At 37.6% G+C, this 56396-nt stretch overlaps 4 protein-coding genes, 1 non-coding gene and 1 pseudogene across 6 annotated transcripts in view; 3 read left to right on the top strand and 3 right to left on the bottom strand.

Annotated features, from left to right (window-relative positions):
* Positions 1-8154: 8154 nt before the first annotated feature.
* On the bottom strand, positions 8155-8550 carry LOC149838461 (cysteine proteinase inhibitor 5-like). The gene has a single exon (XM_090008255.1). It carries the CDS (start codon positions 8548-8550, stop codon positions 8155-8157), a length of 396 nt encoding a protein of 131 aa, XP_089864381.1.
* A 7347-nt stretch (positions 8551-15897) lies between these two features.
* LOC149838460 (kinesin-like protein KIN-12C) lies at positions 15898-24660 on the top strand. Its single transcript, XM_090008253.1, has 16 exons — positions 15898-16197; positions 16291-16428; positions 16538-16621; positions 16727-16855; positions 16954-17013; positions 17098-17151; positions 17282-17374; positions 18874-18969; positions 19232-19380; positions 20507-20656; positions 20764-20893; positions 20983-22134; positions 22250-22345; positions 22430-22585; positions 22663-23457; positions 23923-24660. The coding sequence occupies exons 1-16, from the start codon at positions 15898-15900 to the stop codon at positions 24259-24261; spliced, it is 3921 nt and encodes a 1306-aa protein (XP_089864379.1). The 3' UTR covers positions 24262-24660.
* Positions 24661-27082: 2422 nt separating this feature from the next.
* Positions 27083-34519, top strand: LOC149838459 (GCN5-related N-acetyltransferase 9-like). Of its 2 annotated transcripts, XM_090007701.1 has the most exons (6): positions 27083-27292; positions 27463-27534; positions 28746-28833; positions 33448-33580; positions 34140-34178; positions 34271-34519. In XM_090007701.1, the coding sequence occupies exons 1-6, from the start codon at positions 27118-27120 to the stop codon at positions 34364-34366; spliced, it is 603 nt and encodes a 200-aa protein (XP_089863827.1). In that variant the 5' UTR covers positions 27083-27117; the 3' UTR covers positions 34367-34519. The 2 variants fall into 2 exon arrangements, with proteins under 2 accessions (XP_089863827.1, XP_089863828.1); XM_090007702.1 differs by lacking the exon at positions 33448-33580.
* Positions 34520-36346: 1827 nt separating this feature from the next.
* On the top strand, positions 36347-37585 carry LOC149838458 (cytochrome b561 and DOMON domain-containing protein At2g04850 pseudogene; annotated as a pseudogene).
* Positions 37586-41426: 3841 nt separating this feature from the next.
* On the bottom strand, positions 41427-41730 carry LOC149838457 (signal recognition particle RNA). Its single transcript, XR_016432261.1, has one exon.
* Positions 41731-55026: 13296 nt separating this feature from the next.
* The window catches only part of LOC149838456 (uncharacterized), a 2526-nt gene continuing 1156 nt past the window's right edge, over positions 55027-56396 (bottom strand). The window contains exons 1-2 of the mRNA XM_090007700.1: positions 56160-56396; positions 55027-55484 (exon numbers count right to left, since the gene is read on the bottom strand). The exon at positions 56160-56396 is cut by the window's right edge and continues 1156 nt beyond it. Of these exons, the coding sequence (XP_089863826.1) occupies positions 55398-55484; positions 56160-56396 (324 nt within the window). The 3' untranslated portion in view covers positions 55027-55397. The remainder of the gene's footprint in view (positions 55485-56159) is intronic.

Below are 56396 nucleotides of genomic sequence, written 5' to 3'. Positions count from 1 at the left end.
GGGAGATTTGCTGTGAAACAGTATGACCAATAGAGTCATGAATACCTCAAGTCTCAAAAAGTGATGGAGGGGCAGCAGCTGCTGCTGGGTTGGGGTGGACGTGCCAACTACAATTTGCTGATCAAGTTTATGGATGGCAAACTCTCAAGGTTTTACGAAGGTCAGGTCTATCAGGAGGCCACAAGATACAACAAAGCCGAAAAATCACCGTACTATACGCACAAAATGAAGCGTTTCTTGGAATGCCATATAATTTTTTAAATATGCTCCATGTTCATGTCCATGTCCATGTCTATGTTCAAATTCATAAATTTTTTTGTTATAAAAGAACTTTTTTACCCCTTGCACAAGTGAATTTTCTTCAGATATACGAACTTCCTCCTAAATATCCAAATATAAAAATTTTCTTCTACATATGCATTTTTTCTCCTAAATATATGAATTTTCTCTCAAATATGTGAATTTCCTCTCAAATATAAAAATATGTGAATTTTTTCTTAAAATATGCTATTTTTCTCCCAAATATGCGAATGTTATACTGTATTTGTGAATGTCCTCCAACCTGTGCCATTTTTTTAGGGAGGTTCAGACATGCATGAGGACATTCACATATTTGGGAGAAAATCACACAAGTGCATAGAAAATAAGGCATAGTCAGGAATATCCATCAGAAGTAAGACAATAGGAAAAGAAGAAATCAGGAAAAAAGTAGTTTCATACCTCAAGAATGAAGGTGCAGCCCATAGAGCATCAGTCGTCATCCCCAAAACAAATTAAACTTGTTGAAGTAGTAGTAAGAGTAGGCTAGTGTACCACAACACCAATTGTATCGGCTTGGCTCTACTACAAATTTCACATAACAAAGAGGCACATGAGTCCTGTCACCTGAAGGAAAGAGGGTTGCACCCATCAAATATAAAAGGTATGCAACCTGACAAACGCCAACCTTTTGGGCTGCGTATTCACTTCCCAGCCAGTGCATCTGAATCTTGATGTCTGAAGGTGGTGTCCACCCTAAAGTTCAATGAAATAGCTTAGCTGGATCTTGACCCAAAGCCACTGTTGGTTGAGGACCCATCGAAAGACCCAAAAGTTAGTGAAACCCAGTAGGGGTAAAGGTGATCTCACCCCAAGTAAAGTGAAAGATGTTAGTCTCTCGCCTCCACCTCTCAACCAAAGCCAGGATTAACTTTCGATGAAGCTTGGTTATCCCACAACGATCAAAGCAACCAAAGTCAATCTCATCCAAGGCAACCCTGAGCTCATCATTCTCGCACAACCACTAAGTCCACAACAGCTCAAGGTGTGCTTGCACCCTCTCCTCCAGGATCTTCTATAATTGAAATAAATAAATAAATAATCAGCAAGATGTCATGAATGATGAAGGAAGAAAACATGTCAGGAACTCACTACTCCCACAAGCCCTAAGTCAAAGATATGATGACTCTAGACTGGAAGGAAGTCTAGTACTATCGAAGGAAGGAAAGAAATATTTGAGCTGAATTGATGTCACTATCAACGTCCTCCTAACACTAATGTTGTTACCTCCATCACTAGGAACACATCTACTCCCTGAGAGGCTGCTATGGCTCTAACATTCTTAAAAAATCGAACCTTTTTAAAAAAAAATTCAAAACCCAAAATTTCAAGAAAATTTTAAAATTGTCAATTGCTACAAAGTTTTACATGACTCCCGAGGGTAATGCATCAACGAGTTCATCTATAGCCACATCCCAACCGTTCCAAATATTGGATGACCCACCTAAGCACAAACATGAGCGTATATTAGCTTTTAGTATCAAATATAGTACGAAATCAACCTTAGATACAACTCGATTGAGGTTATTACTCTAGGGACCATCACATATGAAAATTTGCATCAGACAAAATTTATTTAAGGGTTAAAACAATTATAAAGTTATTATCTAAAAGAAAAGACAACATTTATAAGGATTCTCATTCCAAAATATTTATAAGTCCTCAAAAAGTAAAAATCTAGAATCACGAAGTTTAATTGTTTACAAGTTTATTAAAATCAAAATGTCTGAATGCCCTAGGGATCGTAGTAGGTAAGAGTGATGCCTTCAAGTGAACAACAACTCATCCTCCGCTCAGTCATTCAGGATAATTTCTGGAATATTGTAGGGCATCAATCACATGCTCGTAGGAAACACAAAAAAAAACTTCAAGAATATAAATCAAGTTTGTAATAGTACAACCAAAAAGTGACTTCCATCATTTATAAAACGAGGTTCAAGAGAATCCATAATAATAATCATCCACATATCATTCATTCACTCATTCACATCCATGACATTCATTCATTCATATCCATAATATTTGTTCATTCATGACTAAACGGTCAATGCCCATATGCATGACTCAAATATAACATGCTCTATATATTGCTCATAATATGACATGCTTTATACATGATTCATTAACACATACCATCAAACATGATTCAATTTCAACCTGTTCTATACATGATTCATTCACACATCTATATATGCATGAATTTAGTCACACATGACACATATCACATATAACTCAAAATATCATGCCTGATACTATCCTGGAGGACTGAGTGGAGGACGGGTTGCTACACACTTGAAGGCACCACTCTTACCTACTACGATCCTTGAGGGGTCCAAACTTTTTGATTTTGATAAACTTGTAAACAATTAAACTTTGTGATTCTGGATTTTTACTTTTTGTGGACTTATAAATATTTTGGAATGAGAATCCTTATGAATGTCATTTTTTTTAGGTAATAATTGTGCTCAAGATTTCAAATCTCATACTTGTACATAACTCCTCAATTGTCTTAACCCTTAAATAAATTTTGTCTTATGTAACGTTTTATATGCGATGGTCCCTAGAGTAATAGTTTCAATCAAGATGTGTCTAAGGTTGATGTCATACTCTATCTGATACTAAGAGGCTAATATACGCTCATGCTTGTGCTTAGGTGGACCATCCAGTGTTTAGAACAGTTGGAATGTAGTCATAGATGAACTTGTTGACATATTACTCTCAGGAGTCATGTAAAACTTTGTAACAATTAAAAAAATTTAAATTTTCTAAAAAATTTGGGGTTTGGAATTTTTTTTAAAAGGTTAGATTTTTTAAAAATATTATAATGACCTTTTTCACGTATTGTCATTGCCCACTATCAGCATGGTCAGACGTGGAAGGACCTCATGCTCTCTGGACTATCCACTCACTTCTAGAGTCTCCCTCAGAGGAGACACAATAAAGTGGCGAAGATCATGGCATGTAGATCCTCTTGCTTACCTCTATAAGGCCTAAAAATAGCCCATGTAAGTATCTCTCACCTAGTTCAGGATCTTCCTGACAACATAAGCATGTGTCGTCAATAAAATGCTAATGAAAAATCAATTGTCGTTAGCAAATTGCTGACAAGTGTATGTGTCATCAGCATTCAAGTGGGACATATTGATGACACATCATGCTATTAAAATTATCATTAGCATCCCTTGGATCGTTGTTAGTAAGCCCGACATCAATGATGAATTATCGGTAGTGATCAATGGTTTTTGACGACAGTCAGCCCTCTTTCCGTCAAATTTTAAAATTGAACCCTATTTTGTGGGTGTCTAAACATGATTTTAAACTAGTTTTTTAGTGATTTGCTTAAAAATTCAAGACTTAAAAAACCGATTTAGGATTTTTTCATGAACCAAAGGGTCACCCTTCAATTCCCACTGATTTTTGGATGTTTTAAATCAATAAAATCATCCCTGAATGATCATTTTCAAACTAGAAACAGTTTGCACCGATTTCATCGACCATTTATGACTAAAAAACAAAAATCAAAATTTAGGAAAAGGGGTTTTTCCCCATCTCATTCCCAAGAGATTTTCAATTGAAGATGTGGCTTGCACCATCGAATTGAACATTCGTCCACTCATGGACACCATTGATTGTGAAAATCCTCCAAAATTTTTAAAAAAACTCAAGAGAATTTGAAAAATATAGTGTTGACAAAAATTCTTGCCACTCGAGTGTCATCAACAAGCCTTTAGTTAGTTTTTAGAGGTTCGAGTCGGATGTCCCGGATCCAGTCCTGTTCTCTGATGACAATTAATTTGCCGTCAACACTTGAAGAATTGTTGTCAATAGTTCTTCAATTGTCGTTAGCACTTTTTCATTCCTAAGGCCTCTGGACCCTTTCCAAGGTCCCTAATAAGTGAACTTTCATGCATCTGTGTCCATTTTGCTTGATTTTCACATGCATTCATTCATAAAATTGCCAAAAAAAAAAATGCATTGCATCTTTATTCATTGAGAAAAAAAAGAGAACACCAATCATCATGTTCATATGGGACCAATTGAGAACTCCCATGGGAGTAAGAAAAATAAAAACAGGGCAGACATTTTTCCACCAACTGCAAAAATTAGGAGTGATGCCCAGACCATGAAAACATGTCGTGTGCTCCCTTGAAGAAGTACTTGCCTTAAAAAAGGAGCTCCACTCAACCAAATCAATGTCCATTTCCAGCAACTTATCTTTAGAGACCTTGTTATATTCATGGTCCCTTGAATAAGTGAAAATGACACAAACATTAGTCTAGATAGTACAAAATAATGTAAAAGGGTCCTGTGAGCCAAAAAACTTTTTGAAGAGTGGCTTTGTGAACTTGGGCTTTCGAGACCTCAGACAACTACAATACCTCTCCTACAATCTGCTTACAACAAGTGTTCAAGATTTGATGCTTTCGAGACCTCAGACAACTACAATACCTCTCCTACAAGCGCACCGCTGGTAGAACTTATAGAGGCCAGAGATCCCGAAGATGCTCATAGAACTAAATATTCTTGAGCAAGTCCTTACTGCCAACAAAACAGTTATTCCTACAATAAGCTAGTTCTTGGTAGAGACAAGCTAGTGCCGCCATGACCGAATAAAGGCACCTCCTATGACAAAACCAACACTTAAAGAATATGAGTGTGACGAAAATACACAATCTCATGAGTCTTGCCAAACATGATGAAAGCTACCATGCAGAGAGTGAAGTTGCCCCTGAGTCATGCTAGGGACTCTTCGGACAAGTTATGGCAGCTAGTGATGCCATGATAGTCATCCCACAAAGATCGCAGGACAAGGCAAGAAACCCTATGATGATCCATCTGCGACCGATGCGCTCTTCCAGTTGTATTCCGTAGAGCCTTTTGTTCGTCATAGGGTTGGTAATTTAGAAAGAAATGATTTTGAATGGTCACTCCCCAAGAACGAAAACCAACCCTCAAACATCCAAAGTAATCATCTCTTATTTCCCCCATCGTGAGCCCAAAGGTGTTCCACCTTTCCACGAGGGCAGAAATTAGCTGACCACTGACCTTGAAGTCGCACAAGTGAGCAGCTCGTATAGATAAAACTCAGTCAGATATTTCTCATGGTATGCCTCGAATTTGGTCAACCATTGGATGAACCAGTTCAGAGGAGTCTCACAAAGTATGATGCTCCTCATATTCTTCATAAAAGAGATAAAAAGGGTCAGTGGCAATGAAAAAGGGAAGAGAGATAGAAAGTTTATCTCACTAGATCGCTCTCTCCCATCCGATGGTACTTGTGCACCAACCCTAGAATGTCAAAACATGGGAAGATATTGCCATTCTCAATCTTTACCTTGGTTAGAAGAAGAAAAAAAGCACACGAAAACAAAGGAAATCAAACCAAAAGAGGTTTGTTGATGATCTGGAACAACATAGGGCCTCAAACTTAAAAAAATCACTGAAAACTGTGAACAACACTGATTGTCATTAGCAGACCATGATGTGTCGCCAAGAAGAGCAACAAGTCCATGAAGAGTCGTCAGCATAGAAAGCAATTTTCCTAAAAAGATCTCAAAAATCATGCTGTGTCATCAGATGAAAGGAAAGTCTCTTAATAACACATGAGATTGTTGTTAACAAAAGAGGAAGCTTGGCTAATGGCACAGGAGATTGTTATTAACAAAAGAGGAAGCTTAGCTAACAACACATTTCATTGAGATGACTCCCTTCCCCAACAAGAGTCTCTTCAGTAATCATTTCATGCATTTTTACGCCTTTTATGCATTTTGTATTTTCTAGCATGTTTTCTTGCAAGAACACATCCAACCATTAGAAAAGTCAACTCATGTCCCAATTTAAGATCATATGGTAGATAGATGGACATTAGGTCCTTATGATATCTTGAAGGTTGATGAAGCAATCTGATACCCATTTGATGAGTCTGAAAACCATCATTAACCCAATCTTTTTCCAAAGGCGATCATTTCTAAATCTGGCACCATCCATTCACTTTTCAAATAAAATGTCTGTCTTTTTTATGTTTTTTGCCCAAAAAATTTTGTATCTGTCTTTATCTTTTTTAAACAAAGTTTTTTTCTTTGTCAAATCATCAGTCATCTTTTGTGCGATTTCAAGCAACAAGACATTTATTTTGTCTTTGTCAGATCCCACCCAGCAAGACTTCCTAGTCGCAGTTAGGGATGCAAAACGAGCAAAGCTAGCTCAGGCTTGGCTCGAGCTCTACTCATTTATGCTCGGCTCAAACTCATTCGGGTAGATAAAGGAGCCAAGCTTAATTAGGAAATCATGCTCGGTTGATCTAGATTAGCCCGATTAAGCTTGGTTGTCATAGTTATATAATGCACAAAATAGAGTATAGGTATATTTTATGTTTGCAAATTTGACATATCAAGTAGCCTTTGCTGAGACGGGTAAGGTGTTAGCCTTCCACGAAGGAGGTGGGTATTTTGAAACCCACAGTTTTCATTGTAGTTCAATTTTTGTTTTAAATAAAAAATGCTTGGCTTGAGCCAAGCTCGAATTTGACTCGAGCCGAGTTTGAACAAAAGTTGTTCAAGCTCAGCTAGTTTTTTTATTTGAGCCGAGCCAAGCCAACCTAAGCTGTACTCGTGTGCATCCCTACTCACAATTCGGTTTCTTTTATTGCTCATTTTGTTTATCTATTGTGCTTTTATAAGTGTTGAAAACAATAGAGTTCACATATTTCTTTGTTTTTGTATTTTTTTAAGCCTTGGTGGCTTTCGCCATCGAGCTCACTTTTTCTTACAGGATCCATGTATGAGGTACGAACACTCACGAGCTGCCGCCCCCAAAACGAAGATCTGGAGCTCCTGGTTTGGTAGATCCCTGCTCAACGGCGGAGGAAAGCTGCTTGACCTTGAAGAACAAACCCCACAATTTCTAAAATTCGGATCCATATTTTGGACCCATTTTCTAAATCATTTTTCGTGAAAACCCTTCTTTTTGCTTTAAAAAATTTGGGGATCCACACTAGTTAAGGAAGACCATTCACAGTTTCTACTAAAACCAATGGCTGCATGCTAATCTCAAAGAATATTACTATTTTTCATTCTCAAAGTAAGGCCAGCACTTCCTTTCTTTTTTCATTTTTAAAATATCTCTATCTCTACTGAATGTTGATCGCTACTTAATCACTCCCCACATTTCCTTTTAATGTAAGAATGGCAAATATCTGCAAACATCTCTGGCAGGTGTGCTTGGTCAAAGAAGGATGAACTAGTATCCTGCAAGGGCACGATACTAACGCTGAGAAGGATTCTGCTTTTTAGTTTCCAATAAGATAGATCTTTTTTGGTCAAATTTCCATTTCTTCATACACATTACCTGAAGGTAGCGCACGTTTTTACCATAAAGGAAAAAATGGGGTTTACCTGTTGAGCTCGAGTTGGGGATCCAAACATGAGCAATTATTTCATAAGCAAGTTCATAACACCAATCCCTTGCATCGTTTTGAGTTGGGCCCACATTCAGGTGCTGTGCTTTTCCCATGCAATGCGGCCATGTGATTGGTTGCTACGATATTTCCTATGTCATTTCTGATGATTACCGGATTCAATCACGATCTTCTCTCATCTCAGACTGGTGGTACTTCAAATACGCATGGATATCAAACAATTTAATGATTTGATTTTCACGGACAAGAACGTTATTAGCAAATTCTTCATACGTCTCCATTACTCAAGATAGTGCTCCTTACATTTATTTGGCCACTAGGCATCACATACCTATACACGAGATAGTGCTCAAGTATATGCTTATTTAGATTAACTACTTTCTCTACTGCTTCATAGAAGCACATTACAAAAGATAATACTACGGGAGAACTGGCTCAAAGGAAGTCAGGTTGAGCGACAGATATTTGTTGTATCTTGTGGCCTCCTGAAGGACCTGGCTTTTGTAAAACCTTGGGAGTTGATCATCTATAGCCTTAATCAGCAGCCAGTAATTGGCACGTCCAGCCCAGCCGAGCAGCAGTTGCTGCCCCTCTACCACTTTATCAAACTTGAGGTAGCCATGATTCTGTTGGTCATACTGTTTCACAGCAAATGACCCCAAGGACTGTACATGTTTGTCCTTCTCTACATTTTGGATACGGGTCCAAGTTGGGTTACGGGGAGGAGGGTGTGGGTGATCATCAGTGACTGCTAAAGCCATTGCTGCTAGGAATGCCATTGTGAAGGGAAGCAGAGGAATCAGGAAGCGTGCCATGACGAAGACAATGAAAAGCAGACCACACCAAGCTCTTCTTGCCTATTGTGGATGAGTTGAGGTGCAACAATCGCTACATATTTATAGGCTAGGTTTGGCACACTGAAATGTAATCCACAAAGTATACTGTGGACTGGGATGGGTAATTAGGCGGTTTTACTGCATCAAATTTTTCCAATTATTGTTTGAACAGGACAATGCATATCTGATAAAGTCAGCACTGCAAATTTCAAGGAGCCCTTTGGTCAGTCCTGAACAACTACGTTTTGCTCATAAAATATTCTCATGAAGACTTACGAGTCATTGACTGAAATAATTCAGAATCGTGGGTTGTCATGGCAGTACTGGTAAATGGTGCCTTTTTGCTTTGTATTAATGGAACTACACTGATGAAAAAAACATGGTCGTAGCATGGGGAGGAGGGGTTATGGTTTAGGCGACTTTAACGAATGAGCTGAAATATCCGTAGATGGGTCGTGCATGAAAATTAATTGGACCCAAAACTTTACCAATATGAATCAGGTTTGGCTTTCGGTCCTGACTGAGTCCCTTAATGGGCTGGCGATTGGGTGTGGTTCATGACAGGTTTCATTGCAAATCCCGTTTGGTACTTCTGTTCATATATGGACCTGTTCGGATCTGCAATAGTTTGGGAGGGAATCGGGTCAGCTTGAGCTCAAACTAAGTTTGACAAGGTTGAAGTTGATCAAGAAACTCATGAATTTTTGTGGAAAAAAGATTGAGAAGATTTCCACCAGCAGGGGGGCTACACTTGTTTGGTAGGAGCTGTCAATGCACGTCACCTTTTGTTGGAACGTTTCAAGTTCAAAACCCAATGGTACCTTGTATAACTGGTGGGGGTCTGCCTAACCCCAGCCAGCCTATCTTAAAAAAGGATTGATAAGATTTTCATGATTTCATAAAATGAAAAATAAGCATATATGGATATGTGTGCAAGGTTTAAATCAGTTCTTCATTGATTCGGAGAGAGAGAGAGAGAGAGAGAGAGAGAGAGAGATGACCTATTTTCTGTCCAATTAAGTTCAATCTATCTATTTTAGCAATGGGGCCTCCTCTTGTTTGGTAGAAGCAGCTAGTTCCCGTCACCTTGTGTTGAATGTTCAAAACCCAATGGTATAGTTGTATAACTGGTAGGGGATCTGCCTAACCCCAGCTTGCCATTCAAAAAAAAAAAGTTCAATCTATTTTCTTTCCGATTAAGTTCAATCACTTGAAATAGCCACACACTAGCATGAAATTATGAAGAAATTTAAAGCAACCTTGCAAAAATGTTCATCACGTCGTCATCTATTTTTCTATTATCTGAATTTTAATTTTCTTTTCCAAAGCTTAACCCTTCACTTTCACTGTGCGGAGTGTAAGAACTAACATTAGTGTTGTGAATGTCTTGAATTCTAGACTCACTTCGATCTATGCCCCAATTCGAAAAGTATTTTAAAGACCGCACAATTGAAATTTCATTGTTTGTGGTGGTAGCAGAGGGCAATAGGCCCAAGCCTGAAGCCCACAACAAACCTCTTTCATGGTAAAGGGGTGAAATATCCATGGCATATTGGACCTGCATTATTTTGTAATTTTTTCTAATAAACAAACCAGGGTTTTGTTTCATTTTCTTTTATATAATCAACTCCTTTGGAGTTAGGGTGTGAAAGGTTTGAGCATATTATTTCTCACGCATTTTGGAGAGCAAATCAAGTGATTTGGCATCCTCACCGTCCACAATGTACACAAGGATGAAGCAATGGGCGAGTGAAGATGTAAAATCACTTTTTTAAAGTGATTTGACAGATCACCTGATCTGCTCTTCACATTTTGCTAGTGGATTTTTGATCTTCCTTCACCCACAGATGCTGGTAGAATCACATAAATTTCTTGCCTTCTCTATTTTCTTTCTTTTCTTTTTCTTGCAGTTTACTCCAGCTTGTGTGTAGTTTGGATAATAATAATTACATTTTTTTGAAAGGAAATAGCTAAATTCAATGTCGATCAATCGGCTCACTGCAAAAGCATGACAGCATACAAGGTAGTTTCATTTTCATTCTGTTGATATTTTTTTATATCCATAAGTTCCGGCGGAAAATAGGCTCGGTGGTTAAGGTACACTACTCTTAGCTTCTACAGAAAACCACTTGCCGCATGCCAACTCTCCAATTAAGAGAACTCTCTAAAACTAGGTCTGCGCCGAAACTTTTGTTTTTTTAATCATTAACACTGCTCTCCAGTCGACTTTGATAAGTCTGAGCTCATTTTTTTAAGTTAAGAACCCTAACTGCTCATATCCATACTATAATTTTTTAAACTAGTGTCTTCCCCTTAAAAAAAGGGAGAAAAATTATAAGTGCACTCGGAACCTTGTTTTTGAAGCTTGAACATCAAATTGTAGTGAGAACTCGATGAAAAAACTAAAGAGTAATTTTTCAAATTGCTCCAATGTTTTCAGTATAATTCAAAATTGCACCAATGTTACAAAACTTTTCTTAAATGCAGCTAAACTTTGTTATGGTTAATAGAAAAAGCCTATGGGCATTTTTTACAATAAATTTATGGAAAAATCTCAAATATAGCCTCTAAAAGTTTAGCAATATCACTTTTTATTTCTGTTTTCCTCTAAAGCTTAAACTCTCTTTTTTGATCTAATTTGCCATATGGCATGGGGGTTGATGACGATGTAAAGATTGAATTTTTTGAACCAATTTGAACCAATTTGCCATGGCATGGAGGCATAGACAAAACATTGGCATTTTCTGAAGATTGCAATTTGTTAGGCGCATTTTTGGATTATACCAAAAAGTTTGGTGCTGTCTTAAAAATTTTCTAAAAAGAATTTTATAGAGCATTTAAATTGCTTCATATAAGGCTGGCGATTGTGAAAATAGTTTATCATAAAAAACTGGTTGGCGTTGATTTACCAGACCTTCCATGGAGTTTCCAGTGCTGACTTTAGGTATCCACTGTCATTTAGAAATGCTGGATAAGTTTAAATGACTTTAACTGGTGTGTCAATTTAGTAAAACCACCTAAAAACCGTATCCCCAGTACACAATATACTTAGAGGATTACGTTTCAGTGTGCCGAACCTTGCCCCTATAAATATGTAGTGATTGTTGCACCTTCACTCATCCATATATTCACCCTCTCCCATCAATAGGCAATAGCTTGGTGTACTCTGCTTTTCATTTTTATGATCATGGCAGGATTCCTTCCTCTGCTTCCCATCACAATGGCATTCCTAGCAGCAATGGCTTTAGCAGCCACTGTTGATCACCCACACTCTCCTCCCCTTAACCCAACTTGGACCCGTATCCAAAATGTGGAGAAGGACAAACATGCACTGTCCTTGGGGTCATTTGCTGTGAAACAGTATGACCAACAGAATCATGGTTACCTCAAGTTTGAAAAAGTGGTAGAGGGGCAGCAACTGCTGCTCGGCTGGGGTGGACGTGCCAATTACAGGCTGCTGATCAAGGCTATGGATGGCAAACTCCCAAGGTTTTACAAAAGCCAGGTCTATCAGGAGGCCACAAGATACAACAAATATCTGTCACTCAACCTGACTTCCTTTGAGCCAGTCCTCCCGTAGTATTATCTTTTGTAATGTGCTTCTATGAAGCAGTAGATAAAGTAGTTGATCTAAATAAGCATATACTTGAGCACTATCTCATGTATATGTATGTGATGCCTAGTGGCCAAATAAATGTACTAAAGTACTATGTTGAGTAATTCAGATCTTAAATTTGCTAATAGCCTTGATCTTGTCTGTGCTTTTTTTTTTCTTTTATATATCATAGACAAGAAGGACCATTAATTGAGATGAGAGCAAATGATAATGCAACCGCCAATCGTCAGCAAAGTAATAAGCAATACCATGGAGACCAATATGACTTTATTGCATGAAAAAAAAAATGGATTCAATGTTATATAGATTGAGCCAGCATACTCAACTAGCTTGAAGGAATTTTGATTGAGAACGATTGAAAAGATAAGATTCTTATAAGTCTGTAGTTCTTTTTTATTTCTTTTAAAATTTATTTTCTTTCCACCAGTTGGGTTGCCAGCTCATTTGTTTTATTTTTTTCTATTTTATTTTGCACACGCGCTTCATTCCTATGGGTTTGCTAGGTTCAGGTATTAGGTGATGTCAATCAAATAATAAGTTTTGATCAATGTTGTCAGTATCGGTATCGGCCCTGAATCGTTGTGCCACCCATTCAGCTGTATGGGCCCGATCCCGATACTCAAGGGAATCATTCTGTATCGGCCAGAAAATAACAATAACAATATTACATGTCAATCATAACGTGACACATGTTAAAAATTTAAAAAATATTAAAGTAATAATAAGAAATTAAATTTTAGTATTTTTTGCATTTATTAAAAAATAGCGGATTCAAGAGGCTGATATGCACTTGTACTGATAACATTGGTTTTGATTAATGATTAATTGGTTTTGCATTTAATGGAGCAAGTCTAAACACACACACACATATATATATATATATATATATATATATATGTGATCTCTCAAGCAAGAGAAAGAAACATCAAATTATCCATGGATATTCCTGATATGTTTTCTATGGTGGCCGGGCTCATGAATTATTGTCAACAAAATGCAAGAGACATTGGTCAAAGTTGATTTCCTTGAGCGAATCCACTTTGAATTTGATAAATGCATTGCTTGTGAAGTATCTGTTTATGTATGTCTTATAGATCTACTTGTTCTTGATTGGCGATTCATTGCTTAATTATATTATTGATTTCAGAATATATATATATATATATATATATATATATATATATATATATAGAGAGAGAGAGAGAGAGAGAGAGAGAGAGAGAGAGAGAGAGAGCACGTCACCTTGTGTTGTTGGGAAGTTGAATGTTCAAAACCGAATGGGGGTTTGCCTAACCCCATTTTCCCTAACGTCGGACTTGTTTGCACCACTGAACGTGAGTGCGATCAGCAACACCATTTTTTTTTGCATTAACTAGGTCTTTAGTTGTGGTTGTGACTGCTTCTAAAGACCATTTTTCTACCCTGACATTTAACAAAGACCACGATGTCTTTTTTTTAACACTTGGACGTGCCCCAGTGCATCAGATTCTTGTTCGACAGAAGGGCTTCCCACGTTACGCCCTTCCGTGTGTGTGTGTGTATATATATATTTGTGTGTGTATATATATATATATATATATATATATATATATATATATATATATATATATATATATATATATATATATATATATATATATATATATATATATATATATATATATAGAGAGAGAGAGAGAGAGAGAGAGAGAGAGAGAGGTTTTCCGTTGAGACCTTTAGTGGTCCGAAACTGCCACTAAAAGGTCCTTTTTACAACATGCAGCGCACAATTGCGCATCCGGCACTTCTCCGTCCACTGTTACACTTTCTAGTATATATATATATATAATGTGTCTTATTTGGATCTTGTTTTACTTCTAGATATTTGTGTTCTACTATATAACTTTATGGGTCTTTTGCTAAGTTTTGGCTTTGATTTAAGTAGATAAAGATAAGGATCTTAGTAAAGAGTCGCATTTTGTTTAATATGGTAACGATAGGGTGCTCTGGAGTATGTAGCATTACTCCTTAGAATATGGTAACGATAGGGTGCTCTGGAGTACCTACTCTCACTTAATAGAAGCTGATTTTCAAATTTCTTAAACTTTTTTTAGTTGATCAGACCCTATAGATATGCTTTATAAGCATTATTCAGTAGAGGTTTTGGATAATGTGATTATAGCATATATGTATGTTTTTTAAGACCTTTGAAAATCAATGGCTCATGATGTATCAAAATTTCATGACTTAAAAAATCTTACTTTTATGTCTAAAAAACATGATTCCTATTATGTTGAGTACATCCATAAGATTTAATTGAAAAGATACAACTTACAACCATGATTTCTAGTATGTGGGAATAGGTACACCTGTAACACCCTAGCATTACTCTGGTAATGATAGGGTACTTCCGGAGTACCTACTCCTACCTAATAGAAGCTTTAGATCGTCAAATTTCTTAAACTTTTTTTTGTTGATCAGACCCTATAGATATGATCTATAAGCATTATTCAGTAGAAAACAAGTTTTGGATCATGTGATTATAGCATATATGTATGTTTTTAAGATCTTTAAAAAAATCAGCTGCTCACAATGTATCAAACTTTTTATGACTTGAAAAGTCCCACTTTTATGTCCAAAAAACATGATCCAAATTAGTAAGCATTGTCCATCTCGTTTGAAAGAATTAGCAAGCATCTTCTGATATTGTGATTCTAAATGTTACATTTTGTGATGTATAGATGACATATGTAATATCTGATATGGATATCAAACCACAAGTTGCCTATGTATTTTGCGAGTGACAATGGTTTCAAACACAAAATTAGGGGTACCTGATAAGATCTAAAAATTAAAGCCAAACCTGATCCAATATAATTGGGATTTGGGTCCAATCCTGGGAATGACTGGAATTTGTGGACCCATATAGATGAATTGGTTCAGGTATGTATCTGGTCCGGTCTTTAAGAGACATCTAAGAATTATACCCTGACCAGACCCATTTTTTTATTCAGGTCCAGGTTCCGGTCTAGGTATGGCTGACAAATATAGACTCATATGGATTAATGAGTTTGGGTGCGATCGGTTTGGTTCTTAACGGGTTCGGGTTTCAGTTTGGGTCTCAATGTAAAATAGAGGGAAAATAGTTTTGTCAGAATCGGCATTGATGAATAGATTTTCAAAACGATTTAGGGGATTCCAATTCCAAACTGATTCGGCCAAAATTTAACCAGCAGATGAGGTGGGTCACAAAAATATTAAAAAATATTCTAAATTATTTCAGATTATATTTAAAAAAAAAGTCGAATCAGCTTGTCCAAGCTTTTCGTATCGATTTCTGGCCGATACGACTTATGGGCCGATTCAGACCGGTTTGCAACGATACTGACAACATTGTTCTGAATCTTTTAAAGTGTGTTCCCTCGCTCCCCACGGACACCATCCAAGACTCCCAAATGTGACTGAGAGGATGAATTAATTACCATCTTCCCCACTCAACGGTCGAACAGCTGTGCCTTAGATGTGGGCCCCGTATCGCGTGAATCCACGTCACAGGAAAAAAAAGCTGTCTTTTGCCCTTCCCAATGTGGGTTTTTGGTCATTTCACCTCCGTTTGAAAATTGCTCCTAGTAGAGTTCAAATTCAGATCAGTCCGCCCAGTGTTATTCGTACCTCTCTCTCTCTCTCTCTCTCTCTCTCTCTGTGTGTGTGTGTGTGTGTGTGTGAATAGAATGAAGAACTCAAGAAGAATCCATGGAGAAGGGCTCCTAAGGGAGATCCCTAATACCCTGCAAACTTCCAATTCTGCGGGCGAAGGGATCATCTCTGGCGCGGCGAAGACGATGATGAAGAATTCGAGCAAACCGATTAAGAGTTTATGCAAGAAGATCGGGAATCTGGGAAGAGAAAATGTTCCACCATTAGATCCGAATGTGCCAACTGTTACGCCCATATTGCCTTCTCCTAAAGAAACCATCCGAAAACGCGATCCCGAAAATAGATCTGCAGTTTCCACCTGTTCTGATGTTCAGGTACCAAGCCCTATATTCTCTGCCTCCGAAATTCTGCAATATTCATTATTTGTTTTTTATTTTTCTTTGTTTTATGCGGAAATTTTCGTGAAGGTTGCGGTGCGAATTCGGCCATTGATTGCTCACGAGGAATCAGGCGGTCGAGTTGTTAAGAAATTTTCCTCAGATTCACTTTCAATTGGTGATAAAACTTTCGGCTTCGACTCTGTTTTTGACTCAGATTCGACTCAGGTTTTTCTTCTTTCATTTTTGCTTGTTGTTAGGGAAATTGTCGAGAGATGCAGCGCTTCGGTCTATTTCCCCTTTTTCTGTTTGGAGTTTAATTAGGGTTATTTTTCAGGAGGATGTTTTCCATGTGGTTGGTGCTCCGCTGGTGAAAAATAGCTTGGCTGGGTTCAATACGACTTTGTTGCTGTACGGACAGGTTTTCAAACGCTAGCTTTGACCCCATATTTGAAATTTTCATGCATACCTTTCTGCCAAAGTGAAGTCGAGATTGACATTTTTTTTCCGAAATTGTTTTTGCTAGACGGGTAGTGGGAAGACATACACAATGTGGGGTTCACAAACTGCAATTATTAGCGACAGCCCTGCCAATAGTCTTCATCGTGGTGTCACTCCCAGGATTTTTGAGATGCTCTTTTCTGAGATTCAGAAGGTAGTTTTCTTGTTTATCTTTTTTCTGGTTTTTGCTTTGGAAGAAAACACGGTGGAATCTGGTTCAATATCCGATTTTTTGCGCATTTTACCTATCAGGAGAAGGAAAATTGCATGGATAAACAATTGAATTACCAATGCCGCTGTTCATTTCTTGAGGTAAAGATGGTCATGATGTCTTAATGTGCATTTTTACATTCAAAGATGTATCTCAGGTTCTTAACATGAAATTTGTGTTTTCAGATTTACAATGAGCAGATTGCTGATCTGCTGGATCCGACCAAAAGGAATCTGCAGGTAGAAATTCTTGGGTGTGCCTGAAGGGATTCCTTTCCAGTTCCTACTACAGGAATTCCGGTTCCATTTTAATATATTTGGAGATTGAGATCTTTGCATATTTTGTACTTGGTTTTCTTTCTATTTCCAGATAAAAGAAGATGTCAAGAATGGCGTCTATGTTGAGAATCTCACTGAAGAGTGTGTCATGAACATGGATGATATAAACCATATTTTAATCAAGGTACCCCCTTTCTGTTTATTAGCTGTTTTCAGGCTGATTTATTTGTGCAAATGCTTATAGGTTATACTTGCATATTCTGCATAGAATCTATAGGAGTTTTCTTCTTTTTCCTGGGATTCAAATTTAGGTTTAAAGGGTAATGAACTACACCAGGTAAAATTATAAATAAAATGTCAACCATATAATATATATTTCAAGAGTATAACAAATTTTACTAAGTACACTACATCAGAAACAGAAAGAAAGACTGTAACATTGCATGCATTGTATGAAATGGTATGGTATTGTATTGTATCTTATGATATTGTCTGATACACCTCTGTTTCCGATACAAGGGTTTATGATAATATATGGATATAATACTGTGGTTTATCATATCTACTTTACTATATGATATGACTTTTGTGACATTGACAAGCTAAACAAACAATTTCCTCTCACGTTGGGGAAAGCATCCCTATCTCAGCTTACTAGTGATTCAAAGAACTGCATTTCTAGGTCATTTTTATTGGCTGACATCTTACTGTTGATATGCGTCCAACATTTTCTTTTTGGTGCTATTGATGTGCCCCTATAGGTTGTGAACTATGTCACATACGTGCGGGTGCGGCGATGCGGCACTTTAAAAAAACTTGGGTGCGGGGGTGCGGGAGGGTATATATATATATATATACAATTTTTAACAGTTAACAATAACACTAATGAAATAAAAAAACAGTTATCATATTATCAATTCATCATGCATGCAATAAATTAAATTAGCAATCTACAATTATATTCTTCATCATGAAAACTAACATGACAATTAAATCAACCTAAATATATTATGAAAACAATCAAAAGTAAACAATCAAATCGACAACGAGCAGAACTCAGCTTGCTGGGCTGGGTTTGTCGGCGACTCGGCACAGGGTTCGACAGCGCAGAACCCAGCCTGCAGGGCTGGGTTTCCAACTTGCGCAGAACCCAGAGAGAGAGAGATTGAAGGAGAGATTGAGAGAGAGAGAGACATACCTTGCATGTGCAGTTGCCGGAGGAGAAGAGGAGGGGTAAATTTTTTTGCCCTAATCCCCTGCCCAACCCCCTTTCATCGTATTTTTTTTTTCGAGTCCAGATTTGAACATTTATGACCCGGGGTACGTTGACTGCACCCAGGGGCCGGCTTGACCGCACTGGGTGCTGCACCCAAGTTGCTTCATGTCGACGTGGGTGCGGCACCCTGTTGGCCGAATCCCTGTGACATAGGCTGTGAACATTCCACGTACTTTTTGCCAATCAAAGTAAGTGATGTGAGAATTACAACTGAGCATACAAACCTGTTCAAGAGTGCAGTTCTGGTATGCAAATGTGGAGTAGTTTATCACTTCAAATTGCAGACATTGAGTACCTCTTTAAACATGTTGAAAGATTGGAGTTATACAAAATAATTATTTTGACTTTGCTTTTGCAAATTAAGATGCTTGGATCAAGTTCATCAATTATAATCTTTTGTTATGCAGGGACTTTCAAATAGGAGAATTGGTGCAACAAGTATGAATTCCAAGAGCTCAAGATCACATATAATTCTGACCTGTTTTATTGAGTCTTGGTGCAAGGTATATTTCAAAATTTGTAGGATATGTTATCTCAAGTGATATCCTCACCTGTGGAAATGTAAAAGAAGACTTTTTTGTTTTCTTTATGTGTTTGGGGTCCCGGACTTCAAGCATCAACAGATTATTATGAAGCACATCAGATGTAACCATCTGGTTTCAACTTTGGCATTCGCTCAAAACTTTTTCGGCTTATTATTAGTGGTTAAATTTTAAATTTTAACAGCTAAATATTTTGACTTTTGAGAAACTTAATGTCATGCAGGAAACATCATCAACGTGTTTTAGTAGTTCAAAGTGTAGCAGAATAAACCTTATTGATCTTGCCGGATCAGAAAAGCAAAAGTTTGTTGATGCAGGGCATCGATTTACAATGGAATCTAGAAATGTGAAACAATCTCTTTCACATCTCGGGTATTACTCAATAAACATGTCGTCCTTAAAGCTAGTCAGCTCATGGCTGTCTCTTGAGTTGCTATCTAGAACTGCTGGTTTAGTTTCTCTTTTTTCATGCTTATTTTCTTTAGATTGCTTTCATGAATGGACTGCATGCTAGCATATATGTGTCCTTGATCAATTCGGCTATGTTTATTTCTGGAAAATAATTGTGCATCATCTAACACTTAATTTTTGATATAATCATATATATTTATGAATAAATAATTATCTTATTATTATTATTTTGATGATGAGGAACCCACCAGGAACCCTAATTGCCCCACCATATAGTGGTAGACCATTAGCATGGACCAGCGCCAAAAGGCTGTTCCATACCTTTCATGCATTTTAATCTAGGTAGAATAGAACTCATGATGTCCAGGGTGTCTGGACATCCTGATGCTCGCCCTAACCATCTGGGTGACCCCATGGGGCCTGGTTAACATCTTATTATTGATTGAAGGAATTTAACAGCTGTTCTCTTTTAATCTGTACTTCAGATATTACATGTATACAATGTTTGTGATCTTCATGCCACATTCATCTTAGGACATGAATGAGATCTTTTTTTGACCCTGGTTATTGGATGCCATCGATCATGATGATGAATGGTGTCCCAAGGCATCCCCTTGATGCAGTACCACCAGTGGTAGCTCTGACCTGATCTTCATTTTAATGGGATTGAGTAGACAGTGGTGGTTTTGGCATTGTTCAATAAGTAGGACATTATTCACTGCATGTTGCATGGAAAGATCAAGGGAAAAGGGAACCCATTCTCATTTATTTTTATGGCATTAATGGGAATAATTCTGAGCCTTCTGACATATCTTAAAATAAGATGGGATGAAGATAACCCAGATTTAATTCCCAAGCCTTCAGGAACATGAGCATATAGGAGTCAAATTCCATGTTGCATAAGTGAATGCCTATTTGCATCAATAAGCACTTCTAACAATTTGAAAATTTTGAATCTTTCAGTTCATTTCTTGTCAAATGCTCATGAAAGTTCCTTTCTTGACAGTCCTTTTAGATTCTACTCCGTTTTTTTATTTATTTAACTGTTTTTATCTTCTATTAATAGCTCTAAACTTTCAATTATCAGGAAATTGATCAATATTGTTGCTGATGCTACCGAATCAAAAAAAGCAAGAAGTATCCCATATAGATCTTCTTCTTTGACATACTTGCTGCAGGATTCGATTGGTGGAAATACAAAGCTTACAATTTTATGTACTGTTTCTCCCGCACAAAGGTCTGGCTCACAACAGATGAAAGAGTGCAGATTTTGATTTTCTTTTTTTCATTTTGATTTTCTTTTTTTCCCCATGGTCTGATGGAGATCTGCCTAGTTCAATGCAGATTCTGTTCTGATACACTAAGCACCTTGCGATTTGGGCGGCGAGCTAGAGCCATACAGAACAAGGCTACCATAAATGAAATTACTGAGAATGATGTAAGCAATTTGAGTGACCAGATCCGTCAACTGAAGGTACAACCTGTTTCGATTTTACCATTTCAAGTGACTTCTCTGTATTACTTCTAAACTTTCTTGGAGTAATTGGGACTTTTTGAAAACAGGAAGAGCTTATAAGGGTGAAGTCCAACACAAATGGCTCCATTGATGACAGTTGTGAACATCTTAAAGGATGGAATACCCGGGAAAGCTTGAATAAGTTGAGACTGAGTCTTAACCACTCAATGTTGCTCTGTCAAAAAGATACTACACAGGATGAAGAGAAAATTCCAAGTGAGGACCTGGTGGAATTGTGCATTCAATTAGAAAACGTGTGTTCTTCCTTTGAAGAAAATACAGATGGCATGGATTCATCCTCTGATCAAGCTGGAAATGAATTTTCTGCATCAAAAACTAGCTTCACTGACACTAGAATATTGAAGAGCTTAGATAGTGAAACAAATGTAAGGAGCCTCCAACTTCAGTCACCATGTCCAGTTAAAAATGGCACAGGCCAATGCAAAGGGGATTGCATAGATGGAGCAGAACATAGCAATTCTGACAAGGACTTGGGCTATTCCACTTGCGGGTCTGTTGAGATTACTGTTGCTCACGATATTTCTGAACTTAAAAATGGAGGCAATGTCAAAATTACAGAAAACGATCCACCTCATGAACATTCCAGTGTTTCTGGATTCCGTGCTAGTCTTCAGGTTTTTACATGCCAACCATCTTCCATCCTTCAAGATCCAACAGAATCAGCTTCCCCAAGAATTGAGAATCAGAAAAGAAAAGGCTTGACTACCCAAAGAAGTCTTTCAACCGATAAACATTGCTTAGCCGAGACTCCAGTTCGTAGTCAAGACATTGCAAAATTATGTGAATCACAGTCATTGAGAGAAAATGGCAGTGTCAATGCATCATTTCAGTCAAGTAAGATGTTATCATCACCAAGTGAATATTTGGCGGCCAGTCTCCAACGTGGTCTGCAAATAATTGATAATCATCATCAGCATTCTATTGCAAGTACATCGTCATCTTTCTCCTTCATGGGGTTGGGTTCAAAACCATCTCAAGAAACAAATGGAGTTGACACTGAGGTGCAAACATCACCAAGGTCAACTTTAACTGGGCCAGTCACAACATTTCTGTGCACATCATGCAAGAAGGTGAACAAGGTGAGTATGGAGCCACAGAAATGTGTTGAAGTCGATGATGGATCTAGTTCTTCTTTGGTCCCCGTAAATGGATTCAAGGTGGAAACATCAGAAAGCCAAGTATGATTAGAACTTTTTGTCACTAATTCTTGGTTCAGGATCATTTGTTATCATATGTGTTTTTTCTCTTACTTTCAAGTTCTTACCGATTTTCTTCCTTTTTACTTTAAATCAGGAAATAGGAGGTTTGACAAAAACTCTGCACAGGGAAACCTTGCTAGATGGTATCTGCTCAGAACAGGCTGCGAGAATTGAACAGCTCAATCTCTTGGCAAGTCGACATTTTCAATTTTCTCTAACACAAAATGTAATTTCCCCACAAAACTTTATGATGGTAACATATAGAAATCTACAGGTCCAGCAGTATGAGCAAGAGCGTGCACACAATTTACAGCTCAAGCATATTCAGAAGGATAAAATCCTATGCCTTGAGGGTTTCATGAATGATAAATTAGCATCATGTGAGGGTTCTGAGAAAGGAATATGTCATCCACTGGCAGTTGAATGCGAGGTAAGTTTATCACTCCCCTACTCTGCTTAAGTCATATTTTGTTATGGGCATGAAATGTATTTATTCAATTAATGCAGAACCTAAAAGACAAATATGAGAACCACTCAGAGGTGATAAAGGCAAACACTGGGCTAGAGGAACTGAAATCAGAGCTGGATTCCAAGTGTAAAGCCTCTTATGATTCGACTGAGAGGGAATCTCTTCTCAAGGAGATAGAAAGCTTAAGGAATCAACTGCAGTCATATATGGAGAATTCCAAATTTTCTCAGAAAGAGAGGTCTTCCTTGTTGCGATCATCTCAGTTGAGGAAAAGTATTCTTGTTGATGCAATGCCTGATGCACCTTCTTTGGCTAAGGATGAAGCATTCGAGATCGAAAGGCAGGGGTGGATGGAGATGGAGAGTGAATGGATTTCACTGACTGAAGGGTTGAGAGTTGATCTTGAAGCAAACCGGAGGCTTGCTGAAAGAAAAGAGCTAGAGCTTAATCTAGAAAGGAATTGTTCAAACGAGTTAAATGATGCATTACAGCGGGCAATACATGGACATGCTAGAATTGTTGAACAATATGTTGATCTCCAAGATAACTACACAAGTTTGCTTTCACGTCACCGAAAAATTATGGAGGGAATAGAAGATGTGAAGCGGGCAGCTGCCAAAGCAGGAAAAAGGGGTACCGGATCAATTTTTGTTGAATCCCTTGCTGCAGAACTCTCAGCCTTGAGATTTGAGAGAGACAAAGAAAGGGACCATCTTAAAAAAGAAAACAAAAAGCTAAAGGTTCAGCTGAGAGATACTGCTGAAGCTGTACAGGCAGCTGGAGAACTCCTTGTGAGACTAAAAGAAGCAGAAGCAGCTGCCACAAATGCAGAGGTTGGTTTGCAGTTTACTTTTTGAACTATCACTTAATAGCAATATTGACATCACTAAATCTGTATGCCACTCTATCTTTGCACGAGAAACATGTGTGTGTGTGTGTGTGTGTGCACGTGCATGCATTATCGTATATATCTGCAGAGAAATGAGCATCCTTCAAGTGCTGTACCGATAGACACCTATTTCTGGGAGTTAAATGAACAGGTTGATAAGTTTGAAACTTCGATAACTTGGGTAACTTGATTTCCATACTTGAATGCTTCATCATGGTATTCCCTCATAATTTTTGCTCAAAGTGGATACCAATCATTTGCTGAAACCATGAGCAATCTTCGTGCTAGATCCGTTAAATTAATTTGATTCACCAGTTGCAATAACTTATTTTACTTCTCTAAATTCATTAGTTGTGTCACATTTCCTAGACCAACAGTCAATTTACATTGATATGTTCCTTTTAATCAGGCACGATATGGGAGTGCTACGCAAGAATCTGAATATTTGAAGCGGAAAGTAGAAAAGCTGGAGAAAAAACATACAAAAGAGCTTGCTTTAATTAAAACTCATCTTGCTGAAAGCCGTCTGCCGGAGCCTGCTTTGAAGCCTCTTTTCCAGGTGCAGTCAGATCAGGCAGTGAGTGGCTCATCCATGCGTGGTGGATACGAGGACTGGAGACAAGAGTTTATGCCATATTACCAGGAGGCTGCTGGTACATTTCCCGCTGATAGCAATCAAACACAATCTGAAAGCCACATGGGCAACGTATTTTGGGAGAAGTGGAATGAGAGTCACATGCAATCTTAAGTGGCGATTCTACTTCAATCTTAACCCAGCTTTACTTGCTGATTAGCCAAAAATCACTGGTGACGGATTTCTTATCTCTGCGATATGTTTGGGTTGGTTTAGTTTGTTGCTGCAATTTGAAGTTGCAATTTATTGTTGCATATGATTTTCTTCTTGTTGTATGGCAAAATAAGTGCCCGTGTGTATTCATACTGCAAAGTAGTACATATGTGTTGGAAAAGGATGTTGGCTAAAACTTGGAAGCCTCCTGTAATTCATATGCTGCTTAACCTTGATCTCATATACTTCTAAGTAGTACACATCTTGATCTCCTAATTCATATGCTGCTTAACCTTGTCAAATTTTGTTCTTCTGGTGGCCTCATGCTTGCTATTTGTTGGCAGACCAAGAAACTCAGAATCTAATTAGGCGATCAAGATGTGTGATAAATAGACTTGTCCTCATCTCATTGAAATTCCAACGTCTGTGTTCAGCATGAGAAGCATGAAATTTTGAGTATAAATAAATCTTCTAAGTGTATTGTGGCAAAGTACTATATAATTGAAGCATATACAACAACAACAACAACTACGCCTTCATCCCAAAACAATTGGGGTCAGCGATATGAACCAAAAAAGAAATTCATTTTGGGTCTTCCACATGAATCCTTTTCCTCCAATCATTTCTATCCAACGCCATGTCCTCGGTGAGGTTCAAAGCATTCATATCCTTTCCTATCATCTCCATCCAAGTCTTCCTAGGCCTACCCCTACCTCTTTTAACTAATATATTTTCCCATTTCTCCAACCTTCTAACTGGAGCATCATTAGGCCTTCGCCGAATATGTCCAAACCACCGTAAACGATTCTCTCGCATCTTATTCTCAATGGGTGCAACACCTACCTTCTTACGTATCTCTTCGTTCCGAATCTTATCTTTTATTGTATTTCCACACATCCATCTAAGCATCCGCATCTCAGCTACACTCACTTTTTGAATATGATGTCTCTTGGCAGCCCAACATTCCGTACCATATAGTAAAGCAGGTCTAATAGTCGTCCTATAAAACTTTCCCTTCAACCGCAATGGCATTCTACGATCGCACAGCACTCCAGTAGCACTTTTCCATTTCATCCACCCAACCTTTATCCTATGATTTACATCTCCATCAATTTCTCCATACTTTTGAATGATGGATCCTAAATATTTGAAATAATCATTCACCGGTATATCTTGCTCACCAAGCTTCACTACACTCCCATCACTACTTCGTTGCTTACTAAACCGACATTCCATATATTCAGTCTTACTCTTACTCAACTTAAAACCTCTAGCTTCCAATGTCTGTCTCCATAATTCTAACTTAGCATTAACCCCAGCTCTAGACTCATCAATCAAAACAATATCATCAGCAAACAACATACACCACGGTACATTTTCTAGAATTGATCTCGTAAGCTCATCCATCACTATCGCAAATAGGAAAGGGCTTAAAGCAGATCCTTGATGTAACCCAACCGTTATCGGAAAATTGGTTGTCACCCCTCCACAAGTGCGGACATTGGTTACTACTCCTTCATACATATCTTTAATTATACTAATGTACTTGAGAGAAACACCTTTCTTCATCATTGTCCACCAGAGAACGTCCCTAGGTACTCTATCGTATGCCTTCTCTAAATCAATAAAAACCATATGCAAATCTTTGTTCCTCTCTCTATATCTTTCAATAAGTTGTCTAAGAAGATGTATAGCTTCCATAGTTGATCTTCCAGGCATAAAACCAAATTGATTCTCCGATATCATGACAACCTTCCTCAACCTAGACTCAATCACCCTCTCCCAAAGTTTCATAGTATGACTCCTTCTTTTATAATTGAAGCATATAATATGTAAAATATATTTGGGCACTTAAAGCAGCAGAAGGATTATGGACTATCGTCCTGAAGATGACACACCAAAAGAAGCAGAATTGGACATCAAACACAGAAGTCTCTCTATGAGTTTGTGCATGCAAATCTGGGTCGAGTTTGGGTCTAATCAGTTTGATCTTTTGCTTTGATGTGGGTTTATCCGCCCCGGTTAAACTTATAATTAATGCTGAATTTCGTCTCACCACCAATTCGGTTGGCGAACAAAGAGCCTTTACCTCCAACGTAGATTTGAAAACGGATCAGATTCAGTAAAATCTCAGATCCAGACAAACTCTTTCTTGAATTCGTGAGATTTCTTTGATAAGGCCACAAAAGCTTCCCTCCTCGAAGTCTTTTGTGCCAAAATGGCGTGTCCCTGTGACATAGGACACAACCATCGTGCTTAAATAACATGAGATTAAAAAATCTCGTGATATTTTGCCAGCTAAACGTCCTAGATATCACGATATTTTTGCAATATCGCTATTCCACGATATTTTTAAATACAAGGCGAATTTATCTGATTTTCCATATTTGTTAGTATCTTACTGCTTAATCATAAGGCTTCCGAAGTTCTCAAATTTGCTTATTTTAGTCGATATTTTGCTAAAATGAAGCTAGAAATATAAAGATTTTCAAATTTCTCACGGGATATTGACTGCCCGTTCTATTCGATCTCACAATCTATCGACTTTTTTTGTCATTCAAGACTTCAAGTAAGGGAAATTAAGTAATAAAAAAAAACTTTTTGTTCAAACTCTGCTGCCATCCAACGCGAAGCATCCACACCGTCCATCCGAAGAATCTCTCACAGGTGGGACCCACTATCCGAGAAGTCGGCTTCCCTCAGGAAAAGTTGGGGATATCGGAAAAGAACCACCGGCACCGATCGCTCCCTGTAACGGCACACAGCAGCGGCGAATTGGGAAGAGTCGCGTGGTTCTTTGTGGGAAGAAAGGAAAAAATGAGAGCGAGCGTGGTTGGGGAGAAGGTGATCCTGGTTCCTTACGAGAAGGAACACGTCCCTCGCTACCATCAATGGATGACGGACCCTTCCCTCGTCGAAGCCACAGCCTCGGAGCCCCTCACCCTCGAGCAAGAGTACGAGATGCAAACCTCTTGGGTCCAAGACCTAAACAGTAACCCCCCCCCCCCCCCCCCTTTCTTTCGGTTCTCTTTCCTCCCCCATCACTCTGTTCTTGTTTTTTCATCGATACCCAATTCGCAAAAACTTGCTTTTAGTTTTCATTTTTGCATTCTTTCCAATGCCGTCTTTTTATGAGTGAGTTTTGGGTTGTGGGTGGTGCAGAACACACTTTTATTGTGTTGGATAAGCAGTTGGTCGATGGCAATTTCGTTCACGGAGAGCCCCACGTCGAAGGTGATATGATTTCCTCACAAAACGGTTTCTTTTGAGGTCTTGATTGGTTTTATTTTTTTGTTCGTTAGAGTGTGTTGTAGCTTTTGTGCATATTTTGTGATTTAGCAATTGCGTCAATCAGCATCTTGTGATATTGGGAGCATTTCGATGACGTCTGCTGATAATCAATGTGGTTTTGGTTAACGTGTAGTTGATTTCCATGGGTTTTATCTGGAAAGTTTGCGGAAAAGAGGTTGTTTGTCTTATTGGCTTCTTGGAATAGAAGCAGTGAGTAGGGGAATGCTACTAGGAAAAAGAGAGATCTTTTTAATTTTTGAAATTATTATGTGGTTATTATGTATTCTAGTTAGAGAGATCCTTGTTAATTTTTTGGAATTATTATGTCATGATCATGTAATTTCATCCGTTTATTTGCTTTATAATGCCTTGAGGTTGATGAATTAGCGGTTGGGAGTGAGAGATCGAGCTTCTTTGGAACAAGATTTGAAAATTAGTTCCTCTATCACACTGTTAATACTAGACCACCAGATGTTAAGAAATATGGAAATTGATCCCCAAAAAGGAATACCAAAATTCCATAATGCACTCCTACCAACTGTGAAAATGTGATAATTTCCTCCTCAAATCTCTTTTATCTTTACGTTAATTGTCAAAACACTCATGAATCCATACATGTAGCAGCCGCAGCATTGCCACATTGGATTTTATAAACAATTTTCGTGTGCCTATCATACTTAAACAGATAGACTAATGAAGAATATGATCGTGATGATGCTAGAAATATACTTACTTTCCCTTACGATCTTTTCTCAGCTCTTCTATCTCCTCCTCTTGGAGCATTCTTTTAACTCTCCCTCTTCTCTTAGATCTTTATAGATAACACTAAATTAATTAAAGCCTTTCTTGTATGGCTGAAATTGCAGTGGCCGAGTATGCAGAAAGAACCTTATTTCTGCAATTTGAAACTTTAACAAGATCATGTAGATCTCCAACTTGTCAGTGTCCTATGGATTTTGTGTACTATACTGTCAAGAAACAGGCTATTACTAAATTGTTTTATGTTTCCTTTTAAAGCCCAATGATTTAACCATGATGCTCTCTTTTTGGTACAACATGGTTCATATGTATTAGATACTCAAATTGCGATAGGCCATGAGAATTTGGTTGTTAACTACCTTTCTAAAAGTATATCTGTTTTTATCGTGTCTCAGCAATGGCTGGTGGTGTGAATATATATATGAATGACATAGATGACTTCCAAGTAGCTGAAATCGAGATCATGATAGCAGAGCCAAGGAGGTAAGACAAAGCTTTCAATTTGCATCTCTGGTATTTTAAGATTTCTAAATCCTAATACATTGTCTCTCATGCGATCTCTTCTTGCTTCATGTATATGAGTAAGTGTTTTTTTTTGTTTTTTTGTGCAAAATCTGAAACAAAACTCTGGTACACAATTATCATAATGCAGAGGCAGCTTCGTCACTATTCATCCACAGTCATAATAACAGCAACATATGCTGGTCCAAGCTTAATCCAAATACATGTTAAAATTCATTGAACCTCTGATTCACTCTAATTCATGGTCGCATATGTTTGAATAAAAAAACCTAATTCCATTTTGAATTCCATGATTTTTCTCAAACAATCCATGCTCACAACTAAAATTAGGAAGAGAAGACAATTCAGCTCATGATATGATACCAGGCAGACAAATATTATGTATGATATATGTAGTTTGTGACCTGAAACTAACTTGTCGTGGGCTGAGAGGTTTGAGAATTGCTTGACTGGCAAGTATATATCATGAAAATGAATCTGAAAAGTTAGTACTCATGACCAGAACTCAACTGCACGAACATACATGTGTGTTTGTATATAGTAAGAAATTACATTTTATTAACATGAAATTCAATTGTTAACAGTTGGTTAATACCTTTTATTAAGATTTGAAAAGTAAAAGTAGCTCCAACTTAATTTGACATTAATATTAGTCGATGATAATGATCATTTTCGAGATCAAATCCAACATATAAAAAATGTATCTAACACATAAGAAAGAAAATACCTCACCGTGGAACATTAAAAGGATTGTAGGTAGGGGTGTCAATGGGTCGGGTTTGGTTCGGACCCAGGTGTAACCAGAATTGGACCAGATTTTCGGGTATGGTATCGGGTCCGGACCTGGGTCTAATCGGGTCCACTATAAGAAAAACATACCCGGAACCGATAAGAACTACATGAACCAAACCCGAACCAAACCCGAACCATACCCGGTAAAACCATATTTTTTATCGTTTTTACATTGAAAAAATACGGGTCTTAATCGGAACTCGGGTTGGGTCAGGGTCTGGTATAAAATTTCACAAACTATACCCGGGTCCATGTATTAATCAGACCTTTGGGTCCGGACCTGGGTCTTAATTGGGTCTTCTTATTTATCACCGCACCCAGACCCCATAGGGTTTGGTTTGGGTCGGGTCTGGGTAAACCAGGCCCGTTGACATCCCTAATTGTAGGTGTATGATATTGAATGCATTAATCATACCCTAAAGTCTTGGGATTACATCAGCTAAGAGCTTATTCATACCTAATGTGCAGCTAGAAGGTTGCAATATCTTCTATTTCTGCAGCTGGTTTCATTCATTTACTACAAGTTGGTTATCACTACTCTGTATGAAGAGAATTATCACCAATCTTTCTACAATTAGTTTTATTGCAATCTACATGTTGAGTTTCTTGCAAAATCAAATGATTTTAATAGTTGAAAGATACAGTGTTGAGGTCACATAAAGTGGATTATGTTTTTAAGTTATTTTTTCCTAGTTTTATTACATAGAATCAGTAGAAAGAAGTAAACAAACATATATATTTATTGCGTGAAATAAAAGATTATCATATTGTAGTGAATTGAACAATATAATTGCACAAACAACATGAATCATATTGTAGCCTGTGCAAGTGGTTTCCTGCATGAAGAACATTGATGGTGGGTATATAATATCTTCTCTGGGTTGGTTTAATAAATAGTTGATTACACTCCAGGATACTGGAGTTGCATCAAAATGCATTACCTATTCTGAGTTGTGATGCAGTCTATGTCACAAGGACATGGCTGTAGACCTCACGTACCCGTGTTGACATGGCAGGACACGGGTATGGGTACTGGGTGTGGCATGGGTACGTGCTGGGTTCAGATTGGGTCTGGTTGGATCCAGTCGAGACCCACCCTGAAACCCATTTTTTTTTTACATTTGCAAATTCTTTTGTCATCCACTGAAGCGAAATATAGATCAATGGTGACCACTACTATGAAGGTCATTTGATTGTGGAGTCTTCTAAAAGACATGGGGCTAACCATCTCTAGCCCTACGAAGATGTGTTGCAACAATAAGAACTCAATCTACATTGCAAGCAACCACACCTTCAACGAACGAACCAAGCACATAGAGATGGACTGTCATTACGTCAGAGAGGAGTACCTTCGAGGAGTTATTGAGCTGCCGTATGTTACCTCCGAGTGTCAACTAGCGGACTTTTTTACGAAGGCTCTTCCAAGTCTGCATTTTATGTCACTTCTCAGCAAACTTTCGGTGATCTCACTGTAAGTTTGAGGGGGGATGTTAAAATATATTATATATATTCTTGATGTTTAGCTCTATGTAAATCAAAATACCTTAAGGGTATTTTGGTCATTTCATTCTGATGCATAGTTCGTGCTCAATAAGGGCATACTTGTAATTGTTATTTTGGTCTTTTTTATTTTTTATTTTTATTGTTGTGATATGTACACTTGTCATGGGCTTTATTGGGAAGGCAATATAGTTGTACGGGCTTTATTAGGACCTCCCCAACAACTATATTTCTAGCTGTTGGGGAGGCCCAACAGCTACATTGGCCTCCCCACTTCAATATAAATAGGGCATTCTAGCCCAAGTGAATATCAGCATTTTGAATTGTTAATAAAATTTTGTTTCTTTCAGATGTTCTTGCCCTTTGTGGCTTTTGTATTAGCACTTGGAGTGCATTTTATGTGTTATCTTCTTGTTCCTTTGTGGACTTCAAGTGTATTATTGTTATGTTGTTATACTTCAACATTTATCACTTTTATTGCACCGGTTCGTGACAACATTGTGCAAGATTAGCTATTAACAAAGAATTGAATAACATCTTGCTTCTTTGTTTTCTTAATGCTTGAGTTTTATCCAAAATTTCTTATAATATAAAACAAAATATTGCCACGTTAATATTAATTATTGTTATTATTTGGTAACATAGGCGCTTAGTTGTCATAGGCGCTAGGTGGTGAGCCCCTAAAAAGCCTAGGCGGTATCCAGAAACATTAAAAAGCGGTATAAAAAAAATAAGATACATATCATAAAAAATCATATTTTTTAATATTTTTTTCTAAAGATTTGCAAAAAATCAAGAAAATTCAGAAACATTAGCAATTTTTTTAAAAAAATCATAACACATGAAATAATGATGAATTGCACAAAATACAACCACAAAATCATATATGAAGCATTTATGTCTCTATGAGCTGCATAAGACATCATCAAATATCAACTTCCTTGAGTGGAAACTCAATAAGAAGAAAACAATAGAGATTTTTTACCTTAACCCACTTCCTTGAGTGAAAAAATGGTGAAAATGCACTCTTACTTGAGCAAACCGCAAAAACCCTCTCCTTCGCATACTGATCAACCCTCAAATCGCTCTCACAACTCCTAGATTGTGTGAATACCTCTCTAATGGCTTCTACACAAATGAGCAAGTCGGCCCTCAAGAGGTCTTTAAAAAAAATGATTCGGCTCTTTTTAAAGTGCGTTGAAGGTGTATCATACGCTATGGTACGATATAGGGTTGTATTGTGGGATACTAGGGTTACCGGAAACACTATAGGACTCAAGGAAGCGTGCTTCCATGAAACACGTTTCAGAAGCATGAAATGTGTCGCTTAAAAAATGCACATGGAAGCGACCGTTTTAAATGGGAAGCGCGCTTCTCGCTCGCTTTCTACTCGCTTGCCAATATCAGGAAGTGAATTTTCTTTTTTTTGGGGCTTTGGAGCCTTTAATAAATTTTTTTGCCCAATATCAGAAAAACTCAATTCCTATTCGTTTTCCACTCGAATCCTAGGCCGCTTTCCTTTTCATTTCTGATTTGCTTCCCTTCTTACTTCCAAGACGATTCTTGGTTCGCTTTTAAGTCCCACGTTTTTCGCTTCTTAAAATTTTAGAAGTACCTCACTTCCTGCTTCCGCTTCCCGAATTGCTTCTCGCTCCCGCTTTCTCGACTGACAACTCTGTACGATACACCCGATACAAATATGATACACACTCGGATCGCGATATGAGTGTATATCATATCGATTTTGCCCATAATTACGATAGGTATCATATGATACATTATTACCTTTTACTGCCCCAACTTTGTTCTTTGATTAGACATAGCTTGTCCTTTCATAATAAGATATTACACAAGCTGGTTTTTGTTGGATTTTTCTTTTGGTGATTTTTTATCATTGTTCTATCTTTTTTGTTGCTTCTATTGTGACCATACTATGAATTTATAATAAATAAAACAAAGTACAAGTTATTCAAGTTTAGACAACATATGAATGATAAGCAAACCAGCTTGTGTAGTGTCTGGTGCTGCCAAGGTTCAGAAAGATCGACACAGTCCTTCCATCATATGATCCATATGACCATTGGGTTAAAGTGAAGATCTTTGGAGCATGTGTTCTTCAAACTTTACAAATCTAACTTTTCTCCAGTTTCCCCATTTTTGATGCATTAAATATTGGACAATTCACAATTACTCATATCTTTCAATTGGTTGCTCTGTTTGGTTTGTTTTCTGACTCCAGTTCTATTTAGTTGCTGTTCTTATGAGAAAATTTTGTTTTGGCAGCCGTGGGAAGGGGCTTGCATTAGAATCTGTGTTACTGATGATGGCATTTGCCTTTGAAAATCTTGGGATACAATTATTTCGTGCAAAAATTAGTGAATCAAATACTGCATCCCTTAATCTATTAAAAAAGCTGGTCTCTCTCTCTCTCTCTCTATATATATATATATATCTGTATATATATATATGTATGTATGTATAAGTTAGGGCTGGGAAACAAGCTGGGCCGCTCTGGCTCGGAAAGAGGTCGTAAAATAGGCTCTGCTAGCTGAATATGAAACAACAGGTGCTCGGCTTGGCTCCACTCGTAGAAGCTCGTTAGGTAGTAAAAAATATATTTTAGATATATTTTACACGTGTTTTTTTGTAATCATATTTCTCCCAGCTCTAAAACAATATATTTTTCTATAAACAAGCCAGCTCATACTTGACTCGTTTAACTCGGGCTCATTACGAGCTCGAAGTCGGCTTGGCTTACCACAAGAATGAGCCAAGCTTGAACACTTCTAGCTCGGTTGGTTCAGCTCGTTTACTAGCCCTACTTTGAGTACACATGCGCACAGCAGAAAACATGGAGCTCTCTCACAAACATACTTGTTCGTAATTACTACCACGTCCACCACCCTTTCCAATGTATATGCCCTTCATTCATTCTATCATTACCTAACTTTTGACACTTGTTTTTTGTCATGCAGGGCTTTGAATATGCTGGACATAATCACATTTTCAATGAGGTAATATGTCGGTTAACAATCTCAGGTCATGGTCTTGGTTTTATGCAGTGAACTATTCTAAGTGGTTCTTTATTTCTTGTAAAACTTTCCAGATAATTCTAGAGTTTTACATTAAGAAGAATACATGTGAGGAGCTGAATTCGTTAGTTGGCAGCTTGAAAGTATGTTATAGAAAAGGTGTATCTTGATTACGAGGACTCGAATCACTGTTAATCTGCAAAGGGGATCCAGAATATATGGTTCTTAATTTTGTTCTTCAGTGATATTTAATGCTTGCATCAATGACATCCAGTTCAAAATCGTAGAATGTAGAGACAGTGGCCTACGGTCAGCATGGCAAGAGAAAGATAAAATATAGTAGTATCTCTTAATATGAGGACAATGAGGTGTTTTTTCTACAAAATTTGTTAAATAGCAGATTTTGGTAATCAGTTTTCAGCCTCTGAGACTTGAGTTATTCCCTGCAATTATGTTTCTTGAATGAGGGTTGTATCGGTACAGAATAGCAAAGTCAAGCGCGCACCATGCCTTGCTGTCACTATTTGATAAAAGGGTATCTTGGAGTTGAGATAAGAAAAAGTTGAGTTAGAACATTACAGGTAGCAGCAAGCAGCTTTCTGCACTTGATTTTTAACATAACTTTTTGGTTAGGTCGCTAATAATCAGTATCAAGTTTGCGTGTGTCTGATATTGTCCTATCTTCGTGTAGAAAATCATGGAGCTTTTAAAATAACTGCAATTAAAGTAAATGCCTTTGATTGTTAACTGGAGAAATGCTTATCTTTTTCTTGAAATACTAAACTTTCTACTTTACTGATAAAGGGGATGCATGGATTCACGTAAGAGTGAACAATTGATGGTATCGTATGATCATATGCAGTTATAATATTTGATATTAAATTTCTTGTCTGATATTATCAAGTAAATTAAACATGTATCCAAAATGAGAACTAATTTGCACATATAACTGATACCTACTAAAAGAAAAGACCAGTGGTCATTAGTGCCATATATCAACTCAGAATAGCTAACATATACCAATGAGTTCTCTGTTTCTGTTCCTTTCATTAGCACGTGTTGAATAGTCGTAAAACCATGGTTCCAACCTTTGTTGATGAGAGCCATGCACATGATGGGTGTAATGTCTTCTACATAATTGGAGCGGACCATGCAATTGATACGACACATTGGGATCCACATTCGAATTGAATTTAAATTCAATGGATAATCCAACCTTATTACATATGACACATATTTGATTAGCTAATAGGATCCGTATTCAGTATTACCTTTCTCCATTTGATTCTAAAACTTAATAGGAATCTGCTTGGGCAAGATGGGATTAGCTCGAATTCGCTAGTGCCTAGCAATGTTGTCAGTATCGGTATCGGCCCTGTATCATTTGGCCAACATTCAGGTGAATCGGGCCGATACTGATACTCAAGTGAATAGTTCTGAATCGGCCAAAAATAATTAAAAAATATTAAGTGTCAATCAGAACGTGACACATGTTAAAGCTATTAAAAAAATATTAAAAAATAATTTTAAGTATTTTTTACATTTTAAAAAAAATAGCCGATTCACTATCGATTTTCTGCCGATACAATACCGATACATGGCGATATGATACCCATCGGCACCGATACTGACAACATTGCCTATATTCAAACTGAATCCGACCCATTTACTTCCCTACCCTCAAATACTTTTATGCTCAAAAAAGTTATGGACCACAGGCCACACAAGCTTCTCCACACAGAATTGCTTCTCACGCTTCTACGTGTTTGTCAATTGTAAAAGGGAAGATGCTGCTCTAGTGGGACATAGAACTAATCATGTCTATCATGCTACAGTTGACAACAAATGCGATACACAATTTCATGAACACTTGAAGCCATCACGTGTAAAAGTCACCTCTAACTTTGCCTTCAATTCCAAACAATATTCAGTGAGCGCAATTATCAAAACGATTCATTCCTCTTTGCTGCAACTGGAAAGTAGAAATTTAAAATAACAGAAAAAATCAAGAAATGATTTCTGAAGGCATTTCCTTGCTTCAAAGACAAGTTCATTCCATCATTCAACCACACCATCTGCTTTTTTCTTCTTTTCCTTCTCAAATATCAATTGTCAAGAACTCCAAGCTAGACAATTCTGATCGTCCCACAATGTATTCATTCACCATCCTTTTCAACCATCACCACCTCTTCTTCCTCTTTTCTCTCATCTTCTCTGCAATACCATCTGTGTTCACCTCAAGCTGCTCTGTCAAATACCAGTACACAACCAACAACCAGAAATCTTTTGAGAATTGCATAAATCTTGAAAAACAGGCAGCTGCTCTCGCCTACACCTACTTCCCCCACAACTCCACCATAGATCTTGTGTTTTCTGGAGAATTCATCTCCCCTTCTGGCTGGGTGGGCTGGGGGATCAATCCCACCTCACCAAACCAGATGGTGGGTGCCCATGTTCTCATTGCCTTCCGACACCCAACCACCACTGAGCCTGTCCTGCTTCCCTATGTGCTCTCCTCAGCTGTCAAGTCACAGCAATCTCCACTAGTTTCAAGCACATTCCATGCTCCAAACATTACTTCATCTTCTCTTTTTGTTAGTGGCACCAAGGTTCACATCTTTGCCACATTCTCAGTGGAAATGAACCACACCACCATCAATCACATATGGAATCGTGGGCTCTATGTCCAAGGCTACTCACCAACCATCCATCCGACCTCGGCTGCTGACTTGGCCACTACACGTACCATTGATGTAAAAACTGCCACAATCACTAGTAGCTCCACTACCTTCACTACCAGCCTCAGAACTGCTCATGGTGTGATTAATTCTCTCTCATGGGGTTTTCTTCTCGTCCTTGGAGTTGCCTCTGCACGATACCTTCGCCAACTACCGTCGGCTGATTCAGTGTGGTTCTATGTGCACGTGGTGCTTCAGTTAACAGGCTATGCAGCAGGGGCTGCTGGTTGGGCCACTGGGATGCATTTAGGTATCCTGTCTGATGGTGTTGTGTATGGATTGCATAGGAAGCTTGGCATAGCAGTCTTCTGTCTAGGTACACTTCAGATGATGGCCATGTTTTTCAGGCCGAAGAAGACGCACAAGTTCAGGAAGTATTGGAAGTCTTACCACCACTTGGTGGGTTATGCATGCGTGGTGGTGGGCGTCATGAATGTGTTCCAAGGGTTCAATGTGATGCAATTGCAGGCAGGCTCACCTGCTAAGATGGCTTACTGCCTTGTGCTTGCCACCATTGTTGGAGTGTGTATTACACTCGAAGTTAACAGTTGGTTGGTGTTCCTCAAGAGGTCTAGAGAGCAAGAATCACAGTCGGAAGGGTCTGTAGACTTTGATGAGAAAGCTGGTGGATGGATGGCTCATTCCTCCTAGATGCACCGAGACATCTGAAAGTTGTCATACTGGTCTATGTTATTTCTAGAATTTGATACATTTGTTAATGTTGCTGTTAAACATGTCATGTTTGCATGAACATTGGGTTTTGACAGTGTCACTAAATCCAAGTATTTTATGATATTCTTCCAAAAGCAGGTACATGTGAGGCCTGATCAGGTGCAATCACATTGCACAAAATATGTGCCGCTGCACCTGACCGTCTGCAATCTGTCAGATACAGCCTGTGGGTCCGCATGCTTTAACCAGTTCCTTTGCTGGTTTTGTGGGCCCAACAACAGGTGGATAGTGGCCAGTTGCAGCCGCACATTTTTGTTGTGCAATGTGATTTGACAGTCGCTCTAAATTGTCCCTCTGTTGGTGTTTGCTGCTAGACCCATGGCCAGTTGGCAAGAACCTTCAATATCTTTAGCTCTTCATGATTTTAGTTAGGATGGCCCCCACCTATGGACCTCTGTTATTTAATATAATTTAGTTAAATTATTTTTTTTTATTTTAATTATTTTTTAATTAGCTTTATTCATTATTTTAGATTTCAATTCTTTCAAAACTATAATTTAAATTTAAATGGAATGACTCTAAATACAAGCTGAAATTCTTTTAAACTATATTTTGTCTTAGCATATTTAAATTTTTTCTAAGAATGCTATTTTTTCAGAAATGTATTTAAGAATTGATTTTCACTAGGGTCGACTGGACCCATTAGCGTTTTGAGTGCTTTTTATTTATTTTTTAAGTCTTAATTTAAGACTCTATTTATGTATATTGTATAACACATATTATCATTATCAAATTATCACTTATAAAAATATTTATGAATATTTATGAAAATTCTTCAAAAAATCGAAGGCATTACATCCAACCTCCCTAAAAAATATTTCGTCCTCAAAATTTGACTAGGGTTACATACCAAATAGGCTTGGATATTTCGCTTTCATCTCTGCTTTTGGCTCCTATGTACATTCTTCGAGTCCATGGTATTGCCATCGTACCTTCACTGAAGAAATAATCTTATTTTGCAATACTTGCTTTCGTCGATCCAAAATCTTTATTGGACGCTCATCGATTGTGAGATCCTTCTGCACTTCTACCTCATCATATTAAATAATATATGTCGGCTCCAGCACATATTTTCTTAATATCGATACATGAAAAATATCGTGGATGTTCGACAATTGTAGTGGGAGTGCTAATCTGTAAGTTGCGCCTCTAATTTTCTCGAGGATGGAGAAAGGTACATACCTCAAACTTAGATTACCCTTCTTGCCAAACTGAAACACACTCTTGGTTGACGATACTTTGATGGATATATGATCTCCGACTTCAAATGTGACTTTACAACACTTTGAATCCACATAACTTTTTTGGCAGCTCTGAGCGGTTAGAAGTCTCTTCCGTATCAACTACACTTGGTCAATGTAGTGCTGTAGGATTATTGGTGACTCGATAGCTCGATCAACAACCTCACTCCAACGTACTGAAAACCTACAGGGTCGCCCGTATAAAACTTTGTATGGAGTCATACCGATGCACGAATAATAACTGTTATTGTAGGTGAACTCAGCTAGCTTCCATTCCAACGTACAAACACACAACATTTAGAACCCCTTACCTTTTGCAAAAACTCTCCTCTTAGCCGAAAAACAAAGTTTTTCCAAGCGAATCGGTCGTCCACTTCATGTGGTGGCTGCGGCTAGACGCTTAGCCCAGTTTCTCCAACATGTGTAGGTTCATTCCTTGCGCAAAAGGAAAATCATAAAGAAAAAAAAAGAGAAAAAAGAGGAAATAAGGGATTTTGAGAGAGAGAATAAAAGCTTTAAAAACTAAAAAAGGGCCAAATAGGGGGGCGTGAGCCCCTCCTCCCTTTTTATAGACCATAGGGATTAGATCAAGGGGTTGGGCTAATTTTAGCCCTTGATCTAATCTCTTCTAGTTTCTTAAGTTTTCTTTTCTTTTTTTTTATTGTATATTTTTTTTCTAAATAATGACTTAGGTTTATCTTATATTATGTAATATATTTATTGTATACCATATGAGATGTGTTCATATAGGCCGACACCCCCATACGGGGTCTTTTCTTTCCTAAATGCTCATAGCAAGCAAGTTTGACTTAGTTCTTAGGTATCTTTTTTCTTTTTTCTTTTCTTTTTTCACTTTCCTTTTCTCATGTTCTTTTCTTCCTTCTTTTTTATTACTCAGCTCCCATCCTAGAAAGATCTAGGATGAGACGTCCACCTCCCTTGGGATGCCATCCCTTAGATATTAGGCAAGTTAATCTTTTCAATTCTTTCAAAACTATAATTTAAGTTTAAATGAAATGACTCTAAATACAAGCCAAATTATTTTCAAATGCATATGAGATTCTTTTAAACCACATTTTGTCTAACTTATTTAAATTTTTTCTAAGAATGTTATTTTCTCATAAATGTATTTCAGAATTGATTTTCATTAAGGTCGATATGACCCATCAACATTTTGAGTGATTTTATTTTATTTTCTAAGTCTTAATCTAATACCCTATCTATGTATATTGTATAATACATGTTATCATTATCAAATTATCACGTATAAAAATATTCATAAATGTTTACGAAAATTTCTCAAAAAACCATGGGCATTACCTAAACCCCACAACCCTTTGGGGGGGCATGTTCTTAGGGTAGTGGCACATTGACTTGCAATAGAACCTACTGATGGCTCAGTACCAGATCTATCAGGATTATACCTGAACTTGCTCAAATAACAAATTGTCAGGTTCGTGTTTGGGCTTTACTAGGTCACGAAAATGAAATCCTAAACCCAGATATGTATAATTTCAACCGTTTTCTTTAAATTAAAATACATAAAAAACACTTGGGTCAAGTTTAGTACCGGACGAAATTCATAACCCAAACTTGACCTGCATATTGCTTGAGTAGAGTTTAGGTCGACATCAATATTATTCAGATTAACACTTTTTATGCCTGCACCGAAGAATTCAGGTTAAGGTCAAGTTGGGTACCCGGTACAAACTCGACCAGTTGACAGCCACCCGGGGTTTTCCTTGTCTCAGCGAGGGTTCCTCGTCATAAAAAAACCACAGGTTGGACATGGAAACTGTCAAAGCTTGGCCCAACAACCTATTCATTATTTGTTAAAACTGTATTTACATATAGATCAGGACCTAAATTAGAACTCAATGTCAAGTTCAGAATCTGGTTACTCTCACTTGATAAAACCTATTCACTATATGTCAAAATATGACTGAATTGGCTTCGGTAGTACCAAACTTGTATCTGGATCCAAATACTAACACTAGATCCATTATAAAACAGGCACTTTCAAAATTTCTACTATAAAATGCTGGGTCTTAATCAGATCTTGGGTTGGATACAGTCAAGTTGATAAAAAACTTAAAGCAAATGCAGGTGCATCTGCTAATAGGGTCTACAGGTCCAACCAAATTTGGTAGCGAACCCATCTCATTATGCCCAAAATGTGGTCGTATAGTACAGAATATCAGCTCATGCCCCCCCTCCCCCCATTTTATGATTACTAAGAGTATAGAGAGTCCCACTAGCCCTTGAAGAAAGAAGGGTGTATCTGGTCCGGGTTTGGAATAAACATGGGTGGAGTTTTAAGTTCTTTCAGTGATCAGCAATTTGCCTCGAATTGGGTTTCAGTATTTTCACATCCAAACCCGAGTCCAACTTATTAAAGACTGACAAAATCCAGTCCGTTTACATATAAATGTACAGGGTATGAGATCCATGTTCTCTTATAGGTTCTCTCCATACCATTGACAAGAGAAGAATTGAACCCAAAAACGAAGGAAAAAAAAAGAGACGGCAGTTCACACATTGAAGGGCAGGCTCGGCAAGCGAGGAAGGAGGTCAAAGGTCTGTTGTCCTTCCACTGCCACAAGTGAGAGGTGCTCGCTGCTCTGTGAAGCCAGCCTTGCGCGGTACCCTCCTCTCTAGTGCAGAGCACACCCAGCCCTTCGACCAGGTAAGCTATGCCAACTCTAGGCTTGGAACAGGGCAGACCGTAAAGGGAACCCCAACCTCACCGAGACTGACCAACATGTGGTGCTGACATCCCATATGCCCCCACTTGGGTTACAAGCCCACGTTACTGAGCTCGGCGACGAATGTTTGCAGATTGTTGACCTATATGCCGTTAAATTTTAAGCAAAACCTTCGATATGGGACTTAACTTTTAATAAATTATGCATTTCTTGTGCATATGTGACCTTTATGCCACCTTTTATGACCTACGGATAAGTGATAACCACCATTAGAACTTTGTTAGGGCAGGGAAAGTGAATGGAAGGGATTGACTGCCTTGTTTTTCTGGTGGGATTGAAGACCACCCTTGGGAGAAAGAATATGGACTAGTTTCCTTTCATCCTTTTCTTCTTCTGGTACGAAACCACTGCGAGGTAGAGAAGTTACTTCTGTCCATTCGCCTGTATATGATGGGCTTCTCAAATACGAAAATCTGCTTGTTCCGAGGGCATATCTCCTCCTCAATCTATTATTTCCTAATGACAAAAAAGCTAGCTTGGAATACAATTATTTTTACTCAGTTGGGGCATTTTCTTATTGAAATCCTCGTCCACCTTTTTTCTTCATGCCATATTACACCTTTTTCTTTGAGAGAGAGAGAGTCAGGTGACATTGAAAAATCACCACCGATGGTGATTTTTAATATCCACCGCCCATCCTGGTGCATCAAGGTCCTTATGCCAAATCCACTATTCAAAAGAATCTTGAGGGATTTGGCGTCCAGAGCTTTTGATTGAATTCCCTTAAAACATTTTCTGATGCAGATGGAGCCGGATGACTGGACAATCACATTTGTATCTTAAATACGAGCAATTTCTTGAAAGGTTAGGTTCTATCTTAAATATTTGAAACCTGAGGCAGCTAAACGTAAAATTTGCCATGCCTTAGGCACCTATATGTAAATTATCCAATGGTTTTTGTGCCCATTCTTCTTCGTAAGCAAGTTATATCCATCTAGAGATGTCGGAAATAATATATTGTTTGGATGCCTTTCAAATTTTGGAGACAACCATTTGTTTCAGCAGTTATTTTGATCAATGTTGTCAGTACCTGTATCGTTTGGCCAAGGCCGATTCTCAAGTGAATCATTCTGAATATGCCAACAAATAATTAAAAATATCCGATTCAAGTCAGTATCGTGTCGATTTTCTGGCCATACTATGGGTATCGGCCAATTCAGGCCACTGATTTTGATATCCATCCAAAAGCTTAGTTTGTCATTTAGGTAAAGGACCACCTTTTTTTTATGGTAGATGCTGGGTGATTAAGGCCCCGTCCCATCTCATTAATTACAAAAATAAATTACAGATGACCTTCAGTCCAACAGCCAATCTGATGGCTTATGTTTCCAATACATAAATTTACAGTTTTTGTTTAGCAAGAGAAGAATATAACCCAAAAGCAGGACATGGATTCCTATAGAAGCAATGCTTCTAAAGCTTAAAGTATCAGCAAATTTATTAATAAGCTCAATCATCCCCCTTCCTTCAAATGATGCTTTTAACACGACCAACCAATCTTGCAGTTCGAATGCATGAGGTAAAGAGCTACTTGAATATGCAAAGGCTACACGATATGATGTATTTCACACTCATACAGGTGGGCAGTGGGGAAAGTGTAGAGATTTACGTTGCAGACATCGAAAGAGTCATGGTCAATGTGGCACCCTTCGGCAAATCCATATCCAGGTATTAATCAGATGCTACCTGAATTTTGTGTAAAACACAGAAAATCGCTGTGTGCCATGGAGAAGCAAAAAATCACAACAATTTTCCGTGTTTTGTGTGGCCCAAATACTTTGCAAAGTGCACCATTGCAGAAACTGACTCCATTGCAGTTTAGGCCTTTACACAATATTGACTCAGTCTGGTCCTTTTATTGGAAGACTTTTGGCTGCTATGTGACCTACGTCCACGATATATGTACAATAAATAAAAATTTTCCATACAGCTTTTGAAATTGTTATGCTTATTGTGACAGTTTGTCCTGAGACATATTCTAGCTTGAGAACTAATATAAGATAAAACGATGAGACATAGATTTGATGAATTATTATTATTATTATTTTTGGGATGAAGGCGTAGTTGTTGTTGTATTATTATTATTATTTTTGATAGGCAAGCTAAAGTTAGGCAGACGCTTACCAGTTATACAACGATACCCTTGGGATTCCAGAAATGTCTCAACACAAGGTGACGTGCACTAGCTGCTCTTACCAGACAAGCAGAGCCCCCCGTTGGTAGATTTGATGAATTATATGAATATGAACACATTACAACAATTTTTATATTTAGCAACGGACAAAATTGTCACTAAAACCCACAAATTCTGTCGTTGTGGCATTAACGACCACCACTATATATTTCATCACTAAGTAAATAACTGTCACTACTGTATAGTTTTAGTGATGGTACTTTCCATTACTATTAGCTGTCACCTTTAGCAACAACTTTAGCTTTAACCGTCACAAGATCCCTTTATTCAATAGTGACAACTTACACTGTCACTAAAGGTGTTTCATTAAGAAAAATGTAAAATCATCAGCTTAAGATGTCACTAATAGACATATGCTAACAAATATATATATATTAGCTATTATATATATGTATATAATCTGTGTGTGGATAAGTGGTTGCATCCAAAAAGCCTCTGGGGCACATTCAGCAAATGTTTGAGGGTTTTGTTACAAGCTATTAAAGAAATGGTTTTGAGCATTCCCTGTAATTTGGACTTTCCAATTTGGATGTTATCTCTGAAAAAACTTTGCGCGTCCAAATCCATTCAAAATAAGAAATGTACCATCTTTGTCCAAATTCATCCCATTTGAGGCAACCCCCACAGTCATCACACCTTGCTATACACAGCAAGCATCCACAGCATTGGAGGAGCTGGTGACCCTTCCTCTCCAGGCATTCTTCCCTTATGCAATCAAAGATGGGATTGGCATTCCTGTACTTTGGACAGACATCAACATCGATCACGCCACAATCATCGCTTTCTTGCATAACAGATTGCTTGTGGCCGAAATATCTATGCATGCCATGCAGTTCTTTCTGCTCACTCCGCTTCAGCATTGAGTTCAGGCTGTCAGTGTGCTCTGCAGTTAGACTGTTGAGGCCATGAAGAGCCAGGCGCTTTTGAGGAAGTGGATGATCACCCCTTTTGTCAGACATCAACATTGATCGCGCCACATTCATCTTTTTCTTTCAGAACAGAGTGCTTATGACTGTAACATCTATACATGCCATGCAGTTCTTTCTGCTCACTCTGCTTCTTTATTGAGTTCAGGCTTTCAATGTGCTCTGCAGTTGGACTGTTGAGGCCATGAAGAGCCAGGCGCTTCAGAGGAAGTGGATGATCACCCCTTTGGCAGAAGTAACATGAACACATCCGGGCAGGGAAAGCTATGCAAAATAAAATAACCAAAGTTGGTGAAATATATGCATAGACTTATCAAAATGAACTATCCACAGCAAGCTCATTAAGGAAATGAAGGGATGGCAGTGGACCGGGGCGGGTGCAGGGGACAAGGTTTCTTCCTCCGCCACGTCTCAAAAAAATTTCCTCCATCCTCATGGTGGGGGACTTTGGACCTCCATCCCCGGCCCCGTCTCAAAATAATCATCCCCGCCCTTCCTCGGTCCCCACGGTATTCAGCACGTCAAATTTTGGTGTTGAAGAAAAATACATTTTCAGAAAATCCCAGCCCCCGGTTCCTGCTAAGAAATGCATAAATTTTTGTCTCAAGATGACAATTCCACGAAACAAAGACAAAAACGAGGCAAAAAAAATTGGGCAAAACTCTAAGACCACCAACAAGAAAAAGGAAAAAACCGACTTTCTTTCAAAGAAAAAGAATAAGAAGGCCAGATTATTGTTTCAGAAGACTCACCTGGCTATCGCTACGGCTGTGTTTGTTCGGAGGAGAGGAAGGAGAAGAAGGAGAGGCCGAGAGGGTCGAGTTCAATCACTCACAGCAATTTAAGATGATTGCATTGGTTAAGTGCATCAAATAAGTGGACATCACTGCCAATCAAGGAAACAACTAAACTAAATAACTACAACAAAAAGAACAAAAAAAAGGAAAACAGAAGAACATAGCATAGAAGCTTAAGAATTCAAGACGAAGAGAATCAGTACTGATGATTCTTATCAGCAATTAACAAAAAAAAAACACGTCACATACTTGGGAATGACTTAGGGCTGGGTAGGTCTCTAGGAGTTTGAGATCCTGGCTAGGTGGATTTGGCTGATCGAAACCACCCCTCTCAAACTCATCTTGCCCTCAAAGCGAGAACTCCGAGAATGAGTTGTTCACCTAATCTAGTTCCACCTTATGGGTCATAGGTGCATAATATGAAACCATATCTCAAAGTTGCTCTATAACCTGAATGAACCAAGCATGATGTCTGAAGCAACCAAAGTCACGCGAGAAGCCTCCAGGTTAAACAGATTATATCTGATCTAGATGAGTTGAAGATACGAAGCATCTTTGAGTTAAATAACATGAGTTTGGATTTGGTTAGTAAATTGGATACGGGAAAGTTTTGTGATTGGATTTAACATACTCATATTTAAGATCATTTTAATGGTTTCAGGGATATGGATATGAGGGTCTGTGGTGGGATTATGAGAGCTTAATATACGTGACATGAATTCTGAATTTGGATCTAAATCTTCTTGAATTGAATTTGGGTCTTGAGAAAGGTCTTGGATGAGTTCTAAGAAAAAAGTTTGTATTGGGTCTTGATTGAGCTTCGAGGTTAACTAGGTGAAAGAGCAAGGAGGAGAAAAAAGAGGAAGCGGCCAGGGTGACTCGATTGGAAGGTCAATCTCCTTGGGTGGCACTAGTTGAGGGCAGTGTCAGAGCCTGCTCTTGAGCTCATTATACAATGTTGTCAGTATTAATCAGGCATCCTTGAGGATTTTTTGCGTCATGGTTTGCAAAAAAAAACCCTTGCACATCTGCACCCATTGAAGTTCTCATCTAACATCTCGTTGAATATCTAATTATGCGGTTTTGAATTCATTATTGATTCATGCTTGCAGCAACTCAAGGGTCTTTCAAGCACGTTTATTCATTTTTCTATGGAGTTCTCAAGAGGGCTCCTTGATTGCGATACAAAGCAAAACCAACTACCATAACAAGTCATTTAATGACTTCAGAAGATAGTGACAGTCTATTGTCACTCTACTATTTTACTTGTCAATTGAATCGTCTATCTTGCACTATAATCAATCTATCTTGACTGCATCCTTCAAGTCAAGTATATGATAGGACATTGTTGGTCTAAAGTTCAATTGGTGTAGAGGGGTAGGCTAGGGTTTAAGGGGAAGCTTTGGGTTTGGTCATCTAATATGGAGTATTATATATGTAAAAATATTTTTGGGAGGATTTTTTAGGGTTTTTAAAAGGTCAAGACTAATTTATTTTTAAGATAGGCTAGGGCGTTATAGGTTCAATTCAATTTTTTGGGGTTTGATAGGTTTTAAAGATTGGACCATATCTCAACGACCAAGATGAATTTTTGGGATATGTAAACTGGGTTTGAAAGCTAACAGATGTACGTTCGTAGGATAAAAATTTCAAGGTTTTTGGGCTTAGGATCAAGCTTAAGAAATTTTTTGAAGTTTAAAAAATGTTAGGTCATCAAGATCTAACGTTGGATCTAACAAGTTTTAGTAAAATTATTATATCTACAAATCAAAATCTGATTTTTCTGATCTGTAAATTGGGTTCGATTTAGGACATATAGGGTTAACAAAAATGACGTTTTTGGATTTTTTTAGGATTGTTAAAGGGCTTAAAGGGCCATAATGAATTTTAAAAAATCAGGCTTGAATGCAGGCTTGTATTGATCCTTGCTAAAAACACAGAGAAATTTGGCCCAACTTTCGAAAGTCAAATTGGAGGCCACCAGAAGTTGGATTTGAATGACTCCAAGTTTGATTTGGAAGCGCCAAAAATGTAAAATCTAATCTCAAAGTTGCAGACGATAACTAAGTCACTACTAACCATGTGGATCAAATACCTCAAAGTGTCATATCAGAATTGGATTAAGAAGGGATTGAGCCCCCCGTAGAGGAGAGACAAAACTAACAGGGTAGAGATTCGTAAATAGTACCAGTAGCGCCATGCACACACATGACTATGACTATGAGTACTTGTAATACATCCCAAAATAAAATAAATCCTTTGCTCAACATTAAATTTTACGTAGATTTTATATAACTACCTTATTGTGTATTACATTTGGTGTTCAACACTTTATTATATTGTATTATTGATGTAATGCAATTACGTAAGCTTAAGTGACAATCCATGGTTATGCTGGCACGAAGTAACCTAAGTTGAGCACATTCAGGTCTTCTAGGACTAAACTTTTATAATATCTCACGTTAAAAGTACCAACAAGAACTTTAATATGTAGCTCCACACGAACAACTTTTCTCCATAAACCTCTTTCAAAAACTTGAGCTTGGCATCGTTGTTTCAACCTTGTGATAAAAAGGATTTAAGAAAAGAGATCTCAAGCCTAGAGGCACGTTCTTAAGATCGCTATCTTTAGAACTTCAATCGCCCTACTCCGGGAATTTCGAAGATGCGAAAAAGGGTTTGTTGCGACTGAGTTCCCAGGATACAACTAGGCTTGAACCTCAACAGAGTCACTGCTTCGCAAGAACAAATGATCTCTACCACACTTGAACTTTGCAAGCCAAATCGAGAAGAAAGGAAGAAGAAGACTGAAGAGTAAAAAAAAATGTTATATTCTAAAAGCCGAAAAAAGAAGAGATTTATAGACTTATTAGAAATGCCTAAAACGTTTTGAGATAAATGAGATTAATAGCCATAATCCTGACGGTTTGAAAATAAGACGAAAAGGTCCTTGAACGGTCACTCACCTTTGGCTGTCAATCAAAGGCATTCAAAACCATCCAACAGCCACAAAGCGCCATAAACTCAATATAAATGCTATTAAAACTTTTCAAACGGCCAGATATCTCAAAACCGAAAAGACAAAAATAGACATTTGCACCTCATACGCACTGCTGTGCGAAGTGCAAAGTGTGCCATCAAAATGCCACATTGCGCCTCAAGCACCCTTGCGCAAGCGCACGAATGGTGCATCCATTGCTACACAAAGCGCAACAACGTTCGCAATCCGCCTATAGATCCAAGGCTCACCAAAGTAAAGAATAAATAACAAACTCTCTATTTAAACCACTTGAAAAACTTTTCTCTCTTAGATATGGGACTAATTAAACTTTTTCAAAGCACTTTTTGGTAGTAAACAAAATCACCACAATTTTATATTTTAAAACTTTTCTAACAGGCATCAGTCTGATCATCATACCTTTTCACCGTGAATCTACCCAAGAATTGTGCACGGGGGTTGTTCTGGACATTGGGGATTGGAACCCAAACTGTAGAGGGTGGAGAGGTTGGAGAAGTGGGAGTGAAGTATACTATGTTGATTACGGGAGGCGAGTTAGGTGCAGAGAAATCTTGGAAGAATTCAGTCTTGTAAACCCGCACTACATCTTCATCGATAGCCTTAAGGACCAATCGATAGGTGTAATGTCCAGCACTATGAAATTTTTTCTCCATCCAACACTCTTAGGAACTTGAGGATTGGTCTGGGCATTTGAGATAAGAACCCATTGACCAGAAGCAGCAGTAGGTGCCACAAAGACCACTGCTGCAACTGTGAGCAGAAGAAAAACAAGTGCCTCATTGCAGTAGATGAAGACTAGTACGACAAGCTTGTATGAGACTGAGTTTGATGGAAAGCAAGGAAATTCTTATGAAGTAGAGGGTTGATGGATAAGCAATATATTGGCTGCTCTTCAAGCCGATGTTTATAGGCCAAAGTTGGTGCGGTCAGTCGTCATGTTAGATACTGTGCTGTGTGCTGGGATGGAGTCAACCCGTTGAGTTGTTTGATGGAATTATTACTTGCATTTCTGCCTTGTGATGTTTGTCATGGCAAAATTTTCAACAATAACTTGTGATGAGCTGATGGCCCCTTTAAGCAAATTAAATAGTCAGGCAAATATTTCCTCGGTGGACAGGTCAAGATTTTTACAAACCAGTGGCTTATGAATGCGCGGTTAATGATGGAAAGGCTTTCTTAGCCTGTTAAAAAAAAAATCATAAAATTGAAATGAACAAAATGGGGGTTGTCTCTCTTTCTCTCAAGGCACGTCTGTGTCTCACAGAAAGTCAGGGTTTTCCGGCTTAAACGCATGAGGACAAAACAGAGAAACCTAATTTACTCAAGGAAAAACTCCCTCGTTTCCACGGAATGAGCCACTTTCCGCCTTTGTTTTCCAGGATGCCGCAAAAGGCAAACGCCCCGTCAGTCTGACTTTTAGGGGGGCGTTTGCTTGTCACGGCAACCCTTTTCGTGGATTTCTCTGTCACAGAAACAGAATCGGACTCTCCTTCGCGAGAACCGTTTTCACGGAAAATGGGGGTCTAGCATGTAAAATGCCATGTTTGTTGGCATTGTGGGCTCCACGGAAATACACGTTTTCGCGGAAAACCTAGATTTTTATTTCCCATGGGGTTGGCATAGTCTTTGCTGTTATTCAGTCAGTCTAAGGTTTGATTCCTAGCCGATGTCCAATATAGTCTTTGATCCATAGGTACAGCAATCTGAGCCGGCTCAATCAGGTCTTGGACTCCAAATGCAGTAATTTTGAATAAATAAATAAAAAAAACTGCACCTAACTAGTTGGGGGAAATGGGTTGAATGTGAAGGATGATCAAGCTGGGAGATTAAGGCCCTCCTCTTTTCCAGTAGACAAGCCCTACTGGTGACTAAAGGATGGAGTTATGTTGGTACGAGTTGAATGTGTTAGCTGGATAATTAGTTTGTATTATCACAAGCCCAAAAAAATATTGAGAATCTGATAGGGTATCTCTCCAGCTTGCCTATTGATAAAGGAGGAACCCGTGTGGGTTACTCACAATCATACACTTAAAAAATCAGACAATAAAAAATCTAAAAATGATCATATTGTATGGCAAAAATGACATGTTCCCCAAAATGACTTACAATTTTCGAAATCCACCTCATATTCAAATTGGCAAATGTCTAACTTTTTTAAGACTATTTTATCTTTCGTACGAGCGAACCTCCTGAAGTTCGCTTGATATATCGGTACACTCTTCGGGTATCGAAAACTCTAACTAAAAGGTACATTCTCATTTTTTTTGGTGACCCTCGTGAAGTTCGCATAACTATATATGCAAACTTTATATAACTAAAACATATGTAACTTCAAAAATATTTTACTAAATTCAGATATATAGTACAAAATTTGTATAACCATATACACAAATTTTTTATAATTAAAACTTATTGAAACTTTTCAAATATTCTACTAAATTCAGATATAGAGTACGAAGTTTGCATAACTATATCTCTCAATTTTATGTAACCGAAACCTGTAAAAAATTCACAAATATTTCACTATCCTCGCGTATATAGTACTGAATTCACATAACCATATATGCAAACTTTTTATAACTAAAACTTATAGAAACTTCGCAAATATTTCACTATATATATATATATATATATATATTACAAAGTTCACATAATCATATGTACCAACTTTCTGTCACTAAAACCTATCAAAACTTTATATATATATATATATATATATATATATATATATATATAGAGAGAGAGAGAGAGAGAGAGAGAGAGAGAGAGAGAGAGAACCATGCAAATATTCTTTAAGTAACTTATCAACAAGGAGACTCGCATGTTTATAAACAACTAAACTAGAGGAAAGAGACATACGAATTATTAAGAAACTAGTTAGACAAATGGACACTCACACAAATAATTTCATCAATGAAAAAATATAATAGGATATTGAATATGGAAAGATAACTTGAAAACCATGCAATTCTTTCACAAAATAACTAGCAAATGCCAAAGTTTAAAAAAAATAACTGCTTCAACTATTAAAAATGTGCTTACCGAAAAAACTCGCTCGTTGATGATTTTTTTACTCCCCAATAATAGTGGCTAAAAATTATTGCCGGGAGTCCTAAGTTGCGAATAATCAATTTTAAAACAATCGAAAGGTCACATTTAATTATCATACAGAACTATGCAAAATAGAAAATTCATATTTTATTCATCATCAATATTTATGATATTTCTGAAAATCTATAATTTGTCATAAAATCTGCATATAAAGAGCATATCCGTAATGACTTTATTTGTGAAGTTAGTACTTTATTTGCGAAAGTCCTTTTATAGTGAGAATTTCACGAAACTTCACAATATATTATATGCACAGATTGCCTCATATTTGCAGATCTCCTTGAAGAACAGTTACTTAAAGGAGATTTACATGATTCTATGCAAACTTTATTCTATATTTGTAAATTTAGTGAAATATTAGCAAAGTTTCGACATATTTTAGTTATAGAAAGTTTGCATATTTAGTTATGCGAACTTCATACTATATATATGAAGTTAATTTGTAAAGTTTCAACATGTTTTAGTTATAGAAAGTTCACATATATAATTATACAAATTTCATACTATATATGCAAATTTTAGTAAAATATTTATGAAGTTTTGATAGCTTTAAGTTACAGAAAGTTTGCAAACATGGTTATGCAAACTTGATACTATATATATGAAGTTATTAGAACATTTGTGAAGTTTTGACAAGTTTTAGTTATATAAAGTTTACAGATGTAGTTATACGAGCTTTGTACTCTATATGCGGATTTAGTAAAATATTTGCAAAGTTTTGAGAGATTTCAATCACAAAAAGTTCATAAATATGATTATGTGAACTTCATACTATATATATGAATTTAGTAAAATATTTGCAAAGTTACACATGTTTCAGTTATAGGAAGCTCACAAATATAGTTATACGAACTTCGTAAGGTCCGCAAAAAAAAGTGTGAAACAGTCTTTTAGTGAGAGCTTCTGATACCCAAAGAGCATATCAATATATCCTGTAAAATTAAGGAGGTTCACTCGTGTGAAGGGTAAAATTGTCCTAAAAAAGTCAGATAATTGCAAATTTATACATGAGGCAGATTTCAAAAATTATAGGGCATTTAAGAAAACATATCATTTTGCCATACATTGCAATCATTTTCTGGTAAAAAATTGAGGACACGAGGAAAAAAATTTAAGGGTACAAAACCTCTCTTACTCCTAGGAGAATCTATAAGTGTGAAAAAATTATTATAATTTGTGAAGTTTCTAAAGGTTTCAATTAAAGGAAGTTCACGGATATGGTTGTGAACTTAGTACTATATATGTAAAGTTAATGAAATATTTGTAAAGTTTCGACACGTTTCAATTATAGGAAGTTCGTAAATATAGTTATGTAAACTTTTGATAGGTTTTAGTTATAAGAAGGTCGCAATATGGCTATGCAAACTTCGTACTATACTTGAAATTTTAGTAGGAAGTTCTTAGATATAATTATGTGAACTTAGTGAGGTAAAAAAAACATGTGAATCTAGCTTTTTGTGAGAGCTTTTGATACCTGTAGAGCATACCTGTATATCTTGTGAACTTCAGGAGATTGCTCGTACATAAAGTAAAATGGTCCTAAAAAGTTGAACATTTACCAATTTGAACATGGTGCGGATTTCAAAATTTGTAATGCATTTTGGAAAACATGTCATTTTATAGTACAATAATGCCATTTTTTGATAAAAAATTAAGGGCATGGAAAAACTAAAAAAAATTAAGGGCATGGAAAAACTAAAAAAAAAAATTAAGGGCACGGAAAAACTAAAAAAAATTAAGGGTACAAAACCTCTCTTACTCCTACTGAGAATCTATAAGTGTGAAAAAATACTAAAATTTTCTATGAGATTGTGAAAACAGAATCTTTCCATGCATTTTGAAACGAGAGAAAAAATTTCATATAAAAATCTTCATTCATTTAAATCTTAACAGCCGCACATGTTGAAAAATGTTATTCCATTGAAAAAGGTGAGGAATCAACGATAGACTTTTCCCGATCCATGTATGTCTTGCTTTCCATATAATGTGAATATTCAAAATTTTCAAGAACATGACGAAAATGTCATGAGAGATAAAAAGAAAAGGCAAGAAGAAAGCCAGTATCCAGCTATAAAACCACAGACGATTGCGAGATCTGGCAAAAAGTAGCATAAGTTGGTGTTGGTCAGTAATAGTTAACCACTTCACATGTACCCAACTAATTATCTTTTTTATTTTTATAAAATTATTTAGGTAAATAATAATAGTTATGAAGTTACTACGTAGTCAACTACTAAGAAGTTAATTAGGTAGCTTAAGCTGACCCATGGTGGCCTGGGAACATTGGCACCATCACAGATTGAAGTATCCCCCTATGACAGATCCTGCTTATAAGAATTAATTTATGAATAATAGAAAGATAATTAGCTGAGTGCATTAATTTTTATTTAATTTATTGATTTTAGTATTATAATAATTAATTTATTACCTTTATTGAAAAATAACCTACAAATGAGTTTGGTTCGGGCTGGACTGACTCGTTGACCATTAGAACTGCTCTTCAAACCCTAACCCGTTAAGAACCAACTGAGCTCGAAATTAGGCCACACTTAAAACTCGATGGGCCGAGCTCTAAACGAGCCTAGGCTGAGCGGCTGGCTCGATGCCTACCCCTAGGTGCTATGACCTCTTTATACAGTTTTTAATAAAAATTACATAAAGGTAGCGCCACCTATATCCTTTTAGCTATTTCTATGTGATACAAAAGTACCTGTCTTGTTTGCACCTGTCACGGACAATCGTCATCATCTCACCTAATTTATTAATCGTTTTTCTTTTTTATTTAATTTTAATATTTTATTTTAGAAAAACTTTTAAAAACGGTAATAAATTCACAGCGCAGTTTTCGGATATTGTTAGAAGAACCTGATACACACATTCACCTGGACACGCACTAGGGGCAAAACTGTGTCCTCCGGTCGAAGAATCAGGCTCACTACTTTCACACACACACACACACACACACATTCCCCAGTTTTGGAGCCACAGCCATCATGCATTAAGGATGACAATGAATCAGATTTTATATTCAGTTTAGTGGCATTTGATAAGCCAAAACCATATCTGTTTATAATTGGATGCGGATATGGTTTTGAGTTTTTGTTACCAAACCCAACAAGTATCCGAATCCGTTTACATGTGAAAAAACAGATCTGGTATGAGCTCTTCACCATCCAAATCCGAATCAGTTTAGCCAACACCATTAGTCAAATGTGTTATGCCAGTACGAGTCCAAACCGTTTGCATCCCTGTCCATAACACCTCTCTCTCTCTCTCTCTCTGCGGCCACTGAGCTGGGACCATCACCTAAAAGTAAACAACTTCTTAAGATGGATCAAGCATTCAACAAGATCAAAAGGCATACATCGGATCAACCAACCCAACCAATAAAGAAATTGAAAAGCAAACAAAAGAGTGACCTGTACAACACAGCTCGCCCACCATCATCTTCTTCCAAAAGTCAAGAACCATAAACAAGGGCAATACTTCCAAAAACCAAACCGAGGGGAGGAAGGAGGAAAGGAAAAAGGAAAAAAGGAAAGACCCAAATGGGGAAAATGGCTGTTCATCATCAACTCCGACGAAGCTGTACACCATGAGAGAAGTGAAAAAGCTACCTTTGTCTATTTACATCAAAACCATCTTTGCTAAGTCAGTGGAGATCAGTAATACTTCATCTCAAGGAGTTGGTGAACCATCTAATGTCTCTTCCTGCGCATAGCTCCCCTGCCGTGGCTCCCGCAGATACCGAAGAAGGGTTGTTGCCTGCAATAGAAACGCCCCATCAGTATCTCTCATCTTGGTTGCTTGCAGAGATTAATACCAATTTTCAAATACCCATAAACAAACAAATTCAGCCACAAAACCGTTCGTTTTCTTTCTCTTCCGTTCCTCAGATAAAGGAAAACATCATTTTTTTTACTTAGCTAGCAATCGAATCCTGAAGATCTCCAGACGAAGATCAACTCTGGAGAAGCCATCATCATCAAAGATGATAAATTAATAACCTCACAATTACAACACCCCGACGGAGGAAAATAAAAAACAAAAATAAAAATGAAAAAACAACGATTATGAAAGACATAAAAGCAACATAGGGCTTACACCACCAAGAAAACGCCCATAAATAAAACAATTATGTATAGATAACGCAGAGAAAAGAAATATTTGCAATTTTGGAAATTAATAAAAAATGAAAAGGAAAACGGGTGGCATCAGGTAGTAATGTAGTACCCTTTTCAACGCCTTCATAGAAATGAAAAAAAAACACACTCCAGAAGTACATAGTAACCAGTAAGCGCCAATTTCCACAGGATTAATATTATAATACAAATCACAGACAAAAAAATGGAAGGGGAAGAACCCCAACACGAAAAGATAATAGGAATGAATTGTTAAATGAAAAAAATAAGCATTTTTTTGGGGGTTACTGTCTGTCACCTTGTTCTTCGCCGTCGTCGTTCCGGTCTGTGATAGCGCCACCAATGGCGGGATGCCTCCTTCCCTCACCAACAGCGTTCGGTTGCACACGCTATCCGCGCACAGACCCAAGAGCGTCGCCACCGCGAACTCCTTCCCCTTTTGCGTCCCATCCTCGATCACCTCCACCAAAATGGGGATGCCACCATCCTCCACGATCGCGGCCTTCCCCTCCGAGAGAGTCCCCAAGCTGCTCAG

Source organism: Nuphar pumila, chromosome 5, assembly GCF_984573655.1.
Source record: "Nuphar pumila chromosome 5, dmNupPumi1.hap1.1, whole genome shotgun sequence".
Lineage (NCBI taxonomy): Eukaryota > Viridiplantae > Streptophyta > Magnoliopsida > Nymphaeales > Nymphaeaceae > Nuphar > Nuphar pumila.
Note: the sequence above shows the minus strand (reverse complement) of the source record. Positions and strands in the feature narration are given on the sequence as shown.

Coding starts and splice junctions, on each gene's coding strand:
- LOC149838459 (XM_090007701.1), top strand. CDS start 27,118: ATGAGAGCGAGCGTGGTTGGGGAGAAGGTGATCCTGGTTCCTTACGAG. Junction 27,535..28,745: donor CGGAGAGCCCCACGTCGAAG/GTGATATGATTT, acceptor ATCGTGTCTCAG/CAATGGCTGGTGGTGTGAAT. Junction 33,581..34,139: donor TTAATCTATTAAAAAAGCTG/GTCTCTCTCTCT, acceptor TTTGTCATGCAG/GGCTTTGAATATGCTGGACA.
- LOC149838461 (XM_090008255.1), bottom strand. CDS start 8,550: ATGGCACGCTTCCTGATTCCTCTGCTTCCCTTCACAATGGCATTCCTA.
- LOC149838460 (XM_090008253.1), top strand. CDS start 15,898: ATGAAGAACTCAAGAAGAATCCATGGAGAAGGGCTCCTAAGGGAGATC. Junction 17,152..17,281: donor CGACCAAAAGGAATCTGCAG/GTAGAAATTCTT, acceptor TTCTATTTCCAG/ATAAAAGAAGATGTCAAGAA. Junction 17,375..18,873: donor TAAACCATATTTTAATCAAG/GTACCCCCTTTC, acceptor TTTGTTATGCAG/GGACTTTCAAATAGGAGAAT.